This window comes from Gavia stellata, chromosome 4 (assembly GCF_030936135.1).
Source record: "Gavia stellata isolate bGavSte3 chromosome 4, bGavSte3.hap2, whole genome shotgun sequence".
NCBI classification, from domain to species: Eukaryota; Metazoa; Chordata; class Aves; order Gaviiformes; family Gaviidae; genus Gavia; species Gavia stellata.
This window is the reverse complement of record NC_082597.1, coordinates 62,756,786-62,828,874: the sequence shown is the minus strand read 5'-3', so window position 1 is coordinate 62,828,874 and position 72,089 is coordinate 62,756,786. Positions and strand designations below refer to the sequence as shown.

The following is a 72,089-nucleotide window of genomic DNA, read 5'->3' as shown; positions in this document are numbered from 1 at the left end:
GATATAAAAATAAATAATAAAACACAAGATTATGAAATAAATCAAGGTATTGTGGTTTCCTAAGTACTCAGCATTTAGGGAAACCACATCCTCACTCTTTTTTTTCTCATTGATTTGAAAATGAAGATATATGAACTCCATCTCTTTTTACTGTTGGTATACTCCTACTATCCTTCTGATAGTAACTGAAATGAGGCCAGTTAACCATATGTTGTCAGGGAACATGGCAAGGATAAAATAATGTAGCAGGAACTTTCTTTTTCTTATTCTTGATTCAAGGGTAAAAGATTTACCAGATTATTAGAATTTATCCTCTTTCTTCCTCTAATTTTTTTTCAGCACTCTTTACACTTTTCTTTTTGCTGAAGTGTTGCTGAAGTGTTGAAAGTACATGCCTCAAGCACACAAAAAGAATTTGCAAAAAAATTTGAAGTCCATAGTGTCTCTCCACCCCCATGGTGGACTTTCTTATCCTTACTTTTTAAATTCGTAGTTTTATAAGAATGATGAACACTTTTTTTAATTAAGCAAATTTAGCTATGGAGATAGAGGTTGTGGGTTTTTTTCTAACTTACTGGTTCCTGCCATGTGCTGTTGTTCTTCATATTAACTTTTAGACAGCATTTTCATTTATCAAATCTAGCTTTATTTGGAAACTCACTTAAGTTAATGGTTAAATTCCTTCCTTTTTTTTTTTTTTTTCCCTTCCCTTTTACCCTTGCCTATGTATTTATGAGCTTTGTAATTGTGGGGAATGTTATGATAATATTACCCATATAAAATTTTTCAGTAACTGTGCAATACTTCAGATCTGTCTTGCATCAATCACATTGAGCCAAAATCTATGATTTCTAATCAGTAAAATTCTTGACTATAGTGGGAGTTTTGCTCAATTTAAGACCTGCAGTATTTGGCCTGTAGTTTTTCCTGTACTAAAAGAACTTGATCATGTTTTCATGAAATAAGTCTAGTATTCTTTTCTATTGGTTTTCCCTTCCAGGATCTCATTTCCTCCAAGACATCTGGCATGTAAAATTGGCTGACAGGAATGTTGCCTGGTGCATGAGCTTTGGAATGTTAGCACCCTAAAGCACAGTGCCATATCATGAGTGTGTTTTTCATAATGTCGGGAAGTATGAGTTTCCAGTTTATTCTTGTGCACAGACTCAGGATTTTTCTTTTAACAGTGCTTTGACCAGTTGTTATATGTAGGAGCTGAACCTCTAGCTGGTAACGTACAGAGAGCAATAACCTGTTCAAGTAATCAGTTTCAAAACAAAACACCAAAACTGAAAGGCTTGATTTCCTCTCTGAATTGAATGACATGAATACATTCAGACTGCTCGTAAATGATTTTTCCCCAACTTGTGTTTTTACTTATCTGTTACAAGGTTGATGGACTGTAAAAATATTTCCTTTGCAGAATAGTCATGCTTTATGTCTTTATTGTAAAACAAACAAAGCCAAACTTCAGTCAACCTAAAATCATTCTTTAGTTCCATTAATATGAAAGGAGAGGTTTCCATTGATCATACTAGATTTTGGGTAGGGCTTTTAGGTAGGATTATAGCTAAACTATTTTTAGTTTTCTAATATAAAGAATGTATAATTGAAATATCCAGAGCTGCTGTCACATACTGCACATAGCATGTATGAGGGGTATTATTCTCTTAGTCAGACTTGCATCACATTTGAGCTGTCATATATTCAGCTATACTGAAGTCAGGGAGCTGCAGCTCCTTTCAAAACCCTCTGAAGTTTCTGTGTCTGTCATATTAGACAGTCAGGTGAGTGCCAACTTGACTGAAGCTCACTGAACTGGATATATTGAGGCTACAATTGCTGCACAAGTTAGAGAAGTAAAGCTACAGAGCAAATGGGGGTGGGGTGGAGGAGAAGGTGCAAAATGAGAAGGCAGGGCTGAAAGCAAGCAAGCAAGCAAAAAAGGATTTGTTAAAATCAATGAGGAGAGGAGCCAAATATGCACTTCTTAAGCTTCCTCAGAAATACTGTGGTCAGTCAGCCCTGGTATACTTTCCCTATGCATCAATTTCTCAGGCTTTTTTTTCCTTGATATCACTGCTCCTCTTTTTTGCTCGTAGCAGCCTGATAATGTCTAATATGTAGCTTCCCACTCCACTGGCACATTTGACTTCGTTTCCTGTCTGGTTGTCCTTAATTCTGCATTATGCAAAAATTTTGGCTTTTGGCTGCTTCACATCTGTGGGATTCCAAGGGGAGAAATCAGATTATTTTTTTCTAATCAACATGAGATACAACAGTGAAGTACCCTACTATTTGTGAATATCTTCACACTGGCACTGTAACAAGTGTGTTTAAACTTTTAGGATTTCCATTGCTATGAAGGTAGAGAGCTTCTCATGATTTCTGTGTTATTGAAAGATAGCAAGTCACCAAAATTACACATTTTTAAAGAAAGTCTTATTTTAGAGAGCAGAACATTTTGCATGCTGAGCATAGCCTTGAGTGTCTGCTGAGAATTTGCACCAGAGACAGAACCTAAAATAATATAGCTGTAGAAAGGATACTGAATGGATCTGAAACCTGTGCCTGTTTCAAATTTCAGTTACTGCTTTTGCACAAAGGAAATAGTTTCTTGTTTGTTAGATGTAAAATAAGGCTTACTATGTTACATATATGTCCAGTTTAGAGGAACATTTTTTAAAGCTTTGAAGGTAGGTTATTTACAATTTTCAGCAAATGAGGTAGTTTTGTCAGAATGCTGTGTGCATAATGAATTTCAAAATTTACAGTAAAAACAGATTTCCACATCTCCTATGCAGAATTAAAGAGAAATGTGCAGGATATAAATTCTGAACTCAACTATGCATATCTGTGGCATTCTGCTAAATGTTTAATATTTATGTTTTGCGCTGTATATATTCATTAATATAACTTGCCTGTCAGACAATGCAGTTAATGGAATGCAACAATCTTTTAATGTGTTTTATTTACTCTTCCATCTCTTTCCAAGACTAAAAAAAACCCAAGCCTTTCATGTTTCCTTGTATGTCATGTTGCCTAGACCTCTGGTCGTTTTTGCATCCCTTTGAGTACTTTCCATTCAACACCATCTATGGAGTTTGATACAAAAACTGAGTACAGTATTCCAGTGGAAGCCTTAATACTTCTGAAATTGCTACATTTTCTTTTGATCTTCCATTTGTCATCCCCTAGTTTGAAAGATGCAATTTACCATGAATTAGCTCGTTTGGAAACAGCATAAATATTGAAGTAAATTTTGTTTGTTAAAGGTGAAGAATATTTCTTTTTGTATCATTAAATCTATGTGTAAAGTATTAGAAGAAGCTTTTTTTTTTCTTCACTGTGGTCTTTTTGTATTAGGATGTGAGAAATTCCTCAGCACAGGAGTTGTAATTTTGGATCCATAGCATCATGTTACAGGAGTGATAAGGCATTCTCCATTGCTATGTGAGAAGACTTGTCACACTTTCTCAGTCCTAGATTTTATGCTAATAGAAAGGTGAAGCATTAATATTTAAAACATTAAGTATCTACTAAGTTCATCCTAGGTATTGTAGGACAAAATGATGACATTTTCAGAGGACATTTTTCTCCCCTACTTAAAGGGAAGGCCTGGAAATTAAAATTTTCAACTGCTACATGTAGGTGTGATAAATGAGTGGAAATTCACAGTAGAGAAAGATCGAAACTTATTGGAAATTCCTCTCTCTATTTTCTCTCTAGTGAGTCAAGCAGATGCTAAGGTAAAGTTAGCAGTTAAAGATAGCAGAAATAAATTTTAATATAGCAATCAGAAATTACTTGTTCAGTGTCTCATGATGTCTAAAATTCTACAGTGAGGTAGGTGTGCATTTGTTAATATGGATGACCAAAATTAGTACTTTAACCCCAAAGCTGTAACTTGACATTTAGCGGTGTCCCTGGGTCAGCTGGCATGCCTCTTCAAGTTTCTACTGTGGATTAGGTCCTCTGCATGCTCTAGAGCATCAAAATGAGAATATTGAAACAGATGTTTTCATGTGAAAATGCTGCTTTGTCAATACATAAATTTCACACATAATCCTCTACATTGAAATGTTTTTTTAATGACAAGTTTAAATTCTTGAAATGTTCCATAGTATGTTTTCCAAATATAAGTTTGAGGCAGTCATATGGCTTTTTCAAAGTAGGAAAACACGCACTAATTCATAATTTCTTAGTTATGAATCTGATCTTCTTCAGATCTTGAATTTAAGGTGAGATGAATGTTTTTCTTCAATCAATAATGAGATGCTTACATGTTTCTACTGCTTTCTTCTTGACAAAATATTTAAACAGAGATGTCATTACCAAGCCTTTAAAATAATCAAAATCTTAGTCCTGTTCTGAGCAAAGTGCATGACAAACAATTGGCATGTGAATTTCATGTATTGTCTTTTCCGTATTCAAAAACTGTCTAAATTTCATTTGATTAAGCATAAAAACCCTCTGTGAATGCCATTAGGAGTATTGAAGAATACTCAATTTTTCATTGTCTCCCTTTGTTGTTGATAAGACATTGTTAAATTGCATGTTAGTCTTTCCTCTTATATGAATACAGTTTTATTCTCCAGAGACTGAAGGAATTGTTTTCACAGTCAGATTTTTTTTTAAGCATTTCCTTTTTCAAATAAAGTTGGAAACTTTAATCAGCTGATAAATTAGTGTGTACTTGTTACAGCTTGTCTGATGCTCTTGTTTCTCTCAAAAATATGTTACAAGACTCTTAAATCATACCAGTGGTTAGAAGAGGGGTCTCAGTTATTGGTTTGTTATCTTCTTGAATTAGCTCTTTTTTCTTTTTTGTCTGTTTTGAAGCTTTTGCCTTTTTGACAGAGAGTAATGTCTGTTGTGCAGCCCTACTGACAGAGCAAGTGTTGAGAAATACGTAGCAGTTGCTGATTTCTCCTAATTCAGTATCAACTGGCTGCTTACATGATGTAAATTCTTGTTTTGGTCCCATCTAGCCATTGATTTCTCAGGAGATTACTAAAGAGAGATACAAAAACGCTTTACCATCTCTTTTGGTAGCTGAATTTCTGTATATTTTCCAGGAGACCAATGAGGCTATGTTTTGGCAGAAGAATAATAAAAATAAACCTGTTAGGAGTACATATAAAGTTTAGATTGCAATTGAAACTGCTGCATTTAAGTGTTTACAGTGTTTGTAGAATCCTATATCTGTTAGTTTGTAGGACTTTTTAGAAGTCTGTGATATCTGAGGACTGTACTATATGGTGTCTTCAGTAAGAATTCTAGGCTGATGTCAGGATACCAGGTTACTGTCTTTCACCTTCTGAATTTGCAGTTTGGTAGATTCTGATGTCTGAGACTTCTATATTTAACTTCTAGGATGAAATGTTAAAAGTGGGATAAATATATTCCCTATATATATACCTGATATGTTTACTTAACACTATCTTCAAATGAATATAAAAACTCAATTTTTCTTGGAAGTTACTCTGAAAAGTCTGGGTTGATTTTAGTACACAGGTTAAATTCTTCATTGACAAAAGCGGAATTTGAAACAGTGACTAGGAACAATTAAAAGGCAAACTTAAAGAAACAGTCGATAAACTTAAATGTATGAAGTAGCATTGTCCCATGACATATAAAGATAGAGAATCCCTTTGTAACTGTAAAAGGATGTCATAAACTTTTCAAAGGCCTTGACAGTACTTCCCGTTGACTTCAGTATCTTTCTCATCAGATCTATCCTACACTTGATGCTTTATTTCCCAAATCTAGAATAATAGAATGTCCGTAGCAAGATATTTGTTTTTAACAGCAAATATAAAATCAGAGTTGGAATTCTCGAGTGCTGCTCTTGGTTCTGTTATGGAATAGCTGTATATTTTTTAGCAAGTTAGCTAGAATTTGGTCTTTTGCTTTTGTCTGATGCAAAATGAAGATAATTCTGCTTCATTTTCTTCTGAAAAACAGCGTGAGATGTTCCATAAGTAGAAATAATTATTCATTCATGATCTCATAACATAATTATCTGTACTAGTTACTGTCAATTTTTTATGTTATGTTCAAATTATATGGCATACCACCTTGATAATGTGTTCAGGCTTCAGTAATCTGAGGCACCACATGACACATTTCTAAACTGAGAGTTTTAGAGGGGCCTTCATCATAGAGTATTATATAATTACTGTTATGTTTCAGCTTTTACATTTTTGCATTTGGCCTCTCAGTTTCCTGAAACTTTTGAGGTCAAAATTTTGCAGATTTGTTCTCTTCCTGAGTAGTATCTGTAATGGTATGTACACTCTGAAATTGGGCAAGTAATAGATATTTCTGTGTAAGGGGACAAGCTGGATAGGAAAGAATCCACTGTATTATTATGAATTATTGAGTATTGTTTTTAGCCAAATATTGAACAGAATTTTTTAGAATGGGAGAGACATTCCAAATAGAAGTTGCCTTTGTTTTTTCCATTGTTTGCCTTGATAGATTTATGAACCTTTCAAAATTTTACATTGCACATTGTCAGCATTTTGTGCAGCTGGAAAATCCCTCATCTACACAAGGTTGTGCGGCATACGTCCATGTACTTCTAATGATTCTCACCCTTTCCGGTTTTTGAGAGAATATAAGAAACTAATATAACAGGTCAGGAAGAAATCACAAGATGCTGGGGAAGCACTGTAGTGTCATTGGTTAAACTCCCTGATTTTTTTTTAAATCAAGGTGCCAGGGACAGTTTAGCTGTATCTGACACTAGTGTGCTGAATGATATTGAGGAAGTTATTATGTCCAACCCATAATAAAATGAAAACATTGCCATTCATTTCCTGCATTTGAGGATGTGAGAGCCATAATGAGGGAGGCTTTGTAATATTCTTTGGAAATTTTCTGCTTTAAGCAAATAAATTACTGTGTTTATTTGCTCTGGGAAGCTTGAAGGAATAGTGAGCACTGCAAAGGGGAGAACAAAGTTCCTTCCTCATGGCCTAGTCTTACTGTCTCGTGCAGAAACCAGGTAGCATGCAAAATGCTCTCCTGAGAGATTCTTTGGATGTATAATTACTAGAACATGAGGGATGGGGAAAGAATGTTTAGCACTGGTATTTTTTGTACCAAGAAACTTGTGCACACAGAAAACAACAGTTGAAAAAGAAAGAGAGAGAGAGAAGGCACTTACAGTACTGATGAATGCTCAAGATGTGCCAGAAAGGATAGCTTTAGAACAAGATAGGTAATAAAAGACATCTTCTGAAGTAATAATTTGTCAATACACTGGAAAAGTACTTTCAGATGAAAACTTAAACACACATTCACAGGGTATTCTTATCTTGGGTATATTGTGTTAGCTAAATGTGATTATATGGATGATTTCTAGGAAGCTAATGTCAACAAATGGTGGTGGAAGCTCCTTAATTAACAGTGTTACCTGAAAAGCAAAGATCCAGCCACATAAAGAAAACCAGTGTGTAAGGGAATTAAGAGTCTGTCTGTTGTTAGGAGACAGTGAAGAATCTTACTCTGTGAGAATCCTCTTTCAAAAAATCAGAGAAAGAATATGTGGATTTGATGGTCTTTGCGTTGGATAATGGAATAGAAAGAAGAAAGAAGTAAAGGAATGGAGAAAAGGAGTAAGACAGCATATATAAAAAAAATAACTACCAGAACAAGATCAAATCAAGGGATTTGTACTCTGACAGGTGAAAGAATCAGAGATATATGGATTATAGGAAGCCTGAAGTTTATACTTCATTATTTATTTGAAAAACATATAGTAATTTAAAATCCTCAAGTAAAATAAGGTTTAAACATACCTCTTATTAAATATTATTGAAAAATATCAGTGAAGGAAGTAGAAAGAGTAGACAGAGAAATTAAAAAAGAATAAAACTCATTGCATAGCTTTCTGTTGATGTAGCGAAAGGCATATCATGAGTTAATAAAACAATGAAATAGTACATCTATATTAATAGACTTACATTATATGGAAAAATACTTATGGATGTAGAATTATAATGATTTTAATAACATCACTTTTATTAATGAGGAAAATTTTAAATGGGCCTACTTACGGTACATATTTATGTACCGATTCAAGTACCTCACAGAATCTTGGCCAAAGAATCAGATGGCATTTCTGTACTGGTAATTCTGTAACTGCACTAGCACTTACTTAGAGCAAATCCAGTCCATTTCCTTGTTAAAAGGAAATAGAAATGCAAAAAGACTGAAAGACAAATCATGCCAACTAGAGATTTTCTTTATTTAGTGCCCAGGAAAGTTCCAGTCCATCTCAGAATAGAATGGCTAGAAAGTGTGTTGACGTTATCTTCAAGATTTCAGCAGTATTTTGGAGCCAGAATTGCTGGCTACTGGCATTCTACAGGATACAGAAATATGAGCTTCAGACTGATAGAAAGGAAAACCCTAAATGTCAGTGGTTACCCAGAAATGCAGTAGATATGTCCCCAATTGAATATGAGATTTAAGTTTGTGAGATGCTGATGAAATTCCTTGACTCAGTGGAGTCCTTGCCTAGTGATAGGGTTAGCATGCTGCAAGTTCAGCTATTAAGTTATCTTGATTTTGTGATTACAGACAGTATGGACACTGAAATAGAAAGAGCAAAAAGTGACATTAAGGCTAGGAGGAAATGTTTTAATATTAACTGGTGCTGTTCTGGCTGGCATAACAGAGAACATGCAGTATTTGAGCTAAGTTAAAAAGCTGGATAAAAAAGCTAAGTGCTGTTTAGACAGAACAAGAACAGCAGGAAATGTGTTTGATAGTATGTTGTTTTTGCAGAAAAGACTAATTCAAGTGTTTTGTCTGAAGTCAGTCGCTTGTTTATTGATTACTAAAACAACGACGGGATGCGCTTAAAGCAGTACAGGATTGTGTTAAACATGTTAAATTATCAAGAAATTTACTGACTGATTTGGCTCTAAGAGCCAGGAATGAGTTATGTGTACAAAAAAATATTTGAAGCTGGGAAGTACCAGCAATGATACCAATATACAGATGAAGATCTGCAGAAAGGCAGTGATATAAAGTACTTTTCGATAAGCAAGGATTTGAAGAATGCGAAATGAAGAAAACTATCTCCCTTGCACAGGATGAATACAGATTTTGGTAGGGATTCTGCAGTCAAGTATTTTCAATAAAATCCATATGAATCCAAACACAGGTAACAGACTGATACTTCTGTAATGTGAACTAGAATAGAAATGATGGATGTGACAGAAACATAAACCATTTGAAAGAATTAAAGAAAATATATATCTGAAATACCAATGCCTAGACCAAAACTGAACAAAACCTGGCTTCTCTTGTGGCCTGTTAACAGTGGAAATAACTGGTTTTCTCTGCTCTATCTGCTTTTAAACCTAAAAGATCTTAAAGTGATCACAGTTGTGTAGTTTGTTCTGTGCCCAGAGCTGTTTCACATCAAGAATTAAAATGCCTCCCTCTTCTGTAAGCTACACTGGGATCTGGAATCCATCCTGTATAGTATTTAACTCTTCAAAGGTCTTGACCTCATTGGAAGGCTGAGAGCATGCTTAATGGTGTAGTATCAGGCGCCCAAAAAATGCTGGCATTGTTGCTTTTCTTTTCCGAATTGCAAGCTAATTGCAGTATACATAGACTCAATGGGAGATCTGATTTGATTCCCTTTTCAGCCTGATGGCATTCAAACCTTTATTTCTCACTTCTTGACAGCATGCCCAAATCAGTAGACTTACCAGCTTTTTTTATTGGAAGGACTGGGAAGGCATTTTCTGCTTCTCCTGTTGCACTGTGTCACTATGTAGCAAGGGTATGTGATATATGGAACAGAAGGAAAAAGCAAATAAAAAAAGTGAAAACATTACTTAGTGGAGAGAGCACATGCTGAAGTGAGTCCGGGAGGGCTTGGAGACTGGTCCAAAGACAGTGCATTTTAATTGCAATGATTGTTGTATCAAAGGTTAAATCCAAGCCCCCCCCCAAACAAACAAAACCAACCCAGTGGTAATGTGGAAATCCTACTTTAAGCTTTGTTTTATCTGAGTTTGACTAACACTTTTCTTCCTGTTCTGTTCAATTTCTTTTCAACGTTTTGTTTGGCAAAATATGGAGATGACAAATGACTTCTTTTCAGAAAGCCAGGAGAAAATCTATGTACTACTGATGCGTAGTGCAACATGTACAAACTGTTATGAATGTTAATAGCTCTGTCACCCTCTCAGTTGGTAAAACATACTTCTCAGAGCTAACTTCTTTTCGCAGTGATGAGAGATTGGCTTAGAACCACCATTAATCAACTCTATCTAAAAAGTACGTTCAAGACATATAAGTAAAAATATAATGTTGTAAGCCAAAATTAAGGCAATAATGTGTGAATAAATGTATTTTTAACCAAGTGTAAAACAGTATGAAAATACAGGACAAAAACACACACAGCTGAATGAAGTTGCCCAAGTAAAAAAAAAACAAAACAATCACAGTTCTCCACACACAATGTCAGCTTTGCTGTTGATAGTCTAAATTTTTACTAAGCTTCCAGAAGTCCTTCAAGTAGCAATAGATTTCTAGATTGATTTTTCTCTTTAGCTGTGATCCAAAACCAGTTCCAAGTTAGGGCAATAAATAAAATATTTCCCAGTAAGTCAATACCCAGGCTTGGTTAATCTGCAGTGACTCTTTGATCAAAAGGTTCTATAAATTAAATTATCTGCATCTGAGGAAGTGCACAGTTGAAGAAATGAGCTGGCCACTAAAGTTTTAATTTTTTCTGAACTATTAGTAACAACTTAGACATTTCCTTAATCCCTGTGAAATGTTCTTATTTTGATTGTGTTAGCATAGCTTACCGTACCATCATATTTATTAACAAGTACATGTTCACACAAGATTGAAAACTTGTGGTAATGTACACAATATATATTATTAAAAACTTAAAAAAAATGTGATTAAGATTAGAAATGAATGGATTTTTAAAATGTTCTTTGGACACATTGCCAAATCCACAAGTTTTTGTGGTCTCTGTTAACTGCATCTCATCATCGGAAAGTAAGAATGAAAACACGTTTGTTATTGTTGGGTGATTATTTTTAAACTGAAATCTCATTAAATTGCTCAAGTATTATAATAAGACTGTGGGTTTAAAAATTATTGGCTGTGAATATTTAAATACAGAGAATTTTGTGTGAAGGATATTACTTTAGGGATTGTGCACTTAGAGATTGTGCACTTAGAGTCTAGAATGGCTACTAAGCCCGCAGGGTAAAAGTACAAGAAGTCAGAGCAAAGATAAGATGGGGAAACCAGTCCAGGAAACTGTTTTGCACTGTAGCCAAAATCAATATCTAGGGAAAAACCTTAGAACAAGGCAACATGTAGTGAAACTTTCCTACTTTCCATTGATTTACAATTTGGGGATTTCCTGGGCCAGAGGCCTTTTTTGTGTCTATTTGAATTTGCAGTGGTAAGGCTGTCCTCAGGCCTCCCAGAATCATGAGTTCACTGGTGGAGTGAAGCATTGCCCACAACAAAAGAAGATGGAATTATGGAGCACTTAAGCCAAATGGAGATGATACGCAAGTTCTTGGGACCACATGGGATACAGATGAGGATGATGAGGGAGCTGTGCAGGATTGTGAGGCTGCTCCCTGTCATATTAGAAAGGTTATGGCAACTACGGGAGTTTAGTGACTAAAAAAAGGCAAACATTGCACCCATCCGAGAGGGCCAAGATCTGCGGAGATACAAGTTGACCTCAGTACCTGGAAAGTTATAGCAAAAAAAATCTTCCTGGAAGCTGTTTCCAAACACATGAAGGACAAGATGGCAACTAGGAACAGTCGGCATAGATTTACCAAGGCATAATCATGCCTGATCAACCTGATTGCCTTAATATCACCTATAAACTTTGTGTTCTTACCATTCACCCCTTCTCTGGCTCATTTATGAAAAAGTTGAAGAGCATGGGTGCTAGAACAGATTGCAGCAGGATTTCACATATGGTGCCCCTTCACTATCAACCGGCCATTTTTCCTGATTTATGTTTTCTGCTTTTTAATTAGCAGTGTGTACATATGAAGAACTTCCCTCTCATTCCATGACAGTTCAGTGTTTTTAAGAGCTTTGGATGAGGGACCTAATTTACAAGAATTCTAGAATTCCCAGATCACCCTGATCTTTCTTCACTACATGCTTGTCCTTTCTTCCAAAGAACTCCCAACATATTTCTGAGACTTAACTTCACAACAACCATCTTCCTTTTCTTGCAAGATACCATATTTATCATGTGATATTCATTCACATACCCACAGATTCTGTTCTTGGGAACAATTTCAGTGATAGAGATATAAGGCATGGTAGTTTGTAGTTCCTTAAATGTCCCTTGGATATCTTTGGAAGACAGTTGTCATATAGCAAGGAGCTTTCGAGTGAGTGGCTGTATACCAGAGTTCAGATATCTTAATCTGTGGGTGAATACAGATTGTTCCTGGTCATTCATTACTATTAATTTTATCTATAGGTTCCATAATTCCTTCTGCTGACACTTCATTGTATCAAGGCTCTTGAACCACTAGTTAACTTTCCATGTCAGTCCTATTTTAGGAGTGAAGCCTGCTCATCCTGTTAAGCTATGTCCTGACTTTGGTGTATTCTGAGAACTGAAATGTATATGCCAGGGAAGAGAAAGGAAGAATGCAAATTACTGCAAAATTTATGTGGATGAGGAATTTGCAACGCATTTTTTATTAACCATAATCCTTTATTAGACCTCACAGAGGTGTAAACTATACATACAAATACATTAGAAAGATACCCTCTTAACAGTAATGCTTCACATTTTGGACCTGATACCAAGAGGGTTGCAAACATTTCAGTACATTCTACAAACCAAAGGGTGCATTAGCCTTTATGAATACAGAATGACAAAGCCCTTTACTGAAATTAAAGTAGATAAAAGTGAAAATCAGTCAACTACCTCTTCCAACCTTTACCTACCATAAATGCATATAAAAGCCTTTAAAAGCATGAATACACTATTATTTATGGAGCAAAGTTTACTGTTCTAGACAGCTCATAGAGTGGGGGAGAGAATGGTCAAGATGGCATTACATGAACTGCAAACTAGCAAAAATTCTTGATTTTTTTAATATTTGTACATATTAAGAACTCTGTTTTTTGATTTATTGGTTGTTACTAGAAAAGCTTATAAGTGCTAAATGGGGAGAATAGCGCAACAAAGACATTGTTGAGGTATTTGGGGAATTCTGCAACACAATGATGTTACATACACAGTATGAAATATTATTTGTCATCAAGTAGTGACATTGTATTATGAGTAAGCACAAGAAAATAGAAAAGAAAGAATAAATCCAGTTAGAACTTTAATAGAGAGTTTAAATGGTTTTTAGTGAATGAACATTTAACACTTGTCACTGGTTATAATGACTTGAAATGTTAATAGCATTATTCAGTAGTGAAATCAGAAATTCATGTATCCACATTCATGCTTGCATCATGGAAACCCCAGTTTTAGTCACATTACCAATTGATGTCCAAAAGTGAAGAAAGGGAGGACAGTTAATATTCCTGTTGGAAAGGCTGTACTCCTGAAAACCAGGTGCTATTGATTTCTTCATTTATCACTTCTGGGTGGCTTTGCAGATAATCTGGGGAGAGAAAGCTCATGTATGGTTTGATTATCAGCAGCAGGTGGTGCTGCTTCTTCTACTTTAACTTTGTTTCCTAAAATCCTGAGGATTGATAAACATGTTTAATATTCAACCCAAAGACTTCAAGGATTAAGAAACTATAAAACAGAACCATCGCATTCTGATAAAAGCAACCTGAATTATCAGACTACAGGTGAAGCTGTTCAGAACGTTATGAAGTACCAGTATGCTTTCAGTGGAGCATTTTATGACTCATGTTTGATGAGACTTAGTTTAATCAGGCAACTATTATCAATACATCCTTTTAACAATTGTTTTTTCATCTTGCACAGGATTTCTATAGAATTCAGTCGAACTAATTCCTTAGAAATGGTAATAAATGAAAAGGTAAGATTTTTATACTGTATCATGCAGGGTAACTTGCATGTTCTTTATTATATTCAAACTTGTCTCTAAGAGGAAATAAGAGTATTATAATTCTTATGCAGTATTTATATCAACTTGATTTGAAATTCTAATCTAAAAAAAAAATTAAGATAGAATTCTTCCCTGTGCACAAAATAAGGACATTGTACCTTTTTCATTGGTAGCACTTTAGTCTATTGGTCTTGGATCCTTTGTCTCTGATCATTGTTAAAGTGGCTTTTTCATGCCATAAACCAGGTTAATGCCAGTATACCTGGAAGAGCGGAACATTCATTTAATTTTAAAATTTACAAAGTTAAATATTTCACTACAAAATATGAATTTCATTGAATTGGTTGTAAATATAGTTACCTGGTTAAACCTTTTTCTTTAACATGAGTACATGAAGCATGATCCTATTTATCAAGATAGAGTCCTTTTTGTTCTGCTGGTATTTTATTGTTGCTTTAGAGGAATGAGATGATACTAATGACTGTAAAATACAGTAAGATGAAATGTCTTTGATTTGGTTAAAAAATAGTTCATACCTTTAAAGTGTGGAAAAAAAATAATGTCCCAACTATATTTGTGCTGTTTCTTAAGAACTTCAATCAAGTGTGAATATGTAAATATTGTAGGTGGGTGTATGTATGTTAAATATTTGTGGGAAAGAATGTTTAGCAGCAGAAGTATCATGTTGATGCTTTTTATGACTTTTGTGAGCCAAGCTGGCAAAATAAAAAGTTACTGAAGAATACAGAGAAATCAAAAATTATTATAAATAATTTGAGATATAGGAATTTACAGTGCTAAGTCTTTTCCACTTCTGAAATAGTTAAGGGTACTATAGAAAGGCATGGGTTATTCTTAAAAAAACCATCTAATTTACAAATGAATAATTGAGGTGATATTACTAAATGACAGAAACTTTCATTCTTCTCTGTTTGTACTACCCATTATTCTTACTTTGAAGGGATGCTTACACTTAAAAGATCTCACTTAACAGAAGTTATCTGGAGAAGAATGAAACAAAAGAAAATTTTTAAATCAATGTTTTCATAATAAGGCCCTCAGTTAGTATTTTGTATCTGTATTTAAACAGATGGATAGATTTGCCTGATGACAGCAAAGAAGCGTCTTATGATTTAAAAATCAAGTCATTTCTTTAGGTGTGAAAAACAAAGGTAGGATCTAACTTGTGACACCCATATTATACAATGTTCTTCTAAGATTAGATTCCAATTGGATTATTGAATATAATCCATGCGAAACAATGTGTAAAAAGCAAGAAATTCAAATTTTACTTGAGAGGAAAAAGAAGAAAAGCATAATATACACGTGCACATACACACACACACACAGTATAACATTATGTATATATACATACATATGTCTATATATATGTATATATCTATATATACATACACATACCCTTTATGCAACTAGTATAAGATTTCCTAATGTAAGCATCAGGGAGGTCCTTCTTGTTTTGGTCTCTGCTAGACTGGTATCTCTATACTGTACTATATGTAATCAAGTTTCAGATATTCCCATAACACCCTTCATGTAAAAATCAAAGAAGATTTATATATATATCAGATACTGCATATTTGGACAGTTATAGTCCAGTAGAATATTCGAATGCTGTGTGAAGCAAAATGTATAGTGTAGGAGCAGAATGAGTAAAAACTTTGTGTTAGAAACTTTTTTCCTTCTTTCAAGACAACTTTAATCTGGTTGCTTTACTTAATGCTACTTCCACACATGAATTGGATAATTAATAATCTCATCAAGGCAAATTCTTTATTTTTTGTGGATTGTACCCGAGAGGAAAGAATCTTAATCACTTGAAAGCCTCATCTCCTCCTCCTTACCCCTGCCCCCCAAATCATAACAAAGTGAATCAAAATAAAACACCCCCTCCCCAAAACAATCAGACAAACAATAAAATTATGTTGCAATGGTGTTTTAACTAGGTTTGCTGGTGGGAGGGGGAAGGAGGAATGAATGTTGGTTTTGAATAGAAGTTTGGCATTTGGAAGACTTGTTTGCACTGAACAGTATTGTTAAAAGAGGGACCAGTATAGGTTGAGTCCCCAAATAAATTATTACTATTCCTTTTCAGACTAAAAATAAAACATTTTAAATATATTGATTATACCTTCATCAGAACATAAGTATTCTACCTAGCCTATAGGTTCCAAGAATCTCTATTTGGGCTTAACTTACTATCATTTCATAACAAAACAATGAAATGTTAAATTTTGCACATTAGGATGTTCATAGTGACCGCATAAAGTTTAAAAAAAAATTCACAGACTATTAGCCATATATTTCAACTTTTTCTCACAATTTGAAAATGGTGAGAATCAAAAATAGCATTGGTTTCATGTTAGGAATATTTATTTTTTCATTCCTTGTTAAAATCAGATGCATTTCTTTGTGCTGTTTTTTGAAAAGAATATTTACTTTTGGGGGCATGCCACGAGTGAGAAGGTAATCAGGTAAAAATAAAAACATGTGCTCAATGAAAATCTCGATCCTATCATGCCACTGACTTTAAGCCAAACTCTACACTGATTTCAGGCTAGAGTGTGACTTAAAAATCTTTGGTATGATACAGGACTCACATTTATCTGAACAGGCTTTCAATCATATCCGTTGTTTCCTCACTTTAAATGCTTTTCTTCATCTGTATTTCTGACTTGGGAGTAAAGACTCAGAATTGCATTTCAAGTCTATGAATTTTTGTGACATTTTGACTCTTATTCCTGTCCCGTCTCCCTCGATTAAGATTTCTTTGCTGTTGCTGAGTGACAAAAAGTTGAAAAGTTATGGCTAGTTGTATTTCTATTTTAATAACCATACCTATATAATTGTCATTTTCATACATTAAAAAAATATTTATGCTTTCTTTTATATTTTAGTCAAGTACTTTCTTAAACAAAACAATAGCACCACTTTGGCATTGTTGGCCAAATCAGTAACAGGTAAAGCAAATATGCATACACTTTTCTGAAATTGTCTTATCATATAATTGCTTGTTAAAATGGAAAGCCAAGAAAACACAGTGCTTAGCCTAGAGTCTTCATTAATCAACTTTACCCATTGATGGGGCATCTGAACATAGCTACTAGTTGTGTATGGAATTCACTTCCGTAAAGAAAGCCTACCACTAACTTATCCTTTAATCTTAAAACAGGAATTGATACTGTAATCTGTCTTGGGCAAAAGATGCCTACTTTAATATATCTAAAGGGACTAAATGCAGTATCCCATTATTTGATTTTTCTCTTGACGGAATGGTACAAATGAGCCTCATACAAGTCTTTCATACAAATGTAAGTGTAGGTTTTTAAGTACATTTTGAGAAGAATGTAGAATTTATTCGTTTTCCATTTAAACTCTTAATGATTAATTATGGTTACTATGGAGAAGAGGCTCAAATTTTGCTACCTTGATGAAAGAGATAGATAAATTACCTTTAGCAGGTTTAGATGTGCAGTCCTTTTTGAACTAAGAAAATAATGAGGCTTAATTCACTTTTTTATGTCTGCACTTCAGTGCATTCTGTGTAATAACTGGAGTTTTATGTCTGTTCTAGAATGCAAAAATCTGTGACTTCTGTCATGTGATGTACATGATATGGAAGGATGGGGAGTGGGATTTTCTTTACCACCGAAGTGATTTATGAGAATCAATCGCATCCAGTGGGACCCCTGTTCCTAAATATCCGGAGTGCTTTTGAAAATCCAGCTGAACCCTTCAATTTCTTTAATTAGAAGTTTTTCAAGTCAGACTACTTCGTACTTCTGGGAGCGAGATGTTTTGGCTCATGCTTCAATTTCTTTAAGTAGCGGATTTATTGAGATTATTAAGCTAATGCAGCCCTTTATCTTTGACACTGAGTAGTATATCATGTGCTCCCTGCCATGTGACTGGATAGTTCTTATACAAGTATGCATTTCCCATCCATGCATTTCTCACCTCTACGGTGGTGGAGCTACCCTCCATTTTGTGATAGAGTTTATTCTCTAGTAAAGCAAAGTGTTGCCTTTGAAGCTTGTAGCTGTTCATTAGTTATTGTAGTTTCTTTCAAGAATTGTTGTAATTTGTTCAGACAGTTGTTAAGTTCTGATGTTAGATAATGGCTGTCTATGAGTGACGTCTTCTAATTATGATTTATCAACAGGAGAAATATGGTGGCATGAATGTGAGTGCATGAATCCCAAGATAAGACCAAAATTTGAATTAATTTACAGAAATCAAATAGCACAATGATGTATGGTTATTCAGTTATGTTAACAGTGCATCAGTAAAATGTTATCTACGAAGAAACTTGCCACCACAGAGATCTGCAAATTGCTTTTTGCGCTCACACCTTTCCTCCCTCCTCCCCTTAGAACTTCAGAGGACGTAGGGGACAGAAAGAGTCATGGGACATGGAATGGAAATATGTATTATGTCTGTGACATCAAAATAATGGCTTATTCTTAGAATGCATTTCAGAATTCTTAACAGTCATTGAAGTAAAAATACGTCCCTTTCCATTCCCTCTGCCAAAAAAAGGCCTGTAAGAGCTGTGAGAGATATCAGAATTGCTACCTCTGTTTATTGAATTGGTGGTAAATAATTTTGGTTAGTTTCCCCACCTGTTTCTCTGTACTTTCTTCCTTTTTCAACATAACTATGTCAGTCAGTGACAGCTGTGACATATTCTCTTTGTTCATTTACTCTTCCGCTTTGCATTGCAATGGCAGCCTATTGTGCACATAAACATGCATCTCACAGAAAGTGGAGGGCTTAAAGAATTGCATAGGAATACATTGCACTTTCCTTGGAAAAAATATGAAACTCAAATTTTCTCTGGGAATAAAAAAGGAACTATAATAATTTGTCAGACTTTTAAGACCTACCTTTCCTGTCTGTTTCACAAGAAAGTAGTGAGGAGCTGTTCAATATGCCTTCTGCAGAGATTCTTCTCTTGTGTTTCAATCAATAGTTCACTCATCTACTCCCATGGATGTAGTAAGGCAGATTTGAGCCTCTAAAAAGAGATACTTCCTTTACAGATCTAATCTAACATCTCCCTAACTGCTCCTTCTCCCTGCTCTTTTTGGGTCTGGCCAAGATATACTTCATTCCTTGCCTGAGCTTACCGCATGCAGGGTGATGGGGGGGAAGAGGTCGAGTGGAACCACGTTGCAGTTCTGGACGGGATGGAACAGTGCATTCTCCCCTGCCTTCTCTTCCCTTCTCTCACGGAGAAGTTTATTACTCACCTTGGGACACTGTTGGCTACATATCCCCCTTTACTGCATGGCCGATCTAGCACTGAGTTGCTTTACAAAATTGGGGCATAGGACACAATGTTATTCAAGGTAGAATCAGTGCAGTACCTATCAAGGTTACATAGCAGACATTATCTGGAAAGATATGTGTCTCCCACAAGAGTGCAGGAAAAGCTATTGTGAGTAGCAGTTTGAAGGATATTATGGTTCATCTCTTCCTGAGGGCTCTTTCTACACTGTAATTTGGTGATTAGATTGGCTTTTCTGATTTACAGAGAGATATAGCAGCCTAATTAACAGTTAATTTAGTCACATCTGATTGTGGGAATAATTAAAATGGCAGAGAACTTGAGTAACCTTCTATTACATTTGAATAGAATGCTGATATTTCAAAAAGATTCAGGCCCTGATGGGTTACCCTTTGAAGTAATTTGAGTGCTGTTTTTCGAACTGTCTTCTCCAGGCCTAGGCATCTATGAATTTGTGTTCCACATTACTGTAAGTGAAAACACCACCATTGAAACATCTGAAAGGAAACATGTATCTGAAATTTCTTTTGAAGATGGGAAATTTTTTTCCATGTTAGAATCTGAAGCCTTTTCAGTTCATTTACACTGAATATTTTTAAAACTCTTTTGTTATTTAAACTTTGGCTTGATCTTTTCATATTTGCTTTTATCTATTACCGTTTTGACCAGACCCTTTCATGTAACAAACTATAAAATAGCACCATTGTACTATAAAACAGAGATTTTTACATACTGTTTGATATATGTGTATTATTGATATGCTAAATTTTACATACTGCATTATATGGAGGAAGAAAAAAGTTACCTATACTGTTGCAAAATAATTACCTGGAAGAATCATTAATGGTTTGAGAGCCTATGTATGCTTTAACTGCTTTTAAAAATCTTTTGTCTCACAAATTGCAATAAACTGCATCTTTGCAAGAGAAGGAAAAATAAAACTGACTTAAAACAAATGCATCTATAACCCATATTCTGTCAAAATGCCACAGATGGAATTAATGGATGTTTAAAACTGTGTATGTTACCTTACTGCTGCTGTTACTGGGAATGTCAAACTGTGCAAATATGAAGGGGTAGACAAACAATGTTATCAGACACTGCAAAACAAACAGCCTGTTGCTTGTATAGAAGTGCAAATAAAAAAAAACACCACTTAGACAAGGCTGATGAATGACTCCAGCAGCCAGTGTTCATAGGTTAATTTAGTGCAATTGGATCCATCAAAGGCCCATAAATTTGTAGGCTTTTGAGGGGCACAGGACTTTAAGAGATTTTGTGCAGGACATTTAAAACAGGTTAACAAACAGTAATATATCAACCACGGAATTTTTTAGCTCTGGGCTGGTTAAAATGTTCTGTTCTCTAAAGACTTAGTATTGGAATGTTTAGTTGCATTGTTCACTGGGAGAATGCCCACTGGTTGAGATTGTATCAAGCTTATTAAACCATAGGGTTTTTTTAAGTCTTCCAATGTTTAACAAATAATTTATTTACAGCAAAGTATCCTGCAGATGGCACATTCATTCTTCATTCTTGTGGATGGCATGTTCTTACATTCTGTAGTTTCTGTTTCCTGTGTTCCCTCTACTTGTGTTCTTCAAATGCACTTCCTGAAGATGTAGAAAAAAATTATTACTCCAGATAGATAGGTTTTTAATACGCTGTATGACCATAAAACTCATAGTGGTGGGAAAACAGTTATCCTGAATGCTGGAATTGCTAGAGCCCTTCTCTCAGTTCACAGAGAACTTAACTATACAAAACTTCTGTACGCTAAATTCCCCGTTCTCCTAGGCATAAACACTTTGATTGCTGTCATTGTTGATCTTGACAGAGGAAACATCCGCATACTGGAACCTGGATGGGCTTAGACACACGCTAGGTACCAAAGATTTTCTTTCTTTCAGAACAAGGGCATTTGCAAAAGCAGGATGTATGAGGGCCAGGGAACTTTAGCATTATAACTGCAGGATTTATGGAGCCTCCTGGGCTTTGCTAGCCAGTGGTCAGAGGTTTTCAAAATTGCTGAGTGGGACTATTACCTACATTTTGCATAAATGGCATATTAGATGTGTTAGGTTTTTGTTGGATAAGGCCTTTAGGAGGATAAAAATTGTGGGTTCACTGCAGGAGCTGCAGCCAAACAATTTGTATTTTCAAGAAGAGACAAGGTGATGTGCTAGGCAAATCAAGAGGAAATTAATAATGCCGTCAGTCCACTGTCTTTCCATGCACCAGCCAGTTTCCAGCAGCAGTGATGGGTGTGGCATGTATCTTTCAGTTTGATTTCCTTATTTGCCATGCTGGTAAGTATCAGCTGGGCCCAAATCTTTGCACATTCTGTACCAGACTAGAGGCAGAACTGTTAAGTGACTGTCCATATTTATAATTCTCATCAGAAGTAAAATTCTTAGTTGTCTGAAATCATGTTTGTTGTCTTAGGAAAAGACAAAAATAAAAAAATCTCCCTGAGAAGGGTGAAGCATGTGTATGCAGCTCTACCACTGCATTATCCGCTATTTAAGCCCTAAAATAAAAAAAGGAAAGGTATTGCCTAAAATTGAAAAAGTAATGAAATTTTTGCCTGCTTTTCTGATGGACAGAAAGAAAGTGGAAGCTGATTTAGTGCGTTAGAGTAGTTTTGTGGGTTTTTTTAATGATTTCCTGTTTAAAATACTAATCTCTATATAACTTTTCCATTTACCTCCAGTATCTATTAAACATAAAATAAATCAGAAAGTAGCAAAGGACCACAAAACTTGAGCTCACATAGGGCTTATTCATTTTCACTCTTTTTGAGTTGGGTTCTGATGAATATGAGCTGAATTACTATTTTCAGAATATAAAAAAACCCAAGCAGTACTAGTAATTGTTAAATTAATTATACCACCAGAAGAACATTGAGCCAAAATAAGATTTATCATCACTGACAAGCCAAATTTGTTAATAGCAAAGTATTCAAAATGAAGAAATGTCTTTGTTAGGAATCTGCCATTTTAGATGTTCTTAGTCTGAAATGCAATACTAAATGAGGAAGAAGAGATTAATAATCTAGTCACTACTCCTGTGATTAGCTCAGTAGGATACTGGCTTGTCTTCATCAAATTTTGCTAATAGGGCTATAGAGTATCTTCCTTAGCATGGATCAAATACAGAAACAGAAATGTCAACAGAATTCTGCTTATCCCTAAATTAAAATAATTTTTGCTGTTTCATTGCCTGTTTCTCTTCCAGCTTTTCCAAAACTGCCTTTTCTATCTTTAGTTTTCCCTAAGCTGTACCTTAGTTTTCACCCTGAAGTACTCGTTCTGGATGAACCCTTCAATTTTCACTGATTTTCACTAAAATCATTGCAGCACTTCACAGGAGTCTGCCACTGTTAAGGATCCTGCCTTATGCTACAAAAGCTTATACTGGTGACAATTAACTAAGAAAACAGGAATTCCTTGACTCATCTGCCCTGTTTTTGTCCTCATGGCAACAAAGCAAAATATCCTCATCAATCCTACCCCTCAGTTCTTTTCTTTGAAGAAGGTTTACCAGTATATAAGAGAAATTAATGCTACATTTTATTGGCAGAAAGTAATGCATTCTTAAAGGCAGCACACTCATGATCAAAGTATACTTAGATTGAAAATTAACTATATGTTTCCCAAATGAAAATATAAATTCTCTCTACTGCTGTTGTTTGATGTCAAAATGGCTTTATCATGCAAATAAAGCAAATACTAAGATGCAGCAGGGTTTCAGTTATAGCTTTTAATACTGACATGTAGATGGAAAAAGAGCTGTCATAATACACAGACTAGCTTTGAAATCGAGGGAAGATGGGAGGTTACTTTTAGAACAGTTTCTCCTCTGGAATCAGCATTTTGATGAATAACTACAAAGAAGCGGCACTGTGGTGGCAGCAGTAACACGCATGCCAGAAAATACTTTGCCCTGCATAACACATTTTTTCAAGTATGCAATGTTGACACCTTTGGGGGGAAAAAAAAAAAAGTGTGAATGCCTGAAGCAGGTTCTCAGACCTGCATTTGCACTGATGTAGAAAAGCTTGCCTTATTTCTCAAGTCTTTGAAAAAAAGGTAATTAGAAATAAAATTGTTATCTGTGATGTTTGTTTCATTATCAGATCCTCTGAGACGATATTCAGACCCAGACAGACAATAAGGTTTTTAAGATGGCAGATGCAAAATGTCAACTTTGCATAAGTCAGTTCATGAACAGAGAGGCGCAAACTTCTAACCTATCACTTTAAGCATGGATCTTTGGGAGACAGGGCGCCATTAACATAAGGATAACAACTACCTCGGTGATAGTAAAAGTCATTTAACTAACAAGGAAAGGTATTGGAAAGCATGCAGCAGCATTCTCATCCTATTAGGATGGATGTTCAGACCTCATATTGGTATTAAAAGATCTCTTGCTTTATTGGTAATAAATAAATGGAAAGTCAATGTTTGTAGCAACAGGCATGATATCTTAGCTGCGAATTCTCTGGGGTCTCTTTGAATGCTTTTTAGTTCTCTGGGCAGTGTGATCAGTAAAATCCAAGGCTGGAAAGTAAGCAATAGGAGAAAATAATTTTCTGAAGTGATGAGGCCAAGTTCTTCTATCTGTTATACCTAAAGGTTCCCTCATTGGCTTGGTAATGTGGTGTGGCTGTAACAGAAATTAGAATTAGTGCCATTGTGCGTATTTTGGCCTGTAAATGTATCTGTGAGTTAATACTGAGCCAATTACAAAAGGCTCTGTCAATCTTAGAAAGATTAATGAGAAATAATGCAATACTTTTTCTGTTTCTTAATGGCGTTTTCTTAAACTAAAAATATTAACATCTTTTCCCTCTGTCTCTTAATTCCACTTAGTATTTATTTAAATTTTGAAGATTAGATAAAATCTGAAAAGGATTTTTGAGAGAATCTGCTTCCTATTGATAATTTGTTGGTAACTATATTTATCTGTATTTTCCACATATGAGGCCTAAAGAAGAATAAGGACTAAATATCTGAGGAAGAGCAAAATTATATCAAGATGTACACCTCTTGGTCCTTTTGCTCAGGGTGCAAGGGGGTGGCATGGCACTATGGTTTTTTTACTTTCCCTCTTCTTCATTTACGGGATTTTAAAATCAGCCTTACCAGTGTTTACATTCACTTAATAATTTTCAAGGTACCTTTAGCCTTAAATTGATATGAAATTTGTGCCACTGGTTCTGTGACACTGCTTCATTCACATCTTCCCTCATGTACACAATTGTGGTAACAGCTCAATTTCCTTTGCTTGAACAGAGAACAGTTGTTTTGCAAAGTTCTATTCACTAGTTTTCCAAACTGCTGTTAAAACTTAATTCACTTAAGGGTAAATAAACTAAATTTTATTAGCATTTCTCAGAAGAGAAAGATACAAACGAAGAGAGAACTTTAATTTCCCTTCTTGCTTCTGTTTTGCAGTTTAAAACTCTAACCATAAACTTAGTGTAAGAATACGTGAAACCATTACTTTTCTTTCCAGTACAAATACTGAATGTTTCTCCCTGTTTCTTACTCCTACCTTACTAGCTGATGTATTTGCTCATTAAATGATATTTTAATCTGAAAGCAATGTCAACAATTATTCTCATAGTTTTAGGTTAAAAAAAAAGTCTTTATCTATAATGTGCTTTGGTTTCACACATGTTCTCTTTTTGTAAAAAATTCAGGGACATCTTTCTTGGGTTTAGAAATGATAATATATGATTAAGTTGTGTCCTCTTTAATAGTCATCGCTTATATACATAACTAACTACAACTGAGGTAGAATTTTATAATGGATTTGTATTATGCAGCTGATTACTTCCTATTTTTTATCAGTTCTGGCAAAATGAATACTTAAGTATCTCTCATTATTTAACAGTAAGAATTCTACTGAAAGCTTTCAATGGAGTATTCAAATAGCAGGCAAGTAAACAAAACAGGCTTTGGATTATTTGATCAAATGTTTAGGTTTTCCTTATCCTTAAAAAAAATTATTATTTCTCATGAATTTTCAAATGAAATTTATTACAGAAGAAAATTGCTGCAAGACTAATAGGAATATTTGCTGGATTGTGATCTTGCAAAAAATTACCTCTATTTGTTTAAATGTACAAGTGTTTTAATAAAATTTAATTTTTACAGTATTTTAACTGTTTGTTTTACTGGGGTTTGTTTTGAATAGTATTATAATTAATGCAAAAAGGTGAAGTACTAAATTTCAGTAGCTCAATTAAGATGGTTAGAAGCAAAGTAACGGGATTTTGAGTCACATTAAATTCCTTGAAATTTGAAGTTTTGAGGAGTCTGAAAACAGCTTAATGAAGATCAGTTTCACCACAAAAAAGATAGAGCTACAAGAAATCAAAAAGCTTTATTTTGACTTTTTGAGATTAAAATGTTTTGCTTTGGAAATACCAAAATATTCAATTCCAGCAGTTCCAATGTGAAACTTCTGACTTTCCCTTTTCAAAACATCATGTTTTTCATTCAGTGTAGTAAAGATATAGAGAACTAATTAATGTTAATAATATAAATATTAATATTGGAAATGTGTATACATTGAAGTAAATTAAATAAACTGAAAAAAGAAAACCAATCTTTACCACCCTTGCTCTCAGTGTTGCAACAGGATCTACAATTATTCTATTCCTTCACCTAAACAATCCAGAACAGTTGTTGTGATTTTTTTTATTTCATCAACCTGAACACTAAACTGAAAATCAAATTTAATCACCAGTTTTCCTTAGGAAGCCTATTACAGAAAAGCAAGGGCATTACCTGTAGTTCTTGCATATTTTATGCCATTTCTATATTTCTGGTCAGCTGCTCTTGTACTGAAGAGTTTGAATGACCAGGGCAATATATTCTAGAACACAGATTGACTGAATGTAGATTATGCGGACAGATCCTATTCTATTTTAAAGAAATAATTTACCTTTGCAGATCAAGTTCAGAGGAACAGAAACAAAAGATATAAAGTAAATGGATTACTAAATCTTAGTGAGCTATGTTGGTCTTGTATAAAATCTGCTTCAGATATGATTGTTACAGCAACATATGAAGGCTATCGAAAAAACTATTTGTATAAAACTGAAGCATTTTCTCCTTGACCAACTGTCACCAAGAAGACAACTTCTATGCCAGATTTGAGCATTTAAAAACAGAACTGCCACTTCACTGTTTATGTCTTGTACCCCAGCTTGGATATATTTATTGTTTCACACTGGAGAAAGCAATATGAATGCTCCAGACACCTCTCAAACTACAAACATTTTTTTCATCCCAGGCAGAGTTTCTGACCCAGACAGGTTAGGTGACCTCTGTAGGCTTCGACTCAAAAATATAAGTATTTCAGGGAGTAGGGGAGATAAATCTTTTTAAGTAGGGGACACACACTCTGATTAGAGTTTGGTATCCTTTAGATAGATGTCTGAGAAGGATGTTTGACTGCTAGGCACCAATAGAAACTATGTATTACTGTAGCTCACAAATTAGTCAAGGCCCGCAGTGCTAAAATCCAGCTGGAAAGATACTCTGCATTACCCCATCTCTTCACTAGAGACGTTAGGATGGTTAGCCTGTAGCTATCACATTGTGCTCTGATGCATACCTCATTTCTCTCTGCATGGCATTATGTGTATTTCTTGCATTCATTGGCTGCTCCAGTTTAAGGTAATTTTGTCATGGGCTGAGTGCAAAAGAGATGGTGAAATCTGGGCATCTAAATTAAGATAGACTTAAGGTTGCATATGTACTCCATTGTATACAGCAGCTGAGGCAATAACAAAGTGCTTCTCATTGCCTTCTTTCTTAATTTCTTTTTTTGTGAATCTGTGAAGTATGCTGTGTATATAATACCCCTAAGTATATCATAACAATGTGTTTATTTTTTACTTTTCGATATACTTTTTTATTTATTTGTGAGCAAAGGTCTTAGAACAGGACAAATAATGATCTTAGAGAGAAAGAAATATTTTGTTCATTAGCCGTAAACAAACAAAACTCTACACATGCAGTCTCTGTAATTGGATTAAAACTAGTTCTTGTTGTTGGCCTTATAGCAGCAAATAGGCATTTTGGGGTTCCCAGCCCACATTAATCATTCAGTGCCTGGCCCTCATCATTCAGATTTGTGTGTGTGGTGTAGCAACACTTGTAGTGTAATGACTAAAGGTCAGCATTAACATAACCTATAAACAGAGGAACAGCCCTGCTCCATTGAATTAAGTTATTCTACCAAATTGTGCATAGGAGGAAAGATCTGCTCAAGGAATTGAGAAAGTAGACCACTTACAAAAACACTTAAACCAAAACACAAATCCTGGATTTGTCTATTAAAAAGGTTATGAGGAGACGCCAAATAAAAACTACTTCAGAAGTATGAAAGGCATAAGAAACTGATTGTGTATGAAATCTGAGAGTAACTGTACAACATCATATATATTCCACTTAATCCTGCCTTAAATCTTGTATCTAAAAAAGAAAATATTAAAGAGGTCATATATATTATTTTACATATATATATTCACTTTATGCATATAAAATATGTATCTCATAACATATAATATTAAGAGAGAAAAATATTCTAAAGCAGAAAAAAATTGCTCAACTGAAAAATAATTTGACTTTAGTATAATTAATTTTTTAATTAAAATCAGTGACATATCAACACTATGAATTGGCTAAATGCATTCATATTGGGGGAGCCTGTCCAAATAAGAAAGTGTGAACATAGCATTGTCTTACTTAATGGAGGCATGTAGAGCTGACTGCAAAAGAAAATAGAAAGAAAAAAATAATTACATGAGAATATGTACCAGAGCTTTTTCACATAGGGTTTTCCTTAATGAGTTATGTTTCCCTTCTCTTCCCTTCCCTGTATTTTCCTTTTATCTATCATAAATCTGAATAATAGTTTCTCCTACCCCTTCTGTATTTTTGTTTCGCAATCTAATTTTCTTCATCCACAGATATTAACAAAAATTTCAGTTTGTTTTGCCCATCAGATTTCTGTTATTTTATCACCAAATTCCCATCAAGAAGCATTTATGACTTTTCTGCTTCTATTCACCTCTCTCTTCTTTCCCATACATTTTCTTTAAAGGTGTTTTTTTCTTTAATATTATTTTTTCTCTAATTTTATTTTCTCTCCCCTTTTCTCAAAAGTGTGTGATGCACCATGGTTCATTCAGTTCTTCAGTATTTCTCATCTTCTTAGCCTCTTTGATCTAATTCCCTCTCCTTTCTTTTCCTTTGTTCTTCATTGTTTTTACTGCCATTTTCACCTCTTGATTTTTTTTCTCCTTTTAATTTCCTGGATGATTTCTTCTGCAGCTAGGTTCTCTCAATTACCACATACTCCCTCTAATTTTTTTTTCTTCCAGTATGCCCTCTTGCAGACTACCTCCCCTGCTGCTCCAGAAAGATGCAAGACCTTTCTTCTGTTCCTACCTGTTTGTAAGAAAAGTGTTTTCCTGCCTATCTTTTGAACTGGGAAGAGGACAGCTGCCTAAAGTGTGACATCATTCCTTAGCCTTCCAAAGAAAGTAATGTGGAGATCCATCAGAGAGCTGGCAGGTATCTTGCCTCCTTTTACTTGAAGTTACAGAATGTTTTACCCATCCCCTTAGGAGCACACAGATTACTGGTCAAGCCTGTTTTCTTCTTTTTCTGCAAGCCTTAAATATATGTGTGCCCAGACAGGAATAAACCACAGGGTTTTCTTGCCTATAGTTGAGCTCTACGGGAAGACAACTTCACTTGTTGTTATGTGTGCCTTTTGAGATGTTCACGGCTCAGGTGATACTTCCCAGGAAGAATCATACAGCCATTACTTTAAAAGGTTGAAAACTCTCGAGGAAGAGGTGAAAGGATTTCATTCGATGGATTGACTTACGGAAAAGAAATGGATGCTGGAACAATTCCAATTGTTCTTTTCACAAAGATGATATTAAGCAAATTAGTATATAGTGCTGGTTTCCTGACTTCCTATGAAATCTTAGGATTTCATGCAGTTCCATTTCTTATATGAAAAAAATTTCAGATAACTGCAGGAGTGGAGCCAACATATGTGTAGGACAGACGGGGTCAACAGCAATAAAATACATCACTAGAGGCTTACAGCAGATGACAGATAACATGTAAAACAGATGTTCAGAACTCAAACAGGAGAGACAGTTGGACATGAGCTTAATGGTAGCCTAGCCTAAGATGGGTTTTCTGAACTATACGCTCTGTTGAGGAGAGATGAGATTTAACTACATATATGTACAGCATATCTAATACGACAGGAACAAGAATAGGGTTACTCTGAACTCTGAACTCTACAACTATACAAACAATACCAATGAATATTTAAAGTGCTTGGAAAATATACATATTAAACATTAAATAGTTAAAATGAAGTACGTAATGACTGCAGTGACTATCCAGTTAATGATGAAAGAAAAAAACATTTGTTCATTTACATGTAAAGTGAATAGTAGAAGAGCTGTGTTTTCCCTCTTGATCACTCACTCTACCTCTTCTTGACAAGAAAGGATGAGTGAGGAGGTTCTGTACAGATCAGTTGTTAAACATTCCATGTTTCGTTTCTCTTTTGAAAGAAGTTTTAGGTGCTATTTATGATTGGATGATGTGAGTACTTGTCATTTACTACCCAGCAGCAGGATAAAGCCTCACAACTACTAGCTTAGCAATTCCATTTTTTATTCAGTGTTCTAAGAGATGAAATAGAACACAAAATTTCCTACTTATTTCCTACCATGGACGCTATTTTCCAAAACCCCACTAAGTCTCGGTGTCTCTAGTAGGCAGAACACATCAGTTGGTTGCTATGTTACCAGCCTTGATAGAATTTTCCTTTCCTAAAATAGGAAGGTTTGGGGGGTTTTTGTTTTTTTTCTTTTTTTTTTCCAGCCTGGCCTACCTTTTGTGCTTTTGGCATATCAGTGTGGCGCTGAGCACGTACAGAACGTGCAGATTTAGGTGGCTTTATTGGAGCACAATACATCTCCAGCCTCCTCAGGTCACAACTCTGGAAGCAGCATTCATCCACTATTCCCTTGTGGTGTAAGCGTCTACTGCTGGATCCATACCCTGTAGGCTTACCTATTCAAAACACAAATGGAAAGTTTTTATGTTAGAAAGCAAATGCAAAGATCTCAGCAGCAATCATATTAAGTTGCATTATTTTAACTGAATCACCAATGACAGTTGTAGAGGCTGCCTGTGCGTATCTATTCTAAGATCCTGTTCTCAGATACAGCTTCGAAAGATATTCCAGCTTTGATCTCTGTCTATGGGTGCTTGCTATATAAGCATTTGAGCAAAATTGTATCTTCTTAGAAAAGTATTATTAAAAGATTTTCTTGAACCGTCTTGGCATGAAAATGGAGGGGAGGAAGTTGAAATCTGGCATTTAGAAGCCTCGCAAAGGAAATTTGCCTTTTAGCTTTTGGATGAAAGCTGATTGTTGAGCTGACTGAGGTTAGCTGGTGTTTAAAGATAATAGATCATGCCTGTGTTGTAGGCAAGTCTTTTCTAAAGAAAAAGGCAACACTGAGCCACTATGTGAAGTCAGAGTGTCTTCCAAAAGGGAAATAAATACTGTATACCACTGCACAGGCTGTAAGGTGTGCAAGTTCAAAAACTAGAGGGAAGCAGAAAATAAGGTAACGAAGTAACCAATGAAATGCAGCAAAAGTAGGAAGATGGTTTATAGAACAGATGAAAGTAGAAGATTTTATATTCTATAGCTTTGCACAAGATAGGAAATGGGACTGACATAACATGGCCTTTCCTGTCTTCTGTGTTTGCACTGGGCATCTGTAAAAACTACTTGACTGGCAAATGTTTTGCATTTTTCACTCAGCCTCAGTAAAGGGTGGCATTTTCATTCGTAGAACTCTTACACTCTTCTTTTTTTTTTTTCAGTGATTTATGATTTCTTTGGTAACTGTTGATTTCTCTGCTGTATTACGCAAACATTACAGACCCATTATTTCCTGGGCTTGTTTGTATGCAACCCAGTTGAATGTGCAGTTGCCCTGTTATGACTAACTAGAAATGAAGGAACAGTAAATTCACAAAAATAAGTAGTTGCTTACTTACTACATCTGTTTTAAAATTCTGGTAGAATTTGGTTTCAGAGAGTAAAATTCTGAAAAGATTAAATATTTTGTTTTGACATCTTCAGCATTAAATGTTTCCATTTACAGAATGATCCACATTGGTTAAGAACCCAAAAATATGGAAAAAAGGAAAGAAAATTGCACCAAGAGCCAAAAAATTAAGTAACTCAATTCAGTCAGCTCTACTAATTTTTTTCTTGCCCTTTTTTTTTCTCTTCAGTTTTATCACTGAGACCAAAAATCTGTTATTCACAGAGTTTGGCAGGAGTTTAAGAAATTACTCAAGCTAGATAAAGGATAAGGGTATCAAAAAAGATGAAAATTCAGTTTCTCTTTGGGAAATTATTGCCTCCAATGCTTATACAGCAAATTCTAGGTTAATATCCATATATTTGTCCTGCAGTTGTCAATTTGAAGGCCACATTGCATTTTGCAATTCTCTGTGATTAAAACATATGTCCACTGATGAAGAACCCTTGAGGCCTTAGTACATCTGTAAATGACAAGACCTCTAGTGGTAAAGTATGTCTAACATTTTAGCCAGCAATACAGTCAGCTAAGAACTAACTATCCCTATGAGCTTTGTAAACCCAGACGATAAGTTTTTAAATGTCTTTTTTCCCAGGGACTATAAATTAAACAAAAAGAAAAACATGCTTACCTAGTATATTGCAATCCTCTGAGAGCCTCTATACTGTACATTGCCTGCTAAATTATTTGTTTCATAAGACTAAACAGAACAGCAAGCCAGGAGTAGATAACAGTAATATTTTGATTTGTTGGTATATGTGTTGTTTTCTGTGATTCACTGAAATGTATTATAAACATTAAGACACAGAGTTTTGGGATTTTTTTCCCAGACTACTTTCACTGACTGAGTTATAATATAAAGTACAAGCTTTTTTCTGGAGATTTTTCTGAAGTCTGTTAATCAGGTTGTCTTAGCCTACTACTTTTAAAATTTAGCAGTCATGATAAAATGTGGATTGTCATTACTGTGCTGTTCCACATATTGTCTTGCTCCCCTTTAAAACACAGAAGGGTGAATTCTGTTCCTGAATATGCAGGTGTAACTCTTCCTAGTAGGTCCAGCTGAACTGTCGATACAAGTAGTTGATTAGTTAATTTACCTTTCTTTTCTCAGTCTGCCAGTTTTTCATAAGCAAACACACCCTAAAAGCTCTCTTCAAGAATTTTCCTTTAAATGGTACTTCATAGTAGCTAACAGGCATAGAAGTTTGGTTGAATCCCTGGCTACTGTTAATTGTAACAATCAGGATGGACACTTCATTGCTTAAATTCATCTGGCTTATCATGACCTTTCTACCTGGAAAAGAACTTACCTATTAAAAAAAAATTCTATCAATCCAATAGAATATTTCAGGATTAGTAATGTTTTGCACTTCCAAGAATCTTACAAATGTTAGCTCCTCATGACATTGATACTACGTAGATACTATTACCTTCAGGTGACAAAATTTAGAATCAATAAGATGAAATGTGTTGGCCAGGAATTTCCATGAGTTAACAACAGAATTTGATAGAAGAAATCTTCCTCTCATGAGTAGCAAGACTATGAATGTCTAATGTATGATAGCGGCACTTTCCATGGGATCCATTGGAATATGAAGGGGTTATAAAGGAAATAGTCAAATGAGATGTAAAGTTTGCAAGGTCTCAAAATTTTGTTGTTTAACATGGTTAACATTTAGCTGTGTCATTATTAAAGCCAAAGATGACCTGGTTGGTAGAGGTGATTCTTTTTTGGAAAATCTTTCATCTCCTTTAACAATCAACAGTACTTTCCAATTTGTCTGTGTTGAGCCCGTACTTACACAGCATTGCTTGTATTTTGCCATTTTAAATTTAGCTCAATTATATAAACTGATGCTTTCTTTCCTTAGATATTTTTTACTCAAGACAGAAGATAAAACAGTGACATGCAATGGGTGACATGCAATATAGCATTCTACCAGTTTATCAGTATCATTTCTTGCACAAAATTTATGACTTTTTGGTAAATTTCAACAGGAATACATTTGATTTTTCTTTGACAGTACATAAAGTAGAAGAACTAGAGCCATGTACTCTAACTTCTAATAACATCAGTCATTTATTTGTGTATGATGTCTTCCCAATAAGTCAAGCAGGAACTTATACAATGTTTTTGTTAGTTGGAAGCTGTCAATTCTGAGTTTTATTCTCATGTAGCTACTGTCTTGTTGTGTGATTACATGGAAGTTATTTTACATTTCAGTGTTTGAATTTGACCATTTATAAAGTTGATAAAATACTTAGAATAACCCATGAAGAATTGCCTGCCTTATTTAGTAATCAGTAGCAACATTTCTCCTGCACTATCATATGCATAAATAGTCAGTACAAATCCTGAATCCTGGAAACTTTCAGGTGGAATTCTCAGTGTACTTCAAAATTATTTCTACTGTAGCCAGACAAAAGACATCTATGCGTTGTTTTCCTTTCTGACAGAATAATAACGTTATGAAGGAGCATATAATATCTTACAGCTCTTTAAAAAACCTGCATGGCACATGTAACAATTTGGAATGAAATCCCTAACACATCAGCGACATGGTCAGCAATGAAACTTGACATTTATTTACAGACTTAAATATTCATGTATTACATGACCTACTAAATGCTCATCCTTCATAAAAAGATAACATTAGTATTGTGAAGTCAAACGTTGGGGTTTTTTCTTAAAAAAAAAAAAAAAGTTTTCCCAAGGTTTTTGAAAGACCTAAGCAACCTAGTATACTTAAAATTCGTATGAAATAGAAAGTGATATTACCTAAAGTGCTGTATAACAGATAGAGCAAATAAATAGAAAAAAAATAGGAAAAATTATTCTTTTTCGGTAGTCCTGATTCTGGACTCGACTTTTGAGACGTATGATGTGTAAATTAATTTTAAACCAATAGATTTTAAATTGCTACTGTCATCTTACATGCTGCAGTATACAAAGATGCTATAACAGACAAAGATGAGATAAAGAATTTCAAGGAGATACTACCAATTCTACAGATATTATCAGTATTTGGCCCATCTTCTGGAAGGACTGCAGGATCAGACGGTCCCAGTTCATCAAGTTACAAAAGCATGCATTTAGACCTAGGCAAATGTTCAATCTCCTACACGGTCTCTTGGACTAAAGCACATATTCAACAGTAAGCACATGCCTGAGTGCTGTCCTACATACGGACTGACGTAACTAAGCACTTAAGTTAATTTCTAGACCAAAATCCATATTAGTAAATAAATGGCTGGTGGTTCTGCACATTTAATACCATTTTTCTGTTCCTTAATTTTTTTTATGATACTACCTTAAAATACTGACTGAACCTGCTGTGTCAGTATACTGGGGACCCATATAGTTCTTTCTCCTCTTTCTGCCACAATTTGAGTGCTGCCTTCCAGCTGTTATCAAAAAGTTCCTTATATTTACTCAACCTTCAAAGTGCTGTCTGTGGACATATAACAGTCCTAGGCATTCCTTTTTGCTGACGTACACTGATTTCCTTGGAGGTTTCTTTCCTTTTTTGTCAGTTGCTAGCTCAAAAGAGGTTTCATATCACGTAGGTCAAAGTTTACTTAATAGAATTTTTGGCTTTCATTTAATCTGCTGTACCAAATATGTGAATGTTTCTTTCCATGTGCTACAAGCAGATACAAAGTCTAATCACACTGTTCTTAGGTCCCCTGAAAGCCGGCCAAGGTACAGAATTCCAATAGTTAAACAGCTGGCTTCTGTACTGACAGCACTTCCCTTTAAATAATGCAAAGTCAGTGGAGTAATTCAGTAGGCTTGTTTACGCTTGATTTCTTTGTTCCCCTACTTCCCTCCAAAATATCTCACTGGTGCTGCCATTGCTCTACTGACGGTTTCAATGTGAGAAGTACTGGTGTAGGTGGACTATAGAAGTTTCAATTGTCAGACTATTTAGGCATTCTGTGGAGAATTATAATCTACTGTTGTAGCATTAAAGTTAGAAATTACATGAGAAATAGCACAGGATAAACACAAAGCTAATCTACTGTTTAGAGGATTCAAGAAGAACTGGGATAATGTGCCCTGGAGATTTTCTGTGACTTTTTATATTTGCTGGGCATAGTGTCTTTTCTAGCCTGTAGAATCTAAGAATGCCATTTAGACAGCAATTCAGAAAAACATTATAAATCTGAAAAAGAGTGAACTTATTCCTAACCTACTGATAGAGTCAATCTTCAATTACAGCTTTTAAAGTAATGTGAAAGGCTATTGACCAGTTAGTGTGCTATAATCTTGTACTGAGAAACACAAAATGTTTCCATCAAAACATGAGGGTAATATAATTTGTACAATTTCTGAAGCACTGATAGCAGTTCTGGAGTACCTCTGTGAGGTATCCTCCAGAGAAGTGTCATGACAACCTTTTTTTCTCATTTACCACTGTGTCCAGTTCATAGCTTACAGTATCTGGATGTATGTAAGCATGCTATGAGGCAGTAGGTCGTCAGACAGAATTTTTCTGTGGCCTGAACAACAAGGTTGAGAGTCTGTGCTGCTATATTACAATGTAGTAACTGAACAAGCATGTCCTGTATGCTAGATCCAGACTGGGAGCTGGTGGTTGGAGTATTTTTGAGTTGCATGTACTATCTGCCTTATGGTGGCACAGAAGGGGATGCTGAGTTTGAGATTCATCTTATTCAGCTTTATTATCTGAAAATTAAGGATCAAGTCAAGTCCACAAGCAGGTGTGTCTGCAGAGTGAGTTATTCCTCTTTTGAATGCTTTGCTTAAAATGAACTGAATCCTTGTCCTGTGAAAGAGCATGTGTTCTTTCATTGACTACAGATAAAGCTACTTGATCTAGTCTTAGAGTACAAGCACAACTTCTTCTAGGTAACTGAACTCAAAGAAAATTAATTCCATTGAAAGTGATTTGTCCTAAATCACAAAATGTATGGCACTGGTGGAGTACAAAGCCATTCTTTTTTATTTCCATTTTAACAATTAAATATAATGACACATATTGTTCTAAAACCCATACCAGCCAGTCTACTGTTTAATAATGTATCTCCATACCTCTTCGACTATGTTCTGTATATCAGGCTAGTATTCTTGTCTATCTTTGCATTATAAATGCATGTATATGCAAAGTAAGAGATTGTTGATAACACTTTTGATCTCCTTGTGATCTTAGACAAATGGTTTAATGTTATATTGGTAATACTTCTTGAGGGTACTCTAGAATTTCTAATCTGTATTTGGAAAATTGTGAGTCAATGTTCAATCAGGAGGAAATGCCTGTATTTTGATACTTCTATGAACTGTTAAACCAAACAAGCAAACAACAAATCTTGTGAACTGTTGTAAAGTCCCTTAACAGAAATACCTCAAGGTTTAAACATTGCAAAGTAGGCAATCTGATTTTCATGTAAATAAGTTGCATGCATTTTGAGGATACGATATTTAATATTTAGCTTCCATTTTCCTTCAATGTTTTGTTAGTGCCAAAAAATAATTATGCTTAGACTGATTTTTGTTTGTATTCATCAAAATGAGCATATATTAGCATTTATAAATGCTCAATGAATGGATGCTCTAGCTCTGAAATCTAATTTAATATGCATGAGAATAGAGGATAAGCTTTATCAAAATGCACAAGTAAAATCTTTATGAAAGCATATGCATTTGTTAATATTGAGATATTGCACTAGAGCTCCTGCTTTGTGGAATACTGGATTGCATTAATTACCAGGTCTAAGGCAAGAAGATGTTTGCTCATTGCTCTGAAATTCTAGGCAAGTAAGACTAGGAGAACATAGGCACTCAGTACCAACCTGTAAGAGAAATCTAACAAGACTTCACAGAGTGTTTTGCCTGAATAATAAAGATTTATAAGCTGCACCTTATGAAAAAATGAAAACTCTTTGATGTTTCAAATGGAGAGGAAAATAACAATTTCACTTCTTTAAAGTCAGTTAGCTGACAAATGTAGATTTATTTCATAAGGTGTCTTAATTTTTAGTTTGTATGTCTGTGTTTATTTAGTCTGCCGCACAGCTGAAGAAGGTAATTTTTTCCTCTAGAAATATGCTTTCAGAAGCATTTTTTTTCTTCATTGTGTATTTAATTGGAAAAGAAATCTCCTCTTCCCCTAAACTTATTTCCAAAGTACAACACTTATAACAATTTCCTCTCACATATAGCTGCACTGTACTCTGCCCTTTTTATGGAACAGCTGCTTTGGAGGACATTAAGTATACTAAGCATGTGACAGAGCCATTATGCTTCACACAGTAGTTCCTAAGCCAGTTGCAACGTGTGAAGAGAAAGACCTATAGTTTTGTGAGTATTGCACTGGGATATGAAATAGAAATTTCAGAGTTTAGAATCCTTTTGAGGAAAAAAAAATAACAGAAATAGTGGGAAACAATATAATGTATTATTTTACACCAATTCAGTGCTCTAGAGGGTGAAAACCTTGCCAACCTAGCAAAATTTACAAGCCTACGTCAGATTCCAGGGCTGGAAAGTGCCAGATGCTGCCAGAAAATATATACTTTGGCAAGGGAATTGCTTTGCTGGAAAGAAATTCACTATTGCAAGAATAGCCAGGTTTATCAGAGTTTAGGACAAGATAATTAGAAACCAGTAGGTCATTGTTACCTTTGAATGCCCTATAGTGCATCAAGGAAGACAATGGTAATACAGTAATCCATCCATAATGACAATACACTCTCCCCTTTTCTTGTATATGCTCTCACAGTAAATAATTACTACTTATCCTTCTGTGTGGTGGAAGGGGGATCAATCATGACAGAACCTTCCACACCTTTCTTATCCCATAGCCAATGTAAAACTGCCTTTTATTTGGATTACCAAATGAATATCAATGCAAAAACCATAATTGGGTGAAATCCCAGCATCATTGGAGTCACTGGGAAATCTTTAAATGCAGTCAGGATTATGTCCTGATGAATCAGGTGCCAGAAGCTACTTATATATAATCTGATCTGATATCTATTAAAATCAATGAAAAGACTTGCATTGCCCTTAGTAAGCTTTGCATCAAGCTGATAATGAGCAAGCAGTTGCTTTTTCTTCCAACCTTACAGTTCAGTGAGTAAATACTATCTTAGCAGCACCTAGAGAGATTTGCAGGGAATGGATGTGATGTTCTTACCTCCTAGCAGGCAAGAACAAAAGCATACTGATGTACAATGTGAAGCAGAATGGCTGTTACGTGGTTAATGCCACTGACAACATAACAAGCAGTACATTGCTTTGCACTGTGTAATCAAGATTTTTATTTCTATAGTTACTTTTTCTCAGCTGTATTCTGAGAAATGAAAGCAAATAACAAATTACATGGTACTCTTGTTCCTGCATTTTGGAATCATCATCTGGTTAGAGGCAGGAGCTGTGAATGGCTGTTACATTAAGTAACTCCTGTTACAGCTTTCAAGCTGCCCAGGAGTGCAGCTATTGACACACATTACAATTTTTATTTCTATTTATACAGCAGTAGCACTTACAGGAGGATAAGCAGTTGAGCGCAGGCCACTGCCATCTTATCTACTATAGAGGTAGACAATTTTCATTCCCTTAATAGAAACAAGTGTGACAATAGAAAAGAAAGCAGAAAGGAGAGAGAAGATAACAGCAAGGGCCTGGCTCACTTCTCACTTATACTAGTTTTGTATTTGTCTAATGCAGTTAACTTCAGTGGCTTTACTCAAATGTGCTCTAAGCTCTAGAGCTATAAGCTCTGTTTAGTAAGCTCTGTTTAGTTAGCTCTGATATCATTGCTGAGGGCTTTGTCAACAAGAAGCATCCAACCTTGTACAATGATGCAGCAACAGAGCATAAGGAATAAACAAGATTCAGCTTTGTATCTGTGCAGTATTGTCTGAATCTTGTTTAGACTTTCAGTTATTGAACCTTTCTGTACAAGTCAGAGTGACATTACTTTAATTACTTCAAAAATTAATTTAAGCATGGTAAGATGACTTAATGTTTTTGATAAATGTCCAGCATGTAGTTTTCTTATGGCAAACATTTAAAATGTGAATTATTTTCCAGAAAACTTATTTTTGATTGTCTGCTACTTTTGGCATATTGGGATACATTTGCTTGTGAAGATTGACTTACAAGATTCCTGATTAGCAAGGACAAATTAACCATTACGTTCAGAAAGGGAATTAAGGCAGAAATATTAAGAGACAGATTATTTTATCTTCACCGATGTTGAACAGTACTTTATCTTAAATTAAAAGAGCTCATGCAGAGAAAGATAGTACTTAATTTGAGTAATATTTATGGGATCTACCTATCAATTATTTGCACAGAAGGCAGCTGTGACAGTGAAAGGAACTGAACCTACATCAATATAAGCACCACGCCAATGCTTTAACCATACACCTGTCTTCCTTTCACCTTATTTTTGAGTCAGTAGGGCATGTAAAAATCTAATCTTGAAATGAAACATTCCTTTGAGGTCATGATGCTCCTGTAAAACTTGTTTAATGAGATAAAAGAAAAAGTGAAACTTTCCGGTGGAGTACATAGTCACTAGGGAGTAATTGGGATGAGAAAGGAACAATGAGTTGTGCCTGGAAACAAAACCAGAACTAGACCTAGCTAAAATATACTGTCATGCTTAATTCACCTTTCACTCACACTGGTTTTCTACCTGTTGTAGCTCCATTCTTTAGCGATTTAATACTGCAATAGGAGCTAGAAGAATCAGTTCTAGTGACAGGAACATAAAGAAAAAGAAGTCACTGCTGAATAATAAATGAAACCACTCTTGTTCTCCTTGACCATCCAGCTCACCTTGTTATTACTGAAGACATGTGAGGGGATTATAAAGGCACACTGGTATAGTGCAGGGAGAAATTGGGTCCAGTATAACCTCTTAAATACCAAAACTACTGTTTCTGTAGGATAGTTGAAAACAGAATTGCTTATAGGCAGTAAAGTTGGTTTATGAAGCAAATAGGAAGTAATCCTTCTTTTACAGGGCTGACAATGCCCTCTCCCGTCACAGTTTTTAAAAAGGAATGTGGTTTCTGAGTAGATTTTTTTAAGTTCTCACTTGCTAAGTTTCAATGGCCTTTTCAGGGAAGTTCAAAGGTTTTAAAAGTTCATTTCCATTTAAAGAGAATTTTTTCGAAGTAACCAGAATTATTCCTTTCCTTTACTATTTCCTTCCCAACTTGTTTAGACTTGATTAATGATTGAATCCTCTGTATCAGTTAAAGATGTTTTTCAATGATTTCTCTTATTTGGCAATCTTTCTGTCCTTTTGTTTCACTAGGTTTGTTCTGTGGGTCATACAGGAATACTATAAGCTTTAAAAGGGCTGTGGCAACGTTGAAGTTGATGCGGTTTTTAAATTCCATGTGCACGCTGACTTCTTTTGAGCCACAACTTCGTGCATCCACAATCATTTAAGCAAGGGAATCCAGTTCAGCAGAAGAGACGTAGGATGAATAAGCATGCTTACAATGGCGTAGACTTTTTAATTTATCTTATTGGTGTACTGATGTGTAAGCTTAATGGTGACTCTGTAAATGCTAACTCTATTAGATGTGCTTCAGTCCACAAAATCATTCTTCCCAGCGCTGGGTCAGTGTTTTTGCACATCATGACACTCACTTCACCAGGCTGAGCCTATCCCTGCTCAGGAGCTATGGTGGTCATGCAAAAAAAAAAAAAAAAAAAAAAAAAAAAAAAAAGTATTGTGGAAAAATTAAAAAAATACTTGGCTTAAGCATACTTGGCCAGTTGAGGGTTTACATGGTATTACAGAAAATGAGAAAGTAGAAGCAAGTAATTCCTATGAAGGGCATTTCTAAAGAAACTCTTTTATTTCTGTATTGGTTATTAGAAATAACATCCACTTTTAATTCTCAAGACTTCAACACCTATCATTCAATTTTTATTCCTTTAAATGCTAATAAATCTCAAAGCCTGGAGGACTTTGAAGAAAGCTTTTGATCACCTGAAAGCATAGATTCTGAGTTGTGTCTGAAGATGTTTCTTGGACATAGGCATCAGTATTAAGGCCTTTGCAAGTATTTTTGTTGTAAATCTTTAGATATTTAGTTCTGTAGTTACAAGTTACTTAGTTGTTTTTGAAATTAATAATCCAGTATTCAAATATGACATTAAGAGTCAAGCTGTACAAAGGAAAATTATGTTCAGGCATACTCTGTTGGTACCCAAAATTTAACTTAATAAGATCATAAATATTTTCAAATAACTATCCTTAAGTTGTTAATTGTAGTTAATCCTAAAATTAAATCTGATATAGATATACATAAACCAAATCAAATAGGATAGAAAACAATAGTTTCACACAAAAAAGCCAACAAAATACTGAAATCCTTGTAATTTCTTCTTGTCTGCTTCTTCTATCTAATTTGATACAACTAAAGGAATGGGCAAATGTCCAGGGGAGGTTAAGTAATTTTCAGATATTATGGATGTGCAGTTAAAATTATTTTTTCATAACATATTTAAACTATGTCATTAGCCACTCAAATGTCATTAAAAAGTGGAATAATCTATACAATTGCCTCTGCCTCCTGAAAGTGCTATTGCATAACTGTGATAATACTTGCAACCTCCTGCACTTGTGGTGTTTATACACTTTGAGCGTGGATGTAGATGCCAGCAGTACAATATTTCTTTCTCTTAGGGTTTCTGTACCAAGACTGAGTTCTTCCCATTGAGAGTGATTTTGGGGTAAAATATGATCATTGCTCTCACTGAACCTTTGGTCAAAATGTACACCAAATGAAAGTTTTTTATCGTTTGGAAAAGTTGCATTAATATTTTCCACCTTGTTTTTCATTTTGCATTCCTCTGAACTCCTCTTTCCTAGCCAGAAAAGGAGGTGTCAAAATAACCCAAGGAGGCTGTGCAGCCTGTCTGGAAATGAGAAGTTCAGCAAGTTTAGTGAGAGTGGCTGTTCACATCAGATTTCCAGTGTAAGGGCCTTTACCAAGATGACACTTTAATTTTGCAGAACTCATTTTCCCCATTTGTGAAATTCAGGGAAGTTTAAGGTCAGCATCCAGGATAAAATCCTAAATGGAAGTAAAATGAAGTCATTTTCACAATTTTGTTCATTTAAAATGGGTCTGAGTTATCCCTTCTTTTCTTCTAAATGATTACCCAAACTGCATCTCTTGTGATTTTGCTTAATTATTTGCAGTCTCTCTTGATCTGTCAGTTGCTTATGCCTTTCATGTGTTACTTCTTGTCTTCTTCTAATATCACTTCATAACTTTTCTAATGAATTTCCTAAATTCATTCCAGCATTCTAGGTATTCTTTGTTTATCCCTCTAGCAGTTAGACGGCAAGGCATTAAATAAGTTGTTATCAATTTAAACTTCATAATTGTTTTGACTTTCCATCCCTCATCGTAACACTGCCATGCAATCAACTGTGATCACTGTAAAGATTAAAACCACAAAAATAAACTATTGCATGTTTTTTTCAACACAACTTCAGAAAAATATTGTTTTTAGAGCAGAAAATTTTAACATTTAGAACTCATTTAGAACTAGTGACAATGAAATAAAACCAACATAAGCACCATCCTTGTTATTTTTTTCTCATCTTAGTGGTACAAAGCATAAACCAAAAGTTTTGATGGAGGAAATAGCTGCATATCATGGACCTGTGTGGGACTGAATCTCTACCTTTCTCTCTTTACATGTCTGTCTCTCTCTACTTGCATGACGGTGATCTTTTGCCAACAGCCACTATGCAGCATCTTCATAGACCACTACAGATATCATGGAGGCATATGCTGCCTCTCCAGTGGTTTCTTGTGTCTTCAACTGTATATATTATGTGAATATTACATGAATTATATGCTGTAGTGATATATATCTAGAATTTTTTTTCTCTATCGTATGAGCTAGAGAGATGGAGCTGTTGTAATGAAGCCGTATCACTAGCAAATAGATCCGAGCACTGGAATTTCCTGGATATTATTTATATTATAGAGCAAACTGGCTACGCCTCCAGAAGATTTGAGTGATCAGCACATAATAGATACAATTTACCTTAGTATATAGGGTTTACAAAAAGGCTTTCTGTCCTCTAAATTCTTTTTATCAATTGTTCTAAGGTCAAGGTCTACTGAAAAATTTAAACAAAATATTTATTTGACAGGGACTGAGTTTATTTCTGCACCATTCTCAGGTTTTTTGATTCCTTTTTCAATTAAGACTGCTTTTATGGCCAGTCACACATTAGCCCTGAAATCACATTATCTGTAACACCCATTAAGACTAGCTGTAAGTATATATACCTTTTTTTCCTTCACTGTTGAGATCCAGGAGGTTTTATAATTGTTGCATTTTCTGGCCAGTGTGTGTTGCTGGAATGCCTGGAGACTCACAGTGGCATTGTAGTCATTGTTCTGCTGCATTATTTGTGTGCAAAACAGGGGCAGAAAGTTCAGTTTCTGTTTTACACTAGAGGGCTCCTTCACACTTGGTTAGCAGTGTGGCAGCACCTACAAGCCAGAGCAGTGCAAACATGCTGCAGTGTAAGGGCATTGCCTGCACTATAGGACCTAACAGTCTCTCTGTGTCTTTGCTTCACAGAAATCGCTTCTGCATATCATGATATTGTCACCTCATGAGCAGTATCAGAGAGGCTTGTGAAAATTTTCCCTCCTTCTTGCCACATAATGTGGGAAGAACAGAAACACTGTGGAACTATTTCTGAACAAAGAGAAGTTAAGATTCTCTCCCTGTTCAGTTTATACATACACATGAGAATGGTAAAAGCCATAATCAAGCCAGCTGGCGAACTGCAAATCTTGTCTTGAATGTTTCCTAAAATTTTTGTCACTAGGTAAGATTTTTGGAGGCTACTGAAAATCATGTCGACTTGTCTTTCTGTTGTTGGAGTGGCTGACTTAATTTAATTCCAGTAGTGGAACTAGTATTTTTACAGGTTGAAGAAAATGCATATGCTACCTCTACATGTTGCAGTAGTTTTTCCTGTCAGTGTTTGGATCTTGGACTAGAGTGGCTCAAATAACAGACAAGAACTAGAAAGTGAGAAGAAAGCTTAACTGTTGGAGGAAGGCAACCCCCATATGATAACTCCTCTTGACCTTTTTTAGACCAGAATTTCAGATAGTTTTGACCTGTAAATACGCCTCTGGAAGTTGAAAAATAAATTAGTAGCAAAGATATGCAAATCAGGAGGTAAAACACTTCCCAACTATCTATCCTGTACTCAGTCCTTTGGCCTCTTTTCTGCATTATTAATAGTTTTCTTAATTGTGTATACAGAAATTTCTTAGTGTTAATAGGTCTAGGCTTTCTTAATTTCTAGTTTAAGTGAAGTATTATGGTAGAAAATCAGCAAATTTACAGACAAAATAGCTGTATGCTATAGTTCAGTAACCTTTTAAGTTTCAAAAATAACTGAACCCTGTTCAGTGCAACAGGTTGTGTAGTAAACACCGTTGTCCGTTCAAGTAACAGTATCAGAAATTGTTCCCAAAACACTGAGTTATGTTGATATTTTAAATATTGCTACTGATCTCCACAGCTTAAGCACTTAAGCCCTACTCTGCTTTTTGTCAGCTTCATGCTTGGGAAATGTCACTGGAGTGACAGCTGGTGGAGTGAAGGCAAAGAGCAGAGAGGAAGCATTGAAAAATGCTTGGAACATGTTGCTGTATTGTAGGGAGAAAAGATATTAGAAATATAGAAGACAATATATAGCTTTTAAAATCCACAACAAGTTCCATCCTATGTAAAAGACTGTTTAGTATTGGTTGTAATTAAACTTACATGCATGATGAGCAGTATATTTATCAGAACTCCTTGCCATTCTTCAATAATGTAGCAAAAAGGAAGATTATCCTTTCCCCTACTTCACAATGACGTCATTGTACTGATAAGTAGGACTTAGGAAAGGTTTATGTTCTTAGCACTAGAATTAAAGAATATAATACTCCTTTTAATATAGTAATTTCTAGCTCTACTAATTTTCAATGTTTATCTTGCAAGTTCATTAGGAAATTCGGAAATCATTTCTTTGGTTTGAGAGAAAAAGAGTGGGGTGATCTAAGGATAAATAAGGTTTCTGCTGTAGTGTTCCTCTACCACTGTATCACATCTGGCAAGTATCTACAAGGTCTTTCAAAGTGATATGCTGTAAAATTGCTAAGAAATGCAGTCTTTAATAATTCAAACATATTGTTAACATTTTAGTGTTTAAGCTGGTAGTAATTATTGAATACTCTATTAGTTTCTTAATAGAACAGACATTGTGAATTTATTATTCCACGTTGTAAATTTTCACATTAGACACCATACTGGCTCAAGATAAAATATCAGCGATAGGACACTTGTTCTTTCTTTTTATTCAGAAGAAACCAGACATTGTTGCACCATGTCCTGTATGTTGCTCAGATTCATTTTGACTCATTTCCTTACAGGAATTGCTGGAACCTCTTCATGGACCGTTCATTCATTATTGTCTCAGTGCTCTGGCACAATTATATAAAGTCATATTTAGTGGATGTAGAAGAAGAAAGATTAAGAGTTAGCTCTTCTGGATGGGCTATATGGCATCTGGTATAGCTCAAGCTGGAATCAGTAAGGAGCAGCCCAATCCCTAAAGAACAATTCATCCTGTCTTATTGCACAAAGTGCATATAAGTGTTTGAAAATTAAATACTTCTGCAAAAGTAAACTAAATATCCTGTAACGCTATTATCAACTGAGCAGCAGAACACAAAGTTTGGTAATCATACATATAAATTATGATTGTTTGGCACCATAATATTGCCATTGACACTAATAGTTGGAGCAGGTAACAACAGCTAAAATTCAGATTGCCTGACACTTTTCTTGACGAACCTGATCTCCTTCTATAACCAGGTGACCCGCCTAGAGGATGAGGGAAAGGCTATTGATGTTGTCTACCTGGACTTCAGTAAAGCCTTCGACACTGTCCCCCACAGTATTCTCCTGGGGAAGGTGGCGGCTCGTGGCTTAGAAAAGTGTACTCTTCTCTGGATAAAAAACTGACTGGACGGCCGAGCCCAGAGAGTTGTGGTGAATGGAGTTAAATGCAGTTGGCGGCCGGTGACAAGTGGTGGTCCCCAGGACTCAGTATTGGGGACTGTTCTGTTTAATATCTTTATCGATGATCTGGACAAGGGGGTCGAGTGCACCCTCAGTAACTTTGCAGATGACACCAAGTTGGGCAGGAGTGTTGATCTGCTTGAGGGTAGGAAGGCTCTGCAGAGGGACCTGGACAGGCTGGATCGACGGGCCCAGGCCAATTGTATGAGGTTCAACAAGGCCATGTGCCGGGTCCTGCACTTGGGTCACAACAACCCCATGCAACGCTACAGGCTTGGGGAAGAGTGGCTGGAAAGCTGCTCTGCAGAAAAGGACCTGGGGGTGTTGATCAACAACAGGCTGAATATGAGCCAGCAGTGTGCCCAGGTGGCCAAGAAGGCCAATGGCATCCTGGCCTGTATCAGAAATAGTGTGGCCAGCAGGAGCAGGGAGGTGATCGTGCCCCTGTACTCGGTGCTGGTGAGACTGCACCTCGAATACTGTGTTCAGTTTTGGGCCCCTCACTACAAGAAAGACATAGAGTTGCTGGAGCATGTCCAGAGAAGGGTGACAAAGCTGGTGAGGGGTCTGGAGCACAAGTCTTATGAGGAGCGGCTGAGGGAACTGGGGTTGTTCAGTCTGGAGAAGAGGAGGCTGAGGGGAGATGTTAACTATCTCTACAACTACCTGAAAGGAGGTTGCAGAGAGGTGGGTGTTGATCTCTTCTCCCAAGTGACTAGCAACAGGACAAGAGGAAATGGCCTCAAGTTGTGCCAGGGGAGGTTTAGACTGGGTATTAGGAAAAATTTCTTTACTGAGAGAGTGGTGAGACACTGGAATAAGCTGCCCAGGGAGGTGGTAGAGTCACCCTCCCTGGAGGTGTTCAAGGAACGTGTGAACGAGGCATTGTGGGACATGGTTTAATGGGCATGGTAGTGTTGGGTTGATGGTTGGATTTGATGATCTTACAGGTCTTTTCCAACCTTAATGATTCTGTGATTCTGTAATATTAATCTCTGCCTTAATGTTGTTATAACTTTACCAAACCTTAACTGGTTGGGTTTCAGATTTTGTCCATCGTGCATCTTTGATAAGGTTTTGCGTATTTTTGTTTTCTTCTTGTAAAGGAATGGGAGAGAAAAAGGTGCCAGTAAAACCATTCAGTCATTTCCTACAGTAAGATTATAAGCCACATGGTTTTGCCCCTATTAAAATGTAACCCCCTCTTCTCTGAAGTGTATGGCTGTTATATTGAATAACCCTTGTACTTCTGTGATATGAAGTTGGAATTTGGGGAGGAGGCAAAAAGGAAATTACTTTGGTTCAGATATATGCACTTGTGTCCTGCATATGGAAATTAATCCAAAAATTGCAAAGTTCCAAAGTTTATCTGTCCAGTGTAAGTACTGGTTCAGTTCTCTGAAGAGCTGGGCTACTGCAAGTGCTTTTCTTTTTATAACCCCCTCATGATAATTTCAAGGAGTTGTCATCTGGCAACTTTCCTGCTCTTTAGAATGGCTGCTATTATTTGTTACTGCTACCATAACTGAACCAGCTGTCTGATATTGGCATTTCACCATCTGAACATTGAGGTGAGGTTCCTCTTAAAAACATTTTTTCTTGGACTCTACTGAGATTGAAGTTAGATGAGATGTAGCTACTTTGTGGTTAGTTGATCTGATGTGGGTATTTCTATAGAGGTGCTTCACAGTCTGCTTCATAGTCTGTGCTAACCAGGACTGCAAGATTGATGCTTACATAGCTATCCACTGACATGCAACTGCTTGTACACGGTGCAGTCACTACCCAACCCAGATCTGGTAAGAAAAATTGGACACAGTTGCATGTGCTGTGCGTTTGTGAGAGAACTGTCCTTGAAACCTGGTTCAAACATGATTCACCCTCAAAGGAATCAAAGTCCTGGTTCAGGTAAGGTAGCTGCCAAATACAAAACTTTATTAGCAACTTTTAAAGGCTCCTCTGTCTTAAACTATGTTTTCTTCTTATTCATAATTTTTACCTCTTTCCAGATGAAATATTTCTGCCTTGCTTGTAACACCTTTCTCTTACTGCCAATTCTCACTTTCTTTTCTTCTGCATGCAATTCTGATGTGTAATGACTTTTTTTAAAAGAAATATACTAGAGTATTGACTCCTTTAAATTAATGATGGATATCTCAAAGCTCAGACTAAGGGATTTTTTTTCTATTGTTCTTGCCTTAAGAATACAGGAAACTTTTGAACAGAGTTTCTATTAAATTCGATAGAATAAAACTTTTCTCAACTGATTTTCCCAAATCAAAATTACTTAGCGATTCTGAAAAATAATAAATACCTTCACTGTTCATTAACACAGTATTGACCCAGAACTGACAGATATCCTACCTACAGGGAAGTCACTGACTCCAGGGAAGTTAACCTCATGGGAATATTGATAGAAACAGGCCTAGGAAAAGAGCATGCAAGGCAAGTGCGCTCTTCTCTGAGGTGGCTCTTTTGATTTATTGCCTCATCTCTGTGTTAGCATTGGCAGAATGTTGTGAAGAATGAAAATAAATTGCTTACTAGGTTCTACCACTTTATTGAGAGGATATGAGGAAAGTGGTGTGAAAAGTGGAACGTGTGGGGAATTAGAGTGAGAGCACAGTATTTTATTGCTGGCAGATAACTATTAGGCTTCCCCATTTTACTGGGGTGGTACAATTCAGTTGTTATGACACATCCAGTAAGAAAAACAGAAAACACGAGCTGGAGGCTTGGAGAAAATTAAATGATGACTCAGAACTTATACCCCAAAGTAAAATGAAGATTGAAACACTGCACCGATTTGTTTAGCAGAGGAATCTGAAGCACACATGAAGAAATGAGCTTCCAATTTATTGAAGATTTGCACTGATCCTCAGATGAAGAAGGTAACATTAGAAAGCTAGTGTCAAGGTGAAAGGCAAGGATGATTTCAGATAAACTGCAGGCTGAGCTTGTGTTTTTGCTGCCCTTTTCAAAACATTCTTTTTGTTCAGTGTGTAGTCAGCCCCACATCTGCTTCTGCTGAAATCCAAAGAAAAGTGTTTCAGCGCCTAGGAGTGTTATTGTTTGACTCGTTTGGCTGGAAGAATGAGTCTCAAGTAACCTATGAACTCTCTGCCATATACTTGCAGTAAGCAGAGGGCCTGCTGGGGTGATCTACTTAACTTGCCATTAAGTTTTATGTAACTGTTATAGTACTGTTTAAAAACAGTTTGAGGGATTCTTTGCAGTAATATGGCATACATTAACTTCTAGTTTAAAAGCAGTACCCAATTTTTATCTCTTATGAAAAGAGATCTATTTTTTATTGTATTTACTGAACTGTCTTCATAAGTCTGATAGATAATTACCTATAATTTATCATCCTTACTGCAATGTGGCTTTTTGCTTAAAACTTTAACCCTTCCAGTGGTTCATCTTCTAAAAAATAGTATTTGGATGGATCTGAATGGTTACCTGAATCGGGGGATTTCAAAAGCATTTAAAAGGTGAATAAACATCATTGCCTCATTTTCACACATGATGAAAGTAAGACAAATACAGATAAAATTGGTTTGTTCAAGGTTATGTAAGCTAGTTAGTCCCAGAGCTAGAAATAGTCATAGTTCTCCCAGCTGCTTTATTCTTTATCCATTGCCTATCTACAGAAGCACTTGGTCTGTCCTCTGAAATATAAAATGTGTGAGACAGTTTACACCTATTAGGCTTCTCATATTTGGAAGTCTTATTTCTGGATTCACGGATTGCACAGAAAGAGACTGTGTTAGCATAACTGTGTACTGCTGGACTCATACATTTCAACATCTCACCATTTCTTTTTATGAGTGCAAAATTTATAAACAAATTTTCTGTACATATGAGAAATTGTTTAGCAACAAGATCATCTTATATAGCATATCAAGAAACCAAGTGACTATGGGTTTGATACTGGAAGTAATCTGTGTCCAGAATTCTTGTGCACTGTAAGTAGCAGTTATAATTGCCAAGTGTTGAAAGACAAGATGGTGGTCTTGTTATTTGTAACCAGAGAAATTCAGGTCCTTTCATCTTTCCCAAAGAAGCTGTAATTCAGTCTGCCCCAGATGATGGTGTTGTATGGGGCATATCAACCCTTATCTTGTGAAAATATACCCTCAAAACTCATTGAATAGGATGCAGCCTACAGGGTTTAGTAAGCCTTTATTTCATATTTCTATGCGTCATAAAGATGGTGTTAGTCATCTCCTCAGTGTATTATCAAGAGGGCAATGGCTACATTACACCACTGCTGATGACTGTGATCACCTAAAGAGACAGTCATCCCAACATAGTGCCTCTGGTTTACAGCTCCAATATACTGATATTCTAAAAGGACAGGTAACAGATAACACCAGATACTTCCTACTGCATATCACTTGAGGCAAAGGGTACATATCAGTCCCTTTACTAGTACCTGGCAATGTTGAATTCTGTTTATCACCAGCCACTTGGCAGCAAAAACTATTCCTGGTCAGTGCTTTGCAGCTCCCCTTGCACAGCAGCTGCTCTGGGATTTCTGCAGCTCACAAGAATGAGGCAATTTCTGTCGCTCCAATGAAAGCAGAAAGAGGCTAATGAGACTTTGGTAGGGTGCTTAGGTTTGGAGAAGAGGATTACATTCCCAGTTTCTGCTACATGCTGTTCTCCATTGCTTATAGTTGTCGGGCCTAACCTATACCCAGTTAATTTGGATTGATAGATAGGCCATTTACTCAGCAATTTGGGAGTACTATGCTATTTATTGACCGCATACATTTAGGTGCATGGTGGCCCATTTGTAATGTAGAAGCTCATGTTTATTGTCATCCATTAAAATGATCACGTTAGCTCTCTTACCAGACCATATCACTATAAGTTATATTGGTGTTGAAACCTGTTCTTGGTCTGTCTGTTGTCTGAATCCAAGCTTCCAGTGTTAACATTGGCTTAAAAAGCTTTACATTTTCTTTTCCCCTTATAAAAAAAATATAAAGAGCTCATATTTCAAAATAAATCTCCTGAACTGTACTTTATTTAACATCTGACACAGCTGATATTCTAAGCCATCGAATGTACATATAATGCATTTTAAGAAGTGACATTGCTATGGTTATAAGTTACACAACAACATGATGTCAGCCCTCTGATTGGTGTCATGGTATTTAGCAATGCCACTTGGACAGGAAAGTTCACACACAGAAGCCTGTCCAGCAGTTCTAAGAATTTTATATCTTTTGAAGTATTCATTATATTTCTTTCTGTGTTGAAGCACTGGCCTTCCAAACCTTTGTTTTTATTTTCCAGCAATCTCAGTGAACTTAGGGTCATTGGATTGCTTGCTTTCTCACTGGCTGCACTGAAATCAAGCAACCATCAGCTAAACTACTATAGTTTAAATGGGTCTAAAAAAGAATTCAAAGGAGTACTTTAAAACAGCATTATGACTCTGTTTTCAACATGGCATGAGGATATAACACAAACCGAAGAGGTAGAGGTGGTTCAAAGAAAAGGTGGATTTTCTGTACTGGCTCAAAATATGAAACAATGGGACTTTCAGATTTCAACTGCCTACTTCAGCCACAAGTTTTCTGTGATTATAGTTGTTTCAGCAAGAAAACAATCTACTGTTTATACAAATGAGATCTTAATTTTCTGAGACATCTCTCCATCTCCTGAGACTATAAGGAAACAGCAAAATGAAAACTTTATCAAAATATTATCAGTCTATACTGGCAACAAGGCAATGATAACCTATCAGTTCCATTGTCTGAAAAAAGTGAAATTAAGGACAGTTAGGATGGACTTGACTAACAAAATCATATTTATCTGTTTAGGTTGTTGAGAACAGTTTTCCAAGTGTTGCATACAATATGGTCATGCAGAGTAGGGAAAACAGGAAAAAACCAAATTGACATGTAAAGTGGCTTTTTATTTAGTAGATTACTGTCCATTGCCAACAAAGGTTGGTATGTGAAAAACATTATGTTTTTATAATGACTGTTGAGAAATGCACTGGTGGTCTCTGCTAGCACACACATCATAAAATTACTTGAATGAAATCTCGTCCAGTTGGTAGTGTCAATTGACTACCCATGAATGGATAAACCTAATTTATGTTGTCGTTCCTGAATATAGGAATCTACTTATTCCAGCTGAAGGTTTAGCATGCAACTCAGAGGTGTTTACACAACCACAGTACTTCATGAACGTTTTGTGAACAAATATAGGGCTTTTCTGTACCACCTTTCATGAGCTCCTTTGTTAGTTGAAAAGGAAAAAAACGTTTTTATGTTCTGTCTTAATTGTTTGTAACCTTTTCATCTAAAATCAGGTCTCTTGACCAAGAGATTTCAATCATTTAGAATTTTAAATGATTCTGCACTGAATTCTATGTGTCAGTCTCTTTACTAGTACCTGGCAATATTGAATTCTATTTATCACCAGCCACTTGGCAGCAAAAACTATTCCTGGTCAGTGCTTTGCTGCTGCCCTGCACAGCAGCTGCTCTGGAATTTCTGCAGCTCAAAAGGATGAGGTAATTTCTGTCGCTCCAATGAAAGCAGAAAGAGGCTAATGATTCTTTGGAAAAGTCCTTAGATTTGAACAAAAAGAGAGGAAGATTACATTGCTTTTGTTTCCAGCTGACTTGGCAGAAGAGCTTTGTTAGCTCAGGTAGGATAAGGTATATGCTGAAGCTGCTTTTGAGCAAGCGGCACACTTGCAGCTGCATGTTTTAAAATCTGCTTTTGCCTTTTTGCTCCAGTTTCCCCTGTACAAAGGGAAAGTGCTACTTCACTGTATCTCTAGGTTAAATTCATTGACATTTGTATTCTGTTTTGAACACACAAAGTACTAGCAGAAATGTTAAAATTACTTTGAAGAAAAAATCCTTGCCATCTCCAGTTGGATATGCAATTACTAGGGAAAAAAAACTTACAAATGCTAAGACAAACAAATGATTTCCTGGGAAATTGGAGGGTATAATGTATTTGTCTGAGTGCTGCAATCAAATACTTCTACGATGAGCACTCTAGAGGAGTTTATGAGGAAAATATTAATTCTTTTTGTCTGCAGTGTTTGGGTCTTGGAAGTTAATGGGGCATGTGACCACCCAGTGAAGACAGAATAGATATTTGAATGATTTTTTCCTTGTCCCAGGAAGTATGCATCTTGCATAACTATGGATACAATTTTTTGTTAAAGATAGTGGTCATTTAATGGACAGTATCATAATGTAAAACTGAATTGGCCTGTGACCAAAATTAAGGCTAATATTCCCTGATTTTAAGGGATTCTTAAGACCACAGCTTAAGTCACTAGTTCTTTCATTAAGCTCTTCTGTTTGACTTGCTGCACATGTTTAAAAAAATGTGTTTAATTCATACATTCCTGCATTATTTGTGGTTACACAAACTAATACTTTTTAAGAAAACCTGCAGATTCTCTTAGTCCTTATATTACAATGTATTTAGAATTATTGCAGTAAATTTAGGTGCTGTCAGATGGTCTCACTGCAGTGGAGACTAGGTCTACGTCACAAGTACATGAAACTCCAAATAAGACATCCTAAAGAAGTCTGAGATATTTTTAATTATAATTTTCTGGTCAGAAGACAAAGAAAACAATAAAATATGCATTGTCTCCAACTTCCTGCAATGATTATAATTTTTCTCTTGTTCAATCTTTATCCCGTATTGTATGTGGTCCATGTTTAGGCTTTGACATCTTGCAAATGAGGTTAGTAGAAAGGTAGCATTTACAGTACTTATTAATCACTGTCTGTTCCAGAATGCCTCTTAGAATATTTATTCAAATTCAGCCTTCATTATTTTTAGCTCACTTGGGAAATTATTAGCTTTCATCTGATGCCTCACATATTTATGCTAGAAATAAGAAGATTTCATACTAAGCGTATTAGTATGTTTAACGTCAGAGAGGAAGCTAAGTCATTATGCCAATTCTTTTTTTAAAGAGCTTTTAATAGTGACAGCTTTTTCACAAGTAGTCGATAAGGTCCATAAGCAAAATTTAGACAGGAACCCCGACTCATATTTCCAAAGATTCTGAGGCAACTAAAAACACAGGCATATGCCTAGAAGGATTTAAAAAAACCCAACTGCCTGGGACCACCTATCATTGATTTCAGTGGAAATTAGATACATAACTGCTTTTGAAAAATCTCCTGAGTGTCCATCTGCCTCTTCAGTGCCTAAAAAACATTGAAAATCTGCCTTATATGACTTTAGGAGTCTCCAAGACCTCACTGACTTTTCATGAGACTCATACTAATTTTTGAAAATAGATTACCACTTCTAAAAAGTTAGTGTTCATTCTTTTGGATGTAGCCATCTACCTGCCATAAAATCAAGACTAATTTAGGCACTTCAGCAAACACTTACGTATGAAGAATTGATAATTTTTAATAGTTTGTACCACGAACGGTAGATGAACTTTAAAATTACACTACAAACCTTTCAGTTTGGTTTGAAGGAATGTTAAAAACGAGGAGTTTTTTGATGCCTTTTCAAATCAGGCAGAAGTAGCATCTATTGATTGCTCAAAAGAGTGTCTATTTGCTATATTTATAATACAGAAGGAAAAATACCAGAAGTTCAGCTAGTAGTTCTTAGGAAAAACAGATGACTGGTTAGAAACCAGTGGGAATCCAGTCAAGGGAAAATACTTGTGAATACTTGTGGTGCAATGATACTTATGGCCAAAAGACCTAGGAAAATCAATGATCAATGTTTTCTTTAGTGAGCATAAAGAATTCCTCAAATTAATTCACGCTATCCTCAGTGCACTGAGCCAAAGCCAACTGAAGTTAAGAGATAACCTTGAGTAAGTATCCATGGACTCCTGATTGTGGATTATGAAGTGAAGAAACTCCTGGACAGGGCTAGCCTGGATCATTAACATCACTATTTTCACCTTCTTTGGTATTATCTTTGTCCCTTCTTTATTATACGACATATCAGCTTTTCCTTGACAATGTCTCTCTAGTCTCTGCCATATGAAAGTGTAGATATACACTTTTTTTTTTATTATTATATCCTAAAAAAACCAAACAAGGGCATTCCCACCTCTTCCATTATTCAAAGACAATCATTTTGCAAGGTATTTGATTCTTGATGGGGGATTCAAGCCTGATTTATTAAAAAAAATTTGCCCTTTTTTCACAAATCTGAGCTTCATCTGTTTCATATAGTATAAATTTCTATTTGAACAGAGCAGCAGAGTATAGGAATATCACCACTTACAAATTCTGCTCATTTTATTCGTCTTCATATTAATGATAACAGGAAATAATTGTCTTTTATTGCATCAACTCCTGCTGCTTTCAAAACCTAAAATAAGATGACTATGTAACTAAATTTATAGTAGTTGACTTAAAGCCAGTAGAGCTGCAGTTGTAGAATTTCATTCCGTTGTTTGCAAAAAGAAAGATCGGGTCAAATTCTACAAAAATACCTTGCTATTATTTTTTGGATGACCGTATTATCTTGACCACTCCACTTTTTGAAATGATTGTGTGTTGGGATAGCTATATTAAATCTACTGTATTTAATTCCTGAAATAGTGGTGGAACCCTACAAGTGTACGAAAATCATTCATGTGAGTACCTCATACAAGATCACCCTTCATGACTTTTAAATGCAGAAGTCAATACATAACTATGAAGTGAAAGAATGTTGTGGAAACATGACCCTCGTTTCTACTTCATTTCCCTCAAGCCAGACCAACCGGGAATGATACAATGCACAATATTAAGAGTAGCCTGAAATAAGCTAAATTGTGTATGTATTTATTCATAGCAAATATAAATAATCCTTTCTGGTTTTTAGTGCTGTACTCTGACTGCTTCAAAACAATACAGTTACTGAAAAAGGTTTGTCAAGTTCTAAACAACCTAAAGTACAGTTCCTACCCCTCCATAGCCGGTTTGGAAATTTTAACTACTGCAATTACTGTTCCCTGCAAAGGGGTCGCTTTAGAGAAAGATCATGGAATGCAGTTAGCTTTGAAGTGGGTCTGTACTGTTTCTATATTGCCTTGTATGAAGGGAGGAACTGAAGCGAGGAAGGTAGATGGACTTTGTGCTGTTGATTCAACTCATTGAATGACTAACAACTTCAGACAGGCTTCTGTCTTACTTCAGTCATGCTATTGCTTTTATAGATGAGCTCATTAGGTCAGCAGTAGCTTTTTTTTAAATCTTCAAGTTGCCTGACTATCTCAAAACTGTATGCCTGTTGTATCAATGAGTATCTCAAAACTGTACTTGAGCACCATTCTGTGTCCTTTTTCCATGATGATACTTCATGGCACAGCATTCTAACGGAGAAAATGCTTCTTTAATGGTGTCTGATATTTAGGTGTCACTCTAGGTTTTAAATATTATTATTGTCTCAATTTCTTAAAAAACTGCTGGGCCATGTATACTCATAGGAATAGAAATGAACCCATGTGAACAGCAGTGTAAAAAAAGCTTCATTATTTATGCATGGATAAGTGCACCTTGTGTCATTATGCAGGAATAAGACATGAAGGAGTGTTACTTATTATGGCATGTAAGAGTATATTCTATCTATTATATGAAGAAAGAAAAGATAGATACGCTTTTCCCTTCTACTTTTACTGTCTCAGAGTAGAGTGCTTTCTCCAACAGGATTCACACTCGGTCAGACTAAGGCCTGGGAGTTCTTAGAGGCCAAAGGAGCAACTCTAACTGGTGTCACTTACATAAGGCACATTCTGGGTTTTTGTTTAACTGTATTGTACCATGGCAACTAAAATAAGCCTGGATTTGCTTTGATCTGAAATATGGTCCATATGAGTGCATCCTTATCTCCACATTGAAGTGTGGTTTTAAATAGATTCATCCCATCAAAATTTAGGCTCTTAATGGGGGGTCCTTGCTCAGCTACTAACTTAAGGATACAATTGCCATAGCTTCCTTGCTTAATTTAGTGAAGAAAGAAAAATTATGTCCTACGGGATATTCAGAACTTAATGAGACCTCTGCAAGTTTCTTACTCCTCTCACTGACCGTAGAATGAGCTTGAGCATATCCTAACTCAGATACCTCATTTAAGTAAGTACCCAAAAGTAGATGGAATTAATCTGAACCAGAATCTCCTTGTGTATATTGGATCAAGCTCTGTTTAGTCTTTATCATTCAGAAGGTTCAGTCTGTATGTGGAGAAATGAAAATTCTGTTTGTCACAGATTGCCTGTCTCAAAAGGACTGAATTTAAAAGTCTTCTGTCTGAAAAGAGGTGAAAGGAACAATACAGTCAACAACATAAAATAAAAATGAGAGCTTTTCTAATACATCTATCCTTCTCTATATGAATCGTGGAGGTATAACGACATCACCTATTCTTCTTACACCTCTGTCATCCCTTGGAAAAAAGAAGGAAACCCCCCCACACCAAAAAATGTCAGTAAGGAATACTTTGATATTACTGAATTCCAAAATGTAAGCAGGGTCATAATGCAATTTCAGTAGTACCTCTGTTTTCATTCAGTGCCCATTGATTTAGAGTAAAATGCCAGAAACAATGAGAAAAAACAGAATTGTTCTAAAAGTAAATATATAGGCTGGTTTTGTATTTCATCTGAGCTATATATTTCAGGAATCGACATGGCTTTTATTCAGGACATGTATTTGTCAATAATACATCTGATTAAACTAGGAAAATTAGACATACTATCAGTAGCTTGCTCCCAAATTACACAAGAAGAAATTAGATACATTTTCAGTAGCTTGCTCTCAAATCTCTTCAGTCTATGAGTCACCAGATTCTTCCTGCCAAACTAAATATGTCTGTGAAAGGCTGGAAACTTTAATGGAAAGAAACATAAAACTTGAAATACGTAGGAAAAACTAAGTTTTTTCATGGAAGACCTGTTGACTAGTAATTCATGAATTCAGGGGATGTAGAAACAAATTATTACAACTTATTTGTCTACAGAAGTTTCAAGGTATGAATCGTATTCAGTTTAAACCTGCTATGTTAACCTAAAATAGATGTCCCTATTAGCTTTCATGTAACCTAAAGTAATCAATGAAGACTTACAAAAAGAAGTTGTAAAAATTTCCATTATAATAGTAGAAGCTCATATCCAGTCATTTTGATGGGGCTGAGTTAAAAGAAACCTTCAGTATATTTAATATAAGTCTGAAAAAAATCCCTCTCTTGTAAATGGGTTTTATTATACATGGTACCACACAGCCATCAAAGCTAATTAAGAATGTTCAGATCCACAGCTATAATGACATCTTCTCTACAATTTTCCCCACAACACTTATACTTTGTCTGTCATTGCATAAGCCATACATTTAAAAATATTCTTTAGAATACAGACTTGTGAAATAGAGTTTGTGCACGTAATTTAAGCTTTTATCCATTGTCTTAGTAGGATATAGCTGTTAATTTACATTCTTTTAAAGTCAAAACAATTTTCAGTAGTATTTACTTTCCTTAGAAGTTGCTGTTTATAGGAGCTGGGGGTGTTACTTAAGTGCTTACTTGTTCGAAGATAGAAATAGTTAAGTAAGCAAACAGCTTCCACTCTGTCTTGTAAGAGCAAGAACATTGAAAACATTAAATTTGACAGTACATAGGATTCAATCAGAAAATATAGCAAGTATCTCAGACTTGTGTCTGATTTTGTAGGTATTTAAGTTTACTAAGGAGTTCAAAACAGTTCTCTAAGGAATTCCAAACCCATTTACCAGGAATTGGCATCAGAGAGGCAATCAGAAATTTAAGCTAAAGGTTTCTCAGATAAAATTGACAAGACAAGCTTATATATGTAATTTGTCTAATACTTAAAGAAGTCTGAAAAGAAGATAGCATTTGACTTTTCTTGCTTTGATACAGCGAGAAAAGCAATTTATCCTATTATTCTGAAAGTTATGTGTTAACCAGTGCCTAAGGTACAGCCTTTTGGTTGAAATAGGCATTTAGTATTTAAGTGGATTCAATTTTTTAAACTTTTACTTACAGTGACAATGCAAAATTTTCTATAATCTGGAGTGACCCATTGGACAGTATATGGTATGCTCCTCCAAAGGCTATGGTTGTGTTAAAATTTTTGTTTTCCAAACCTCATTCACTGATGTAAACATGAAATATGCCTGTCATTACTTAACAATCAGACCCAGTACTTGGGCTATATCTTGTGTAGTGATTTTGCATTAAAAGCACCACAAAGAAACTATGAATTAATGTCTTTTTCTTCTTTTTTACATGGAAGTTCCTGTGGTTATTACCAGAGATAAATTTAGCATAAATTCTCAATAAGTATACATTTGTGGTATTTCTTGTGTCTTGATTTCTAGACCGAGAAATGATTTAACTGTTGGTTACCCCTTTCATTTGTTGTCAGATTTTTGAACAATTAAGCTTGTATCATCGGGAAATATTGACATTTGGGTATGGTTTAATAAACAAGTTCAGATCCATCCTTTTTTAGCAAAGCTCTGAAATGAAAATGGCTTTAAGTTTCTATTTGATTTTCAGTGATGTGAAAGGGTTTGAAAAATGTATAAGAGCTAAAGTGCTGCATAAGCTCTAGAGAAATGGCTATATGAACTTCCTTCTTTGAATGAGCACTCTGTACAGATTGCCCTAGATGCTCAAGTAGTTAATGCAAAAGGTTTTAATTAAGAGACTGTGTGGTTCTGCTAAACTGAATAATTTGCTTTGCTACTCTTGCTGCTGTTGATCAAATAATGCAAATGCTTTATTAACACCAGAACAAAAGAAGAGGTCCGTATGCAAAGGTTTTGACCAATTTCATAAAGCATATGCCAGAACTGAAATCAGTGAAGGGTTTTTCTTGGTATTTAAGACTCGGTGGAAAAGTAAGAGGGGTAACTATACCAAGAATTAAAGCTGATCTTGCCAAGTGCTTCTTTCAGTGACCTTATCTAACATGAGACTAAACAATGTATTAAATACACATACAGTAGTTAGGGAATCAAATGTCAAATAACAGCTTTCTGCTATTCGAGACCAAATTTGAAACTCGGTCTAGTGCGTAGATAAAGGCAAACATCATAAAAAGCATTAGCATCTCTCACATCTAACAGCTAATAAGGACACATAAATTTAACTTCTGGAAAAAATGTGCTTATTTGGTTTTGGCAGTAGACACTTTTTGCAGAGATTTTTCATGCTGAAATTTTGATCAATGGTTTGCTTCCAGTCACCTCATTAAAATTATCATTACTACTACAGTCCCTCTTAATGAAAAGGTTGAAAAACTATGAAATCCTTGGTGACCTGAGAACTAGCTGTAGAGGAGACCTGTTTGCAGAGTCTAAATTTAGTGTGTTTTAGAGGTTTAATCCTCCTAGACTCACTGGATGATCCATGGAGAAAGAAGGTGGAACCTCTCTTTCTGTTATTAAAAAGGTAACTTAAGAAGATTAACCTCATTAAACTAAGGTTAGCCTTTATGAACACTCCCTTGCCTTTCTTAATGTTGTAAAAAAGGACAAAATTATTTCAAAGACTGGCTTATTTTCAGAGAACTTCCTCAACGATTACTACCAGGGGCAACAGAGCACACACCAAACTTAACTACCAGTCATTTGACTATACAGTGATACCATTCCAGAAGCCAGAGCTGTCTTTTCTCTTACAGAGGTATAAAAATAACTGTGCCTATAGTCCTCATTCCCTGAGCACTGACCCTGCAGACCTGGCTAAAGTGCATCTTAGCTCCTTATTCCATTCTTAGCTTATCTTATTCCAAGCTAGCTTTCCTGTAAGAAGTAAGGAACCTGGAGATAAAGATTGAGGAATACACTCAAATCTTCCATGGATACACGATTTGGACATGAACAGCGCATGTAGCCAGACCAAGGAACTTAAAAACACTCTCAGATCTTGCTGTGTGAACGTAGCCAAGATGACCAGCATTTCATTGCAAAGATTTGCAAGACTCACTGACACCACAGGCTGTGTGTCCACTGCAACTTTTCAGCATGCCTCTCCTGGGCTTGTAACATTAACATTCCTCTCAATCAGGGACACAGAGAGGAGCTAATGACTCATAGCTCCTACAGGTACAGAGTAGTTAAAGAACTGAGTGCCATGCCATCTCTTGTAATTATGTTGATAGGTTTGACAGGCCTAGAAACTTTAATAACATCTTAAAAGCAGACTTCCTGAAGTAAACAAGAAGCTGTTAACTAAAGGGAAATGGAAGAATCAAAATGTAATTGCCTATTGCTATGCCCCTTATTTCCTCCTTTGCAAGGCTGCAATTCCTCCATATGTACTTTAGTTCTACAAAGCAATGAGATCTGATGACAGCTCTGATTACCCAAAATGATGTTCACTGTCTTATCCTGATTTTCTGATGATTATAAACCAATAGTCTTATATTGTGCACAGCTGGCGATATTCCCAAGGACAACACACAATTCTGATTGTCTTAGTGGAAAAAGTGTATGAAAAATCTGCAATGGTTCTCCACAAAGCAGTTGACACAGGGAGCATTAGGCTGAATACCAGAAAAGCCTGTCTTCTATGGGATTCAGTCTTTTAGATATGGAAGCATGTGCTAGATCATTCTCCATTCTCGGAAGAATATCAGAGGAACTCCATTGTGTCAAGTATCTAAATTCAGCTCCTTCTTTTCTATGCAAGTGATGTTTTGGAATATTCACCATAAGCACAAAGCAGGTTTTTTAACAGAAAAAATGTGCTTTTAAAATTCATTAAATTGATTGCCATGGTTTCAAATAAGTATTGCCATCTAACTTGGGCTATAGAAATTAGAATGACCAAAAGTGTCTAAGGAAATAAGAGCTATTTCTTTATTGGCACTTGTTTGTATTGTTAGTCAAACTGGTACCAATTTATTGGAAAAGGAAAAAGTGTATTTTCAAAGGAGAAGAAACTGGATAAAAAAGAATACAGTATATGCTCCTTAGAGCAAACTACGTTTGCTTTCCTTTCTCATGGTAGCAATAGTCCTCAGGAAACAACATGAGCAAAAATGAATGACTGTCCATCAAATTCAACTTGTATGAAGAAAAAAAAGAAAATATCTTTTTTTGATTAATCTACAAAGTAAATTCCTGTGATAAGACTAGACTATTTCAAGCAAAATTTTCCGCCGCCAGGGCTTTTGCTTCTGTAAGTTTTCTGTAATTCGTTCTTTCTGTTTTTCCAACATTCTGTTCTCAGCATTGTTTTGTAATAGCAGTGGCATGGTAGACCTTTCTAGGCATTAAAATTCAAATGAATATAGCAGCCATCCCACTTTGCTTCATGACTGCTGAATCTAGAGTTTTTGAGTCTACAGAAATATTAATTGAGAAGAGTTGTGTCTAAGTGTAGCCACTTGTGTAGCTACTTGGGTAGCTGTGGCCAGGCTCTCTGTTGGCTTCTCCTAACATAAGCTAGCACACAGGAACTTAAGTGGCAGAAGTCCTGCTAGAGAGGTGTTGCTAGATAAAAAGTCACAACAAACTGCTCTTCACTGGTGAATCATGGGAGAGAAAAAGCTGTCCAAGAAGCAGCCAGTGCTGGCTGGCATTAAATGTGACCAAGGGAAAAAGCAGATGCTCTATTTTGGGATTTGTGCAGTGTTCTCCCCTAAAAAAACTTTAAGAAATGCTCCTTACCAGTCTACCTCATGAAGAAAGGGAGTGGTAGAAACCACATTTGTCTTCCTCTTGAAGTCAATACTTTTCTTTGTGTGTGGTAAGCAGCTGGGGCATCTCTTCAGAAGCTGTAAAAATTTCCTTTTATAGCTAGGAAGTTGGGCAGAGTAGACTATATAAAGGAATTTTTTTTCTTCCAGTCCTAGCTGTAGATATAGATTTGTGGTTGTGGAGTACAGAGTTTCAACAGAAACTAACTCAAGTATTTCTATCTTCATTTCCACCCACAACTCCCAAGAAATACTCAGAAGCTTTGACCTTGAATCTGAACCAGGAGTTCCACCTCAGCCAAAAGGTATTCTTTATATTTGGAGTCTCTAGTGAAATACAGAATGATGGAAGAAAAACCTTCCCTCACAGCTATTTCCTGTGCAAGTTAAAGGCAAACATTACCATTGATTATACTTTATATAAAGGAACCAGAGTATGAGAATAGAAGGCTTAAAATACAATTTAAATTGACATCCTCTTCACAATAAAAGAAAAAAGTTCACTCGATTTTCACTCCTGCAAATGATGTGGCATTCTTAAAACGTCCCAAGAAATGGAGCAACATTTTTAACTTCCAGTAATATGCTGCATTCTGTAGTACATTTGATATGAGGATCTCAAGTTGTTTTACCAATGTTACTGGACTTACTTTTCTATAGTTCTGTATTTTAGATTAAACGCTAACAAATAAGAGGGAGAAGGCTAAAACCGATTAAATTGCTGCCTCATGAATCAGAAGTAGTCAGGTAGAGGACACGCATCCACGGGCCACGTATCAACTTCATAAAATTCCTGCTAAATGTTGCAATTGCAGTCTGTTAATTACAACAGTGCAAGACTTTCCTAAAACAGGGTGGTCATTCGTTAGTAGAACCTTCCAGTCTTCCATACAAAACAAGGTAGACCTTTATGGTGTCAACAGTTACACTATTTCAAGTGAAAATGCCAAATGTAAGAAAACAACAAAGAAAAGTAGAAAGTAAGTCTTTACTGACAGCAGATAAAACTCAAGATTGCAAGGGTAAAGATCTCCTTTAAAACTTCAGAAACCCATTCTGGTATTTTAAAGTAAGGATGATCTAGCTTAGGGAATGCAGAGATTTGAAACAGATTGTGCAGCCTTAGAATAACTGAGATTGAAAACAGAGTTATTGCTGATGATTAGCATTTCACATGTCCTTTTACCTTGAGGAACACGAAGAGTACACATAACAGTAAGTCTGATTGCTTGGCAGTAACAGCCACTCTTGTGGTAAGCAAGTGTGATAGTTCTCTGAACAAGCAGCAAACGTTTTGCTGGGAGAGGAATGACTGGGAAAATGCCTAAGATACATGCACAGTAAAAAAAAAATTGCTATGCTGTTCTAAGGATGCAGTATATTGTCTCATTGTTTTCTTGTGCAGAAACAGGAGGGGGAAATGAAAGACTTCCTTTACATTCATTCCAGCCACGAAGAGAAAGTATTTGTAGTACAGTCAAATAACCCCTTAAGTGTAACTCAGCTGCTGATAAATGTAACAGTTTTGGTATTCAAATGAAGACATAAAGAGTTGGCAAAAAAATGTAAATTCTTTTATGAGAGATTTCAGTATTTTTAATATTGTGTTTAGCACCACAATACTAAGTTAAACAGCACCCTAGAGTAGGTGCTCATTAATGATAGCTAAAGTGTTAAATACAGAAAAGAGGGTTCTTTAGTGAATTACTTTGCATGTATGAAACTAGAGGTTCCCAGTTTCAAAGGTAAACTTTAATAGAAAGTGCCAAGAAGACTGTGATAATATCTGCAGCTTGTATGTTGAGGAAATCAGGATTTTCTGTAAATTAAATGTGCAAAAATCTGGATTTCCCTGATTTATTTTTATTGCAAGCAAGGAGGAAAATATTGAAAGCAATAACTCCATGGATAGAAATCAATAGGAATGGGGTGGGTACGATCAGAAAAACAAAAGTGATAGCTTAGAAGGCAAATATTATTAGAATAAAATGAGGATTATAAAAGTAGAAAAAAAGAAGCTAGACCTCACAAAGAATATAAAAATAAATAGAAAAAAACTCCTTCAGTTAATTTTTTGTCTTTATAGCCTAACCACCCCATATTTCCTTTTCTTAGTTATATTCTTGTTTGGAAATGTAACTTCAGACAAGAACTTCAGACAACACATATTATTATTAAAAGTAAACACTAGCTTCAAAGGCACAAATTCTTGCATGTTTTGAATAAATATATTAATGAATGAATTCAGAATGAATACACTCTTAGCTAAAAGTTTCATTAACTTTATGTTATTTGAGTAGCAAATAGCTGAAAATTAGAACTAGATTTCTACTATTTATAAGTTGTGTATTTCTTGATCTTGACAGCACTTATAAAAAGGTACCAAGATAAAAGAGTTACTTATCTAACTACTCCAGCTTTGCACAATCTAAAACACAGCAAAGGAAAAGTATTGTGATGTTCAGTTCCAAAGTGTAAGTCTTGCTCCAAAAAGTTATTTGAGTACTAATATATCAACACTATTGCAGGCTTAATTTTATCTATTGTCTGTACTGGTGTTAATCTTTATTATCTCACCATGCATTAATTTTCCTTCACCTGTATTTAACTGACAAACCTTGTGGATACTTGGATGTGGTAACTTTCTGCTTGCTGCCTTCCTGCTTTTCTTTTTTCAAACCAGATGTGGAAGCTTAGTGTGTTTTTAATATGATACAATGTGTACTTAAACTGTTTACAAGTAGTCTGACATAACAGGTACAGGCAGTTCTGCCTCATGAATATCTTGGGTTTAGTATTTCATTCATTTAATTTCAGTGGCAGGTCAGCAGAAAGCAGTAATATAGCAGGTGGAATAGCAGCAGCTGGAAAGTGGTTAAAAACAATAACATGTCTGAAAAGGAAAATTTTGACGGAAACTCAGAGAGCCTGAACACATGCACAGTTTTATTCTTTACTGAGACTTCATGGTCACTGAAGACTTGGGCATCTCCAAGACAGAGGGTACTAGTCATACTCGGCAGCCTGGTTTGATCATGTCTAAGCTTGCTTAGAGCAGTTGCAAACTCAATTGGATTACATGGAAAAGTTCAGCAGTTGAATGAAGGAAAGGGTTGACTTACTGAAGTAAAAGCCTCTGTCTCCACACACGAACTGAAGAGCATCAACCAGCTCAGCACCACAAAGTGTTTCTGGGCCAGCAGCAGCAGAACTGGTTAAGGTAAGCAAACACAGGCCAAGGTAGAAGAAATGAATGTAGGACACAGTGTGCATCTTCACCTGCCAAGGAAGCAAAAGCAGTGTCAGAATTTCCCAACAAAGTCCTAAAGAAAATGACTGCTGCATCCTTGTGAGTTGAGAATACATATGTACTGTAATTTGTTAGACAATAAACACAGTATCAGGAAATGCCTCACCATAATTTTGCAACTGTCTACATATTCTAGTCCATTTATTTTGTAAACTGATTACTTCCTCTGGTGAATATTGTTGGTTCGCATTCACACATAGTTAGAGAACCTTGTAGCAACTATGATTTATGGTTGCTCCTGTAAAAGAGGATGTGGAAGACTGCAATAGACAGGCAAAGGGAAGCCCAGAATAATAAGAGTAAGGAAGACTAGACAACCTTGAATTATTTGTCTGAGACCAGAAAGCGTTAGAGGGAATATGACGGTTGCCTGCCAATGTACTGTGGGAGATGGTGGTGAAAAGTTGATGTGGGACCTTCCATAGTAGGGGACCATATTCAATGACTCTTACAGTCCTCTGTTACTAGCAAGTTCACGTTTGGAAGCATTCATGAAATTAAGAGGAGCACTGGTGCGAGTATTAAGGGTTTGTATTTTTACTTGATGGAAGCAGCTATACTTTCACTGACCTCCATTATATCCTCTTAGTCAGGTTTGGCTATGAGGTATACACAGAGGTGATAATTCTTTTCTCATTTACATTTGGTTACAAACTATCTTTTTCCCAGACTTACAATTGAAGAAAGGCCAACCCTCAATGGGTGTGAATTTGCAGCATTCCATTTATCCACTTCCTTTTATATCAATTTATATCAGCCAAAGACCTTACTCAACATGTCAAAGAAGATAGCATTATTTGTTTTAAATACTAGGAAAAGCTATTTATATTTAGTAGTAGGACAGTAAAGAATGTGCTTTATGAATATTCTGAACTGATTTAGATCACTTGCAAAAAATGGTAGTTTCGAAAGCTGTAAATCTGCATTTAATATCATTCTCTTTCAAGGTTAACATCACTAGTGCAGTCAGGTAAGAAGTTTCAAATCTTACTTGCACATACAGTTAACCTTGGCTTAAAACTGCTTTGTATTAACAGACTAGTGCAAAGTAATTGGAATAAAATGATTAATCTTCCCTAAAGTTTCTTTCAGGATATTTTTTCACTGAACTTTTGAAAAACCAACGAAATTATCTATTGTCTACTCATATAGGATCTGATCCATTGGGGTAATGAGCCTTCTGTAGTCAATAATTTTTAAGAATTCTTATTTTTTTGGCAAGGGATCTTAGCACCTTGCTGGATGACTCCCTATTTCAACTTAAGTCAAAGCTGAATAAGAGACAAATCTATAATTAAGTCAGAATTTATCCCCCTTTTTCCCCTGATATTTCCACTGTGAAAATAATGAACAAATCTAAATCCCATGATATATCATAAAAAGAAAGAATAATTATTTTGCCATTCATGAGAGTCTTTAGCCAACTTTGCCATGCAAAATCCAACAAGCTTTAATGCATGGACATGACTTCAATGGCAGATGGAGGGAGATAAGATTATAAATGAATGATGATAACATGAGACATTATTTCCTGTAATGATTCCATATCTTAACAACATCAATTTCTTTTTTCCTTTGCCATATTTTTGAATTTCTAAGATAAATGTGATGCACCTGCAGCTTAAGATGGTTCCCAGTTCTGAGGAACTAAAACAGAAAGCTGTTTAGCACACCACCTGAGAAGGCTGAAAGACATTACAAATACAAGAACATTCTGTATTTAACAATTTGTTCTTGTATAACATTTGGGCCAGAAATAAACATAAATCTCAGACATTTAACAATTTTGTATTTTTCAAGACTTTTCAGCTGGGTTGCATTTTCAGATAAATATCAGCACTGAACTACAACAAAACAGATTATCTACTGTTTTTCCTTTAGTAGAAGCCAAAAAGGCTGCACAGTATAAACCACAGAGAATTTCTAACTTTATCTCCAAATTTAAAAACAGTCAAGAACTTTCAAACAAGGAAAAACTTTGGGGAAAAGAAAACAGACTCACATGTTTCTAGGGCTCAATCAATTCTTTGTTAAATTAAGTGCTGTATCATCAAAACTAATTCCAAAACATAGTTTAAAACTTTAGCTTTACTTCATAATTCTAATTAAACATAACATTAGTTGATTCAATATGTTTGTGATAAAATCAAAGTTCCCATTTATGTCTGAGGGGAATATTCTTAAGAAAATACAAAGTTGTAATCCAATATAGCTTCAGGTTCTTTACAAACAGGCAGAATGCTTGCAATGTCTGCAATTTAACTAGAAAGTTGGGAGTTTAAAAGAAAACTCATTGGCATGTGGGTGGGGTTTACTGAAGCATCTAATTACATTTGGAAATTGAATACAGGTTCAGGATGAGCCTGGTTAAGCACTTCTTTTAGTTGCTTAGAATGACTGACCATATTTTCACAGCTGGAATTTCCTCTTTTTTCAGTAAAATAACCAGCTTTTGCTGCATTCCTCTCTTAATAGTCCAGAAGAGTGGCACCAGAAAGGAATGTCATATATGAACACTCTACATCTCTTTTACTTCTTAATTCTTCTATATAAGTCCTTTTCATCTAACAAACTATCAGTTGGCACAAGCTGTGCATAAGAATTCTTCACATGCTTGGTCATTTTAATAAAATATAAGAACAACTACAATAATTATAAATATCTTGAAGGGGGCAACATTTTTATCAATAGTATATGCTATAGAAAAAGATCAAGAGTTATATTCAAAATTACATTTTGCTACATAGAGGTTGGACCTGATTACCAAGCCATAGTAGAAGTATGTAATTAGTATGTAATAACAGTATTCACTAGTAATTATATAAATAAAGCATATCTACTCTAGAATGGATCAGGATTTAAATACTGCTAACTTTGATTAAAGAATCTGGGCTACATCCTAACCTAAATCAATATGTTCCATTGATTCCAAGGAAGCTTGACAGGGTGCACCAGCTGAGGAACTAGCACATTACTTTTATGTCTCTTAGTGTCTTGCTCAATACTTAAAAAAAAAAATCTTAATCTTTCAAGTATATTGGAAGGGATGCCCATTTATACATTAAGAGAATGGTTTCATCCGTTGCAATTACAGACCTGCTCTTTTGAATCACATTAAGGAATGAGATAAGTGTGTTTTAAGTGTAAGACACTCTAAAAAAATAATTAGGCCCTAAACAGTTAAAACAGGGGAATTCTGTCAACTGCATAAGTGTCCTTGCAAAATATTAAAGAAAAAAAGTTCTTGAAGGATAAATTTGCAGATAATGGAAAGTTGAACTAGGGCCAATTGACAGAAACAGAGGTCAATGCACCTACTGAAGCCAAATTTACTTAAAGACAATTTATATTAATATGTAGAAATTACAGGGTCATAACATGAAACTTCACATGCAAACTTTTCTGAAACAGCCCTCCCTACATGGGAAAACTTGGAGATGAACATGTAGGGGAATTTCCATTTTCTTTATGTAGAATTGCTTAAGCTATACAAATATGCAAGGTCAGCAAGAGTCACAGCTGGTTTCTAATGTAGAAAACAAACTGAACTTCACATTTACTTTTAATTTATGAAAATAAAAAACAAGTAAATGTTACAGTGCTGCTAGAAAATTGCTGTAGTGACAACATCCCTTAAAAGTTTCCCTGTGAAAACACGAACATTCTATCCATAATTGTGTATAATAAAACTGCAGAAACTTAACATGTGAATAATACCTTTTTTCCTATAAAACCCTGCACCTGCAGAAAATAGGTAGAAGTTCTTATTTTCAGAAGCATTAATTAACAATATAGACAATGATGTAATTGGACCCTTTAATAATGACATAACTGAAATATTGCAAAGTTCTCTGAATAGAAGTGAAATTTAAGACATGTATCTGCAATAGTTTACCCTTACAGTTGTCTATGTAATTGCAACTATTACATACAGCCATTTTCCAGATCACATAAAATTGCATGTTCAGCAATTTATAAATAATTCTCAGTTCTAAAATAATGTTATTGAAAAGTGCACAATACTCTTCAAACCAGAAGCAGACAATACACAGTAAAATAAAACTAAAAAATTATTTGAAATAGTAATAAAGATTTACCTTCAAGAAATCACAAAAGCAGCACTTAACTAATTGTGTTGAAAGACTGTTGATTTTTTCCATTGCTTCGTAAAAGTGCAAAGTCTGGAAATGAATTTGTTAGCAGTAATGATGAGAAAAAAGAAATCCAGAGAGATGTGAGATGTTGAGAGCAATGTCACATTTCAATATTGAGGACTTTATTCCATTGCGCAGGCTCTATCTGCTCTGATTTTAGCAGTGACAGTGAGATTTAGCAAACAGAAGAGGGATTTAGAGAAAATCCTCACATTTATCTACATTACACAGACACTGTAGACAGGAAACAGCTGGGGGAGCATTTGCCTTCTCTCTCTCTCCCTCTTCTGGCAAAGTTACCGAGTAAGGACTTTTTTGGGCATGGTGACAAATAACATCATACCTTTGCATTTTAAAACTAGAGCACAGAAGCATATTTTTTTCCCTTTAAAAGAATGTGAATTAGTGACTGAGGGGTTAGCAGACAAAAAAGCTTTTGCTGCCATGAAAAATAAGAAAATGTATTCTGGTTAACTTTCAGATAGCTATGTGTGCATTTGTATTTATGTGTGTTTGTGTGTCTGCACTTCAAATATATAAAAACTTATATATGTAAGGGCGTTGTTTGTATATATTCATACCTTTATAGATACATACACATTTTATTTATGCATAGAAGCACAGGTATTTTATTTATACAGTATAGAAAGACAGGCAGTCAGTTATCTACTTTTTTCTTAATGCACCTTTATATTATTAAAATTGGCACGTCTATATGCTGAGCAACAATTAAAATCTCCAACTCTCTGTGCTATTAACCCTAAAATAGCAGTTTGTAATTTGCTAAAATTGACAGAATTGTCTACTTGTAAATAGGGCAAGATAGCTTTGTGATCTTTTAGCAACCACACAGGAGAAGTCGTATCATTTCCTAGAATTTACAGTACTATGAATATAGTAACACAAGTAGCCCTGTTTGGGGGCTTCCATGACATTTATCTTAAATGTGCTGTTGTAATTATAAAATTATTTTCCCCCTTTTTAGTAAGAATCTTCATAATTAGTCTTGATAACAATTTAAATGACACTGGGAAAGAGAGAATTCAACTTTTATAGTTCTGCAATACCTAACTTTTGCCTTTTTATTTTTCCTCAATTATGACTATATTATAAATAACACCAGCTGGCCAGCAACATGCTCTCACGGGTTATGATGTCATTCAAATCCCTCAACTGTGCTAGTGGCTTGCAATGTGCTCCAAGCCAGCTGTTTTTCTATTTATAATGTATGCTTGCATTTCAATA

General features: G+C 35.5%; 1 protein-coding gene across 1 annotated transcript; it reads right to left on the bottom strand.

Moving 5' to 3' along the window:
• Window positions 1-20,945: 20,945 nt before the first annotated feature.
• Window positions 20,946-70,850, bottom strand: IGF1 (insulin like growth factor 1). The gene is made up of 4 exons (XM_059816872.1): window positions 70,788-70,850; window positions 66,503-66,659; window positions 30,343-30,524; window positions 20,946-21,005 (listed from the first exon to the last, which is right to left on the bottom strand). The coding sequence occupies exons 1-4, from the start codon at window positions 70,848-70,850 to the stop codon at window positions 20,946-20,948; spliced, it is 462 nt and encodes a 153-aa protein (XP_059672855.1).
• Between the last annotated feature and the right edge of the window lie 1,239 nt (window positions 70,851-72,089).

Bases quoted from the DNA above. Each gene is read 5' to 3' on its own strand.
- IGF1 (XM_059816872.1), bottom strand. From the start codon at position 70,850: ATGGAAAAAATCAACAGTCTTTCAACACAATTAGTTAAGTGCTGCTTT. The intron at 30,525-66,502 runs GTAAGTCAACCC...TGTTTTGAATAG, and splicing joins AGACAGAGGCTTTTACTTCA to GTAAGCCTACAGGGTATGGA. The intron at 21,006-30,342 runs GTAGGCCAGGCT...CTACATCTTCAG, and splicing joins ATATGCCAAAAGCACAAAAG to GAAGTGCATTTGAAGAACAC.